The sequence below is a fragment of the Hypanus sabinus genome, unplaced genomic scaffold (genome assembly GCF_030144855.1).
Source record: "Hypanus sabinus isolate sHypSab1 unplaced genomic scaffold, sHypSab1.hap1 H_2, whole genome shotgun sequence".
Taxonomy (NCBI): Eukaryota; Metazoa; Chordata; class Chondrichthyes; order Myliobatiformes; family Dasyatidae; genus Hypanus; species Hypanus sabinus.
Genome location: NW_026779043.1, coordinates 6,898 through 78,986, shown reverse-complemented (window position 1 = coordinate 78,986; position 72,089 = coordinate 6,898).

The window sequence follows — 72,089 nt, the reverse complement described above, 5'->3', positions numbered from 1 at the left end:
ACTGTGAGGTACCAGTGGACAGACACAAGTTCTGTGTGATAGCAATGGACAGACACAAGTTACTGTGATACCAGTGGACAGACACAAGTTACTGTGATACCAGTGGACAGACACAAGTCACTGTTTGATACTGATGGACAGGCATAAGGAACTGTGATACCAATGGAGAGGCACAAGTTACTGTGTGACACCAGTGGACAGTCACAAGTTACTGTGATACCAGTGGACAGACTCAAGTTACTGTGTGGTACCGATGGAGAGACAGAAGTTACTGTGTGATACCAGTTGACAGATACAATTTACTGTGTGATACCAGTGGACAGTCACAAGTTACTGAGTGATACCGATGGACAGACACAAGTTACTGTGTGGTACCGGTGGACAGAGACAGGTTACTGTGTGATACCGGTGGACAGAGACAAGTTACTGTGTGGTACCGATAGACAGACACAAGTTACTGTGTGATACCGGTGGACAGAGACAAGTTAATGTGATACCAGTGGACAGTCACAAGTTACTGAGTGATACCAAATGACAGGCACAAGTTACTGTGTGATACCAGTGGACAGGCAAAAGTTACTCTGATACCAGTGGACAGGGACAAGTTACTGTGATACCAATGGACAGGGATATGTTCTGTGCAATACCAGTGGACAGACACAAGTTACTGAGATACCAGTGGACAGACACAAGATACTGTGTGATACTGATGGACAGGCAAAAGTTACTGTGATTCCAACGGACAGGGATAAGTTCTGTGGAATACCAGTGGACAGACACAGGTTACTGTGATACCAGTGGACTGTTTGACACCAGTGGACAGACACAAGTTACTGTGATACCAATCGATAGGCATGAATGACTGTGAGGTACCAGTGGACAGACACAAGTTCTGTGTGATAGCAGTGGACAGACACAAGTTACTGTGATACCAGTGGACAGACACAAGTTACTGTGATACAAGTGGACAGACACAAGTCACTGTTTGATACTGATGGACAGGCATAAGGAACTGTGATACCAATGGAGAGGCACAAGTTACTGTGTGACACCAGTGGACAGACACAAGTTATAATGATACCAGTGGACAGTCACAAGTTACTGTGATACCAGTGGACGGACTCAAGTTACTGTGTGGTACCGATGGAGAGACAGAAGTTACTGTGTGATACCAGTTGACAGATACAATTTACTGTGTGATACCAGTGGACAGTCACAAGTTACTGAGTGATACCGATGGACAGACACAAGTTACTGTGTGATACCAGTGGACAGACATAAGTTACTGAGTGATACCGATGGACAGTCACAAGTTACTGTGATACCAGTGGACAGACACAAGTTACTGTTTGATACTGATGGACAGGCAGAAGTTACTGTGATACCAATGGACAGTCACAAGTTACTATGATACCAATGGACAGGGATAATTTCTGTGCAATACAAGCTGACAGACACAAGTTACTGTGGTACCAGTGGACAGACACAAGTTACTGTGTGATACTGATGGACAGACACATGTTACTGTGATACCAGTGGACAGACACAAGTTACTGTTTGATACTGATGGACAGGCATAAGTAACTGTGATACCAACGGAGAGGCACAAGTAACTGTGTGACACCAGTGGACAGATACAAGGTACTGAGATACCAATGGATACACATAAATTACTGTGAGGTACCAGTGGACAGAGACAAGTTCTGTGTGATGCCAGTGGACAGACACAGGTTCCTCTGATAGCAGTGGACAGACACAAGTTACTGTGATAGCAGTGGACAGACACAGGTAACTGTGTGATACTAACGGACAGACACAAGTTACTGTGATACCTGTGGACAGTCACATGTTACTGTGCGGTACCAATGGACAGGCACATGTTACTGGTTGATACCAGTGGAGAGAGACAAGTTACTGTGTGGTACCGATAGACAGACATTAGTTACTGTGTGGTACCGATGGACAGAAACAAGTTACTGTGTGGTACCGGTGGACAGAGACAGGTTACTGTGTGATACCGGTGGACAGAGACAAGTTACTGTGTGGTACCGATAGACAGACACAAGTTACTGTGTGATACCGGTGGACAGAGACAAGTTACTGTATGGTACCGATGGACAGACACAAGTTAATGTGATACCAGTGGACAGTCACAAGTTACTGAGTGATACCAAATGACAGGCACAAGTTACTGTGTGATACCAGTGGACAGGCAAAAGTTACTCTGATACCAGTGGACAGGGACAAGTTACTGTGATACCAATGGACAGGGATATGTTCTGTGCAATACCAGTGGACAGACACAAGTTACTGAGATACCAGTGGACAGACACAAGTTACTGTGTGATACTGATGGACAGGCAAAAGTTACTGTGATTCCAACAGACCGGGATAAGTTCTGTGGAATACCAGTGGACAGACACAAGTTACTGTGAAACCAGTGGACAGACAAAAGTTTCTGTGTGATAATGATGGACAGGCAAAACTTACTGTCATACCAATGGACAGGCACAAGTTACTGTATGATACCAGTGGACAGACACAAGTGACTGAATGACACCAGTGGACAGACACAATTTACTGTGATACCAATGGATAGGCATAAATTGCTGTGAGGTACCAGTGGACAGACACAAGATCTGTGTGATACCAGTGGACAGACACAAGTTACTGTGATACCAGTGGACAGACACAAGTTACTGTGATACCAAAGGATAGACACAAGATACTGTGTGATACTGATGGACAGGCAAAAGTTACTGTGATTCCAACGGACAGGGATAAGTTCTGTGGAATACCAGTGGACAGACACAAGTTACTGTGATACCAGTGGACAGACACAAGTTACTGTGTGATACTGATGGACAGGCAAAACTTACTGTCATACCAAAGGACAGGCACAAGGTACTGTGTGACACCAGTGGACAGACACAAGTTATAATGATACCAGTGGACAGTCACAAGTTACTGTGATACCAGTGGACAGACTCAAGTTACTGTGTGGTACCGATGGAGAGACAGAAGTTACTGTGTGATACCAGTTGACAGATACAACTTACTGTGTGACACCAGTGGACAGACACAAGTTACTGTGATACCAAAGGATAGACATAAATTATTGTGAGTTACCAGTGGACAGAGACAAGTTCTGTGTGATACCAGTGGACAGAGACAAGTTCTGTGTGATACCGATAGACAGACACAAGTTACTGTGTGATACCAGTGGACAGAGACAAGTTACTGTGTGGTACCGATGGACAGACACAAGTTAATTTGATACCAGTGGACAGTCACAAGTTACTGAGTGATACCAAATGACAGGCACAAGTTACTGTGTGATACCAGTGGACAGGCAAAAGTTACTCTGATACCAGTGGACAGGGACAAGTTACTGTGATACCAATGGACAGGGATAAGTTCTCTGCAATACCAGTGGACAGACACAAGTTACTGTGATACCAGTGGACAGACACAAGATACTGTGTGATACTGATGGACAGGCAAAACTTACTGTCATACCAAAGGACAGGCACAAGGTACTATGTGACAGCAGTGGACAGTCACAAGTTATTGTACGGTACCAGTGGACAGACACAAGTGACTGTTTGACACCAGTGGACAGACACAAGTTACTGTGATACCAATGGATAGGCATGAATTACTGTGAGGTACCAGTGGACAGATACAAGTTCTGTGTGATAGCAGTGGACTGACACAAGTTACTGTGATGCCAGTGGACAGTCACAAGTTACTGTGATGCCAGTGGACAGACACAAGTTACTGTGATACCAATGGATAGTCATAAATTACTGTGAGGTACCAGTGGACAGAGACATGTTCTTTGTGATACCAGTGGACAGACACAAGTTACTGTGTGATACTAACGGACAGACACAAGTTACTATGATACCTGCGGACAGTCACATTTTACTGTACGGTACCAATGGACAGGCACATGTTACTGGGTGATACCTCTGGAGAGAGACAAGTTACTGTCTGGTACCGATAGACAGACACAAGTTAATGTGATACCAGTGGACAGTCACAAGTTACTGAGTGATACCAAAGGACAGGCACAAGTTATTGTGTGATACCAGTGGACAGGCAAAAGTTACTGTGATACCAGTGGACTGTCACAAGTTACTCTGATACTAATCGACAGGGATAAGTTCTGTGCAATACTACTGGACAAACACAACTTACTGTGGTAACAGTGGACAGACACAAGTTACTGTGTTATGCCGATGGACCGACACAAGTTACTTTGCTTCCAGTGGACAGTCACAAGTTACTGTGATACCAGTGGACAGACTCAAGTTACTGTGTGGTACCAATGGAGAGACAGAAGTTACTGTGTGATACCAGGTGACAGATACAACTTACTGTGTGATACCAGTGGACAGACATACGTTACTGAGTGATACCGATGAACAGTCACAAGCTACTGTGATACCAGTGGACAGGGTCAAGTTACTGTGTTATACCAATGGACAGACACAAGTTACTGTGATACCAGTGGACTGTCACAAGTTACTCTGATACCAACGGACAGAGATAAGTTCTGTGCAATACCAGTGGATAGACAGAAGTTACTGTTATACCAGTGGACAGGCACAAGTTACTGTGATACCAATGGATAGTCATAAATTACTGTGAGGTACCAGTGGACAGAGACATGTTCTGTGTGATACCAGTGGACAGACACAAGTTACTGTGTGATACTAATGGACAGACACAAGTTACTATGATACCTGCGGACAGTCACATGTTACTGTACGGTACCAATGGACAGGCACATGTTACTGGGTGATACCTCTGGAGAGAAACAAGTTACTGTGTGGTACCGATAGACAGACACAAGTTAATGTGATACCAGTGGACAGTCACAAGTTACTGAGTGATACCAAAGGACAGGCACAAGTTATTGTGTGATACCAGTGGACAGGCAAAAGTTACTGTGATACCAGTGGACTGTCACAAGTTACTCTGATACCAATCGACAGGGATAAGTTCTGTGCAATACTACTGGACAAACACAACTTACTGTGGTAACAGTGGACAGACACAAGTTACTGTGTTATGCCGATGGACCGACACAAGTTACTTTGCTTCCAGTGGACAGTCACAAGTTACTGTGTTATACAGATGAACAGACACAAGTTACTGTGATACCAGTGGACAGTCACAAGTTACTGTGATACCAATGGACAGGGATAAGTTCTCTGCAATACCAGCGGACAGACACACGTTATGGTGTGATACTGATTGTCAGGCAAAAGATACTGTGATACCAACAGAGAGGCACAAGTAACTGTGTGACACCAGTGGACAGACAAAAGGTACTGAGATACCAATGGATACACATAAATTACTGTGAGGTGCCAGTGGACAGAGACAAGTTCTCTGTGATGCCAGTGGACAGACACAGGTTCCTCTGATAGCAGTGGACAGACACAAGTTACTGTGATAGCAGTGGACAGACACAAGTTACTGTGATACCAATGGATAAGCATGAATTACTGTGAGGTACCAGTGGACAGACACAAGTTCTGTGTGATAGCAGTGGACCGACACAAGTTAATGTGATACCAGTGGACAGACACAAGTTACTGTGATACCAGTGGACAGACACAAGTCACTGTTTGATACTGAGGGACAGGCATAAGTAACTGTGATACCAACGGATTGGCACAAGTTACTGTGTGGTACCGATAGACAGACACAAGTTACTGTGTGATACCGGTGGACAGAGACAAGTTACTGTATGGTACCGATGGACAGACACAAGTTAATGTGATACCAGTGGACAGTCACAAGTTACTGAGTGATACCAAATGACAGGCACAAGTTACTGTGTGATACCAGTGGACAGGCAAAAGTTACTCTGATACCAGTGGACAGGGACAAGTTACTGTGATACCAATGGACAGGGATATGTTCTGTGCAATACCAGTGGACAGTCACAAGTTACTGAGATACCAGTGGACAGACACAAGTTACTGTGTGATACTGATGGACAGGCAAAAGTTACTGTGATTCCAACAGACCGGGATAAGTTCTGTGGAATACCAGTGGACAGACACAAGTTACTGTGAAACCAGTGGACAGACAAAAGTTTCTGTGTGATAATGATGGACAGGCAAAACTTACTGTCATACCAATGGACAGGCACAAGTTACTGTATGGTACCAGTGGACAGACACAAGTGACTGAATGACACCAGTGGACAGACACAATTTACTGTGATACCAATGGATAGGCATAAATTGCTGTGAGGTACCAGTGGACAGACACAAGATCTGTGTGATACCAGTGGACAGACACAAGTTACTGTGATACCAGTGGACAGACACAAGTTACTGTGATACCAAAGGATAGACATAAATTATTGTGAGTTACCAGTGGACAGAGACAAGTTCTGTGTGATACCAGTGGACAGAGACAAGTTCTGTGTGATACCGATAGACAGACACAAGTTACTGTGTGATACCAGTGGACAGAGACAAGTTACTGTGTGGTACCGATGGACAGACACAAGTTAATTTGATACCAGTGGACAGTCACAATTTACTGAGTGATACCAAATGACAGGCACAAGTTACTGTGTGATACCAGTGGACAGGCAAAAGTTACTCTGATACTAGTGGACAGGGACAAGTTACTGTGATACCAATGGACAGGGATAAGTTCTGTGGAATACCAGTGGACAGACACAAGTTACTGTGATACCAGTGGACAGACACAAGTTACTGTGTGATACTGATGGACAGGCAAAACATACTGTCATACCAAAGGACAGGCAGAAGGTACTATGTGACACCAGTGGACAGTCACAAGTTACTGTACGGTACCAGTGGACAGACACAAGTGACTGTTTGACACCAGTGGACAGACACAAGTTACTGTGATACCAATGGATAAGCATGAATTACTGTGAGGTACCAGTGGACAGACACAAGTTCTGTGTGATAGCAGTGGACCGACACAAGTTACTGTGATACCAGTGGACAGACACAAGTTACTGTGATACCAGTGGACAGACACAAGTCACTGTTTGATACTGATGGACAGGCATAAGTAACTGTGATACCAACGGAGTGGCACAAGTTACTGTGTGACACCAGTGGACAGACACAAGTTATAATGATACCTGTGGACAGTCACAAGTTACTGTGATACCAGTGGACAGACTCAAGTTACTGTGTGGTACCGATGGAGAGACAGAAGTTACTGTGTGATACCAGTTGACAGATACAACTTACTGTGTGACACCAGTGGACAGACACAAGTTACTGTGATACCAAAGGATAGACATAAATTATTGTGAGTTACCAGTGGACAGAGACAAGTTCTGTGTGATACCAGTGGACAGAGACAAGTTCTGTGTGATACCGATAGACAGACACAAGTTACTGTGTGATACCAGTGGACAGAGACAAGTTACTGTGTGGTATCGATGGACAGACACAAGTTAATTTGATACCAGTGGACAGTCACAAGTTACTGAGTGATACCAAATGACAGGCACAAGTTACTGTGTGATACCAGTGGACAGGCAAAAGTTACTCTGATACCAGTGGACAGGGACAAGTTACTGTGATACCAATGGACAGGGATAAGTTCTCTGCAATACCAGTGGACAGACACAAGTTACTGTGATACCAGTGGACAGACACAAGATACTGTGTGATACTGATGGACAGGCAAAAGTTACTGTGATTCCAACGGACAGGGATAAGTTCTGTGGAATACCAGTGGACAGACACAAGTTACTGTGATACCAGTGGACAGACACAAGTTACTGTGTGATACTGATGGACAGGCAAAACTTACTGTCATACCAAAGGACAGGCACAAGGTACTATGTGACACCAGTGGACAGTCACAAGTTATTGTACGGTACCAGTGGACAGACACAAGTGACTGTTTGACACCAGTGGACAGACACAAGTTACTGTGATACCAATGGATAGGCATGAATTACTGTGAGGTACCAGTGGACAGAGACATGTTCTTTGTGATACCAGTGGACAGACACAAGTTACTGTGTGATACTAACGGACAGACACAAGTTACTATGATACCTGCGGACAGTCACATGTTACTGTACGGTACCAATGGACAGGCACATGTTACTGGGTGATACCTCTGGAGAGAGACAAGTTACTGTGTGGAACCGATAGACAGACACAAGTTAATGTGATACCAGTGGACAGTCACAAGTTACTGAGTGATACCAAAGGACAGGCACAAGTTATTGTGTGATACCAGTGGACTGTCACAAGTTACTCTGATACTAATCGACAGGGATAAGTTCTGTGCAATACTACTGGACAAACACAACTTACTGTGGTAACAGTGGACAGACACAAGTTACTGTGTTATGCCGATGGACCGACACAAGTTACTTTGCTTCCAGTGGACAGTCACAAGTTACTGTGATACCAGTGGACAGACTCAAGTTACTGTGTGGTACCAATGGAGAGACAGAAGTTACTGTGTGATACCAGTTGACAGATACAACTTACTGTGTGATACCAGTGGACAGACATACGTTACTGAGTGATACCGATGAACAGTCACAAGCTACTGTGATACCAGTGGACAGGGTCAAGTTACTGTGTTATACCGATGGACAGACACAAGTTACTGTGATACCAGTGGACTGTCACAAGTTACTCTGATACCAATGGACAGAGATAAGTTCTGTGCAATACCAGTGGATAGACAGAAGTTACTGTTATACCAGTGGACAGGCACAAGTTACTGTGATACCAATGGATAGTCATAAATTACTGTGAGGTACCAGTGGACAGAGACATGTTCTGTGTGATACCAGTGGACAGACACAAGTTACTGTGTGATACTAATGGACAGACACAAGTTACTATGATACCTGCGGACAGTCACATGTTACTGTACGGTACCAATGGACAGGCACATGTTACTGGGTGATACCTCTGGAGAGAAACAAGTTACTGTGTGGTACCGATAGACAGACACAAGTTAATGTGATACCAGTGGACAGTCACAAGTTTCTGAGTGATACCAAAGGACAGGCACAAGTTATTGTGTGATACCAGTGGACTGGCAAAAGTTACTGTGATACCAGTGGACTGTCACAAGTTACTCTGATACCAATCGACAGGGATAAGTTCTGTGCAATACTACTGGACAAACACAACTTACTGTGGTAACAGTGGACAGACACAAGTTACTGTGTTATGCCGATGGACCGACACAAGTTACTTTGCTTCCAGTGGACAGTCACAAGTTACTGTGTTATACCGATGGACAGACACAAGTTACTGTGATACCAGTGGACAGTCACAAGTTACTGTGATACCAATGTACAGGGATAAGTTCTCTGCAATACCAGCGGACAGACACACGTTATGGTGTGATACTGATTGTCAGGCAAAAGATACTGTGATACCAACAGAGAGGCACAAGTAACTGTGTGACACCAGTGGACAGACAAAAGGTACTGAGATACCAATGGATACACATAAATTACTGTGAGGTACCAGTGGACAGAGACAAGTTCTCTGTGATGCCAGTGGACAGACACAGGTTCCTCTGATAGCAGTGGACAGACACAAGTTACTGTGATAGCAGTGGACAGACACAAGTTACTGTGATACCAATGGATAAGCATGAATTACTGTGAGGTACCAGTGGACAGACACAAGTTCTGTGTGATAGCAGTGGACCGACACAAGTTAATGTGATACCAGTGGACAGACACAAGTTACTGTGATACCAGTGGACAGACACAAGTCACTGTTTGATACTGAGGGACAGGCATAAGTAACTGTGATACCAACGGAGTGGCACAAGTTACTGTGTGACACCAGTGGACAGACACAAGTTATAATGATACCAGTGGACAGTCACAAGTTACTGTGATACCAGTGGACAGACAAAAGTTTCTGTGTGATAATGATGGACAGGCAGAACTTACTGTCATACCAATGGACAGGCACAAGTTACTGTATGGTACCAGTGGACAGACACAAGTGACTGAATGACACCAGTGGACAGACACAATTTACTGTGATACCAATGGATAGGCATAAATTGCTGTGAGGTACCAGTGGACAGACACAAGATCTGTGTGATACCAGTGGACAGACACAAGTTACTGTGATACCAGTGGACAGACACAAGTTACTGTGATACCAAAGGATAGACATAAATTATTGTGAGTTACCAGTGGACAGAGACAAGTTCTGTGTGATACCAGTGGACAGAGACAAGTTCTGTGTGATACCGATAGACAGACACAAGTTACTGTGTGATACCAGTGGACAGAGACAAGTTACTGTGTGGTACCGATGGACAGACACAAGTTAATTTGATACCAGTGGACAGTCACAATTTACTGAGTGATACCAAATGACAGGCACAAGTTACTGTGTGATACTAGTGGACAGGCAAAAGTTACTCTGATACCAGTGGACAGACACAAGTTACTGTGATACCAGTGGACAGACACAAGTTACTGTGATACCAAAGGATAGACATAAATTATTGTGAGTTACCAGTGGACAGAGACAAGTTCTGTGTGATACCAGTGGACAGAGACAAGTTCTGTGTGATACCGATAGACAGACACAAGTTACTGTGTGATACCAGTGGACAGAGACAAGTTACTGTGTGGTACCGATGGACAGACACAAGTTAATTTGATACCAGTGGACAGTCACAATTTACTGAGTGATACCAAATGACAGGCACAAGTTACTGTGTGATACTAGTGGACAGGCAAAAGTTACTCTGATACCAGTGGACAGGGACAAGTTACTGTGATACCAATGGACAGGGATAAGTTCTCTGCAATACCAGTGGACAGACACAAGTTACTGTGATACCAGTGGACAGACACAAGATACTGTGTGATACTGATGGACAGGCAAAAGTTACTGTGATTCCAACGGACAGGGATAAGTTCTGTGGAATACCAGTGGACAGTCACAGGTTACTGTGATACCAGTGGACAGACACAAGTTATTGTGTGATACTGACGGACAGGCAAAACTTACTGTCATACCAAAGGACAGGCACAAGGTACTATGTGACACCAGTGGACAGTCACAAGTTACTGTACGGTACCTGTGGACAGACACAAGTGACTGTTTGACACCAGTGGACCGACACAAGTTACTGTGATACCATTCGATAGGCATGAATGACTGTGAGGTACCAGTGGACAGACACAAGTTCTGTGTGATAGCAATGGACAGACACAAGTTACTGTGATACCAGTGGACAGACACAAGTTACTGTGATACCAGTGGACAGACACAAGTCACTGTTTGATACTGATGGACAGGCATAAGGAACTGTGATACCAATGGAGAGGCACAAGTTACTGTGTGACACCAGTGGACAGTCACAAGTTACTGTGATACCAGTGGACAGACTCAAGTTACTGTGTGGTACCGATGGAGAGACAGAAGTTACTGTGTGATACCAGTTGACAGATACAATTTACTGTGTGATACCAGTGGACAGTCACAAGTTACTGAGTGATACCGATGGACAGACACAAGTTACTGTGTGGTACCGGTGGACAGAGACAGGTTACTGTGTGATACCGGTGGACAGAGACAAGTTACTGTGTGGTACCGATAGACAGACACAAGTTACTGTGTGATACCGGTGGACAGAGACAAGTTAATGTGATACCAGTGGACAGTCACAAGTTACTGAGTGATACCAAATGACAGGCACAAGTTACTGTGTGATACCAGTGGACAGGCAAAAGTTACTCTGATACCAGTGGACAGGGACAAGTTACTGTGATACCAATGGACAGGGATATGTTCTGTGCAATACCAGTGGACAGACACAAGTTACTGAGATACCAGTGGACAGACACAAGATACTGTGTGATACTGATGGACAGGCAAAAGTTACTGTGATTCCAACGGACAGGGATAAGTTCTGTGGAATACCAGTGGACAGACACAGGTTACTGTGATACCAGTGGACTGTTTGACACCAGTGGACAGACACAAGTTACTGTGATACCAATCGATAGGCATGAATGACTGTGAGGTACCAGTGGACAGACACAAGTTCTGTGTGATAGCAGTGGACAGACACAAGTTACTGTGATACCAGTGGACAGACACAAGTTACTGTGATACAAGTGGACAGACACAAGTCACTGTTTGATACTGATGGACAGGCATAAGGAACTGTGATACCAATGGAGAGGCACAAGTTACTGTGTGACACCAGTGGACAGACACAAGTTATAATGATACCAGTGGACAGTCACAAGTTACTGTGATACCAGTGGACGGACTCAAGTTACTGTGTGGTACCGATGGAGAGACAGAAGTTACTGTGTGATACCAGTTGACAGATACAATTTACTGTGTGATACCAGTGGACAGTCACAAGTTACTGAGTGATACCGATGGACAGACACAAGTTACTGTGTGATACCAGTGGACAGACATAAGTTACTGAGTGATACCGATGGACAGTCACAAGTTACTGTGATACCAGTGGACAGACACAAGTTACTGTTTGATACTGATGGACAGGCAGAAGTTACTGTGATACCAATGGACAGTCACAAGTTACTATGATACCAATGGACAGGGATAATTTCTGTGCAATACAAGCTGACAGACACAAGTTACTGTGGTACCAGTGGACAGACACAAGTTACTGTGTGATACTGATGGACAGACACATGTTACTGTGATACCAGTGGACAGACACAAGTTACTGTTTGATACTGATGGACAGGCATAAGTAACTGTGATACCAACGGAGAGGCACAAGTAACTGTGTGACACCAGTGGACAGATACAAGGTACTGAGATACCAATGGATACACATAAATTACTGTGAGGTACCAGTGGACAGAGACAAGTTCTGTGTGATGCCAGTGGACAGACACAGGTTCCTCTGATAGCAGTGGACAGACACAAGTTACTGTGATAGCAGTGGACAGACACAGGTAACTGTGTGATACTAACGGACAGACACAAGTTACTGTGATACCTGTGGACAGTCACATGTTACTGTGCGGTACCAATGGACAGGCACATGTTACTGGTTGATACCAGTGGAGAGAGACAAGTTACTGTGTGGTACCGATAGACAGACATTAGTTACTGTGTGGTACCGATGGACAGAAACAAGTTACTGTGTGGTACCGGTGGACAGAGACAGGTTACTGTGTGATACCGGTGGACAGAGACAAGTTACTGTGTGGTACCGATAGACAGACACAAGTTACTGTGTGATACCGGTGGACAGAGACAAGTTACTGTATGGTACCGATGGACAGACACAAGTTAATGTGATACCAGTGGACAGTCACAAGTTACTGAGTGATACCAAATGACAGGCACAAGTTACTGTGTGATACCAGTGGACAGGCAAAAGTTACTCTGATACCAGTGGACAGGGACAAGTTACTGTGATACCAATGGACAGGGATATGTTCTGTGCAATACCAGTGGACAGACACAAGTTACTGAGATACCAGTGGACAGACACAAGTTACTGTGTGATACTGATGGACAGGCAAAAGTTACTGTGATTCCAACAGACCGGGATAAGTTCTGTGGAATACCAGTGGACAGACACAAGTTACTGTGAAACCAGTGGACAGACAAAAGTTTCTGTGTGATAATGATGGACAGGCAAAACTTACTGTCATACCAATGGACAGGCACAAGTTACTGTATGATACCAGTGGACAGACACAAGTGACTGAATGACACCAGTGGACAGACACAATTTACTGTGATACCAATGGATAGGCATAAATTGCTGTGAGGTACCAGTGGACAGACACAAGATCTGTGTGATACCAGTGGACAGACACAAGTTACTGTGATACCAGTGGACAGACACAAGTTACTGTGATACCAAAGGATAGACACAAGATACTGTGTGATACTGATGGACAGGCAAAAGTTACTGTGATTCCAACGGACAGGGATAAGTTCTGTGGAATACCAGTGGACAGACACAAGTTACTGTGATACCAGTGGACAGACACAAGTTACTGTGTGATACTGATGGACAGGCAAAACTTACTGTCATACCAAAGGACAGGCACAAGGTACTGTGTGACACCAGTGGACAGACACAAGTTATAATGATACCAGTGGACAGTCACAAGTTACTGTGATACCAGTGGACAGACTCAAGTTACTGTGTGGTACCGATGGAGAGACAGAAGTTACTGTGTGATACCAGTTGACAGATACAACTTACTGTGTGACACCAGTGGACAGACACAAGTTACTGTGATACCAAAGGATAGACATAAATTATTGTGAGTTACCAGTGGACAGAGACAAGTTCTGTGTGATACCAGTGGACAGAGACAAGTTCTGTGTGATACCGATAGACAGACACAAGTTACTGTGTGATACCAGTGGACAGAGACAAGTTACTGTGTGGTACCGATGGACAGACACAAGTTAATTTGATACCAGTGGACAGTCACAAGTTACTGAGTGATACCAAATGACAGGCACAAGTTACTGTGTGATACCAGTGGACAGGCAAAAGTTACTCTGATACCAGTGGACAGGGACAAGTTACTGTGATACCAATGGACAGGGATAAGTTCTCTGCAATACCAGTGGACAGACACAAGTTACTGTGATACCAGTGGACAGACACAAGATACTGTGTGATACTGATGGACAGGCAAAACTTACTGTCATACCAAAGGACAGGCACAAGGTACTATGTGACAGCAGTGGACAGTCACAAGTTATTGTACGGTACCAGTGGACAGACACAAGTGACTGTTTGACACCAGTGGACAGACACAAGTTACTGTGATACCAATGGATAGGCATGAATTACTGTGAGGTACCAGTGGACAGATACAAGTTCTGTGTGATAGCAGTGGACTGACACAAGTTACTGTGATGCCAGTGGACAGTCACAAGTTACTGTGATGCCAGTGGACAGACACAAGTTACTGTGATACCAATGGATAGTCATAAATTACTGTGAGGTACCAGTGGACAGAGACATGTTCTTTGTGATACCAGTGGACAGACACAAGTTACTGTGTGATACTAACGGACAGACACAAGTTACTATGATACCTGCGGACAGTCACATTTTACTGTACGGTACCAATGGACAGGCACATGTTACTGGGTGATACCTCTGGAGAGAGACAAGTTACTGTCTGGTACCGATAGACAGACACAAGTTAATGTGATACCAGTGGACAGTCACAAGTTACTGAGTGATACCAAAGGACAGGCACAAGTTATTGTGTGATACCAGTGGACAGGCAAAAGTTACTGTGATACCAGTGGACTGTCACAAGTTACTCTGATACTAATCGACAGGGATAAGTTCTGTGCAATACTACTGGACAAACACAACTTACTGTGGTAACAGTGGACAGACACAAGTTACTGTGTTATGCCGATGGACCGACACAAGTTACTTTGCTTCCAGTGGACAGTCACAAGTTACTGTGATACCAGTGGACAGACTCAAGTTACTGTGTGGTACCAATGGAGAGACAGAAGTTACTGTGTGATACCAGGTGACAGATACAACTTACTGTGTGATACCAGTGGACAGACATACGTTACTGAGTGATACCGATGAACAGTCACAAGCTACTGTGATACCAGTGGACAGGGTCAAGTTACTGTGTTATACCAATGGACAGACACAAGTTACTGTGATACCAGTGGACTGTCACAAGTTACTCTGATACCAACGGACAGAGATAAGTTCTGTGCAATACCAGTGGATAGACAGAAGTTACTGTTATACCAGTGGACAGGCACAAGTTACTGTGATACCAATGGATAGTCATAAATTACTGTGAGGTACCAGTGGACAGAGACATGTTCTGTGTGATACCAGTGGACAGACACAAGTTACTGTGTGATACTAATGGACAGACACAAGTTACTATGATACCTGCGGACAGTCACATGTTACTGTACGGTACCAATGGACAGGCACATGTTACTGGGTGATACCTCTGGAGAGAAACAAGTTACTGTGTGGTACCGATAGACAGACACAAGTTAATGTGATACCAGTGGACAGTCACAAGTTACTGAGTGATACCAAAGGACAGGCACAAGTTATTGTGTGATACCAGTGGACAGGCAAAAGTTACTGTGATACCAGTGGACTGTCACAAGTTACTCTGATACCAATCGACAGGGATAAGTTCTGTGCAATACTACTGGACAAACACAACTTACTGTGGTAACAGTGGACAGACACAAGTTACTGTGTTATGCCGATGGACCGACACAAGTTACTTTGCTTCCAGTGGACAGTCACAAGTTACTGTGTTATACAGATGAACAGACACAAGTTACTGTGATACCAGTGGACAGTCACAAGTTACTGTGATACCAATGGACAGGGATAAGTTCTCTGCAATACCAGCGGACAGACACACGTTATGGTGTGATACTGATTGTCAGGCAAAAGATACTGTGATACCAACAGAGAGGCACAAGTAACTGTGTGACACCAGTGGACAGACAAAAGGTACTGAGATACCAATGGATACACATAAATTACTGTGAGGTGCCAGTGGACAGAGACAAGTTCTCTGTGATGCCAGTGGACAGACACAGGTTCCTCTGATAGCAGTGGACAGACACAAGTTACTGTGATAGCAGTGGACAGACACAAGTTACTGTGATACCAATGGATAAGCATGAATTACTGTGAGGTACCAGTGGACAGACACAAGTTCTGTGTGATAGCAGTGGACCGACACAAGTTAATGTGATACCAGTGGACAGACACAAGTTACTGTGATACCAGTGGACAGACACAAGTCACTGTTTGATACTGAGGGACAGGCATAAGTAACTGTGATACCAACGGATTGGCACAAGTTACTGTGTGGTACCGATAGACAGACACAAGTTACTGTGTGATACCGGTGGACAGAGACAAGTTACTGTATGGTACCGATGGACAGACACAAGTTAATGTGATACCAGTGGACAGTCACAAGTTACTGAGTGATACCAAATGACAGGCACAAGTTACTGTGTGATACCAGTGGACAGGCAAAAGTTACTCTGATACCAGTGGACAGGGACAAGTTACTGTGATACCAATGGACAGGGATATGTTCTGTGCAATACCAGTGGACAGTCACAAGTTACTGAGATACCAGTGGACAGACACAAGTTACTGTGTGATACTGATGGACAGGCAAAAGTTACTGTGATTCCAACAGACCGGGATAAGTTCTGTGGAATACCAGTGGACAGACACAAGTTACTGTGAAACCAGTGGACAGACAAAAGTTTCTGTGTGATAATGATGGACAGGCAAAACTTACTGTCATACCAATGGACAGGCACAAGTTACTGTATGGTACCAGTGGACAGACACAAGTGACTGAATGACACCAGTGGACAGACACAATTTACTGTGATACCAATGGATAGGCATAAATTGCTGTGAGGTACCAGTGGACAGACACAAGATCTGTGTGATACCAGTGGACAGACACAAGTTACTGTGATACCAGTGGACAGACACAAGTTACTGTGATACCAAAGGATAGACATAAATTATTGTGAGTTACCAGTGGACAGAGACAAGTTCTGTGTGATACCAGTGGACAGAGACAAGTTCTGTGTGATACCGATAGACAGACACAAGTTACTGTGTGATACCAGTGGACAGAGACAAGTTACTGTGTGGTACCGATGGACAGACACAAGTTAATTTGATACCAGTGGACAGTCACAATTTACTGAGTGATACCAAATGACAGGCACAAGTTACTGTGTGATACCAGTGGACAGGCAAAAGTTACTCTGATACTAGTGGACAGGGACAAGTTACTGTGATACCAATGGACAGGGATAAGTTCTGTGGAATACCAGTGGACAGACACAAGTTACTGTGATACCAGTGGACAGACACAAGTTACTGTGTGATACTGATGGACAGGCAAAACATACTGTCATACCAAAGGACAGGCAGAAGGTACTATGTGACACCAGTGGACAGTCACAAGTTACTGTACGGTACCAGTGGACAGACACAAGTGACTGTTTGACACCAGTGGACAGACACAAGTTACTGTGATACCAATGGATAAGCATGAATTACTGTGAGGTACCAGTGGACAGACACAAGTTCTGTGTGATAGCAGTGGACCGACACAAGTTACTGTGATACCAGTGGACAGACACAAGTTACTGTGATACCAGTGGACAGACACAAGTCACTGTTTGATACTGATGGACAGGCATAAGTAACTGTGATACCAACGGAGTGGCACAAGTTACTGTGTGACACCAGTGGACAGACACAAGTTATAATGATACCTGTGGACAGTCACAAGTTACTGTGATACCAGTGGACAGACTCAAGTTACTGTGTGGTACCGATGGAGAGACAGAAGTTACTGTGTGATACCAGTTGACAGATACAACTTACTGTGTGACACCAGTGGACAGACACAAGTTACTGTGATACCAAAGGATAGACATAAATTATTGTGAGTTACCAGTGGACAGAGACAAGTTCTGTGTGATACCAGTGGACAGAGACAAGTTCTGTGTGATACCGATAGACAGACACAAGTTACTGTGTGATACCAGTGGACAGAGACAAGTTACTGTGTGGTATCGATGGACAGACACAAGTTAATTTGATACCAGTGGACAGTCACAAGTTACTGAGTGATACCAAATGACAGGCACAAGTTACTGTGTGATACCAGTGGACAGGCAAAAGTTACTCTGATACCAGTGGACAGGGACAAGTTACTGTGATACCAATGGACAGGGATAAGTTCTCTGCAATACCAGTGGACAGACACAAGTTACTGTGATACCAGTGGACAGACACAAGATACTGTGTGATACTGATGGACAGGCAAAAGTTACTGTGATTCCAACGGACAGGGATAAGTTCTGTGGAATACCAGTGGACAGACACAAGTTACTGTGATACCAGTGGACAGACACAAGTTACTGTGTGATACTGATGGACAGGCAAAACTTACTGTCATACCAAAGGACAGGCACAAGGTACTATGTGACACCAGTGGACAGTCACAAGTTATTGTACGGTACCAGTGGACAGACACAAGTGACTGTTTGACACCAGTGGACAGACACAAGTTACTGTGATACCAATGGATAGGCATGAATTACTGTGAGGTACCAGTGGACAGAGACATGTTCTTTGTGATACCAGTGGACAGACACAAGTTACTGTGTGATACTAACGGACAGACACAAGTTACTATGATACCTGCGGACAGTCACATGTTACTGTACGGTACCAATGGACAGGCACATGTTACTGGGTGATACCTCTGGAGAGAGACAAGTTACTGTGTGGAACCGATAGACAGACACAAGTTAATGTGATACCAGTGGACAGTCACAAGTTACTGAGTGATACCAAAGGACAGGCACAAGTTATTGTGTGATACCAGTGGACTGTCACAAGTTACTCTGATACTAATCGACAGGGATAAGTTCTGTGCAATACTACTGGACAAACACAACTTACTGTGGTAACAGTGGACAGACACAAGTTACTGTGTTATGCCGATGGACCGACACAAGTTACTTTGCTTCCAGTGGACAGTCACAAGTTACTGTGATACCAGTGGACAGACTCAAGTTACTGTGTGGTACCAATGGAGAGACAGAAGTTACTGTGTGATACCAGTTGACAGATACAACTTACTGTGTGATACCAGTGGACAGACATACGTTACTGAGTGATACCGATGAACAGTCACAAGCTACTGTGATACCAGTGGACAGGGTCAAGTTACTGTGTTATACCGATGGACAGACACAAGTTACTGTGATACCAGTGGACTGTCACAAGTTACTCTGATACCAATGGACAGAGATAAGTTCTGTGCAATACCAGTGGATAGACAGAAGTTACTGTTATACCAGTGGACAGGCACAAGTTACTGTGATACCAATGGATAGTCATAAATTACTGTGAGGTACCAGTGGACAGAGACATGTTCTGTGTGATACCAGTGGACAGACACAAGTTACTGTGTGATACTAATGGACAGACACAAGTTACTATGATACCTGCGGACAGTCACATGTTACTGTACGGTACCAATGGACAGGCACATGTTACTGGGTGATACCTCTGGAGAGAAACAAGTTACTGTGTGGTACCGATAGACAGACACAAGTTAATGTGATACCAGTGGACAGTCACAAGTTTCTGAGTGATACCAAAGGACAGGCACAAGTTATTGTGTGATACCAGTGGACTGGCAAAAGTTACTGTGATACCAGTGGACTGTCACAAGTTACTCTGATACCAATCGACAGGGATAAGTTCTGTGCAATACTACTGGACAAACACAACTTACTGTGGTAACAGTGGACAGACACAAGTTACTGTGTTATGCCGATGGACCGACACAAGTTACTTTGCTTCCAGTGGACAGTCACAAGTTACTGTGTTATACCGATGGACAGACACAAGTTACTGTGATACCAGTGGACAGTCACAAGTTACTGTGATACCAATGTACAGGGATAAGTTCTCTGCAATACCAGCGGACAGACACACGTTATGGTGTGATACTGATTGTCAGGCAAAAGATACTGTGATACCAACAGAGAGGCACAAGTAACTGTGTGACACCAGTGGACAGACAAAAGGTACTGAGATACCAATGGATACACATAAATTACTGTGAGGTACCAGTGGACAGAGACAAGTTCTCTGTGATGCCAGTGGACAGACACAGGTTCCTCTGATAGCAGTGGACAGACACAAGTTACTGTGATAGCAGTGGACAGACACAAGTTACTGTGATACCAATGGATAAGCATGAATTACTGTGAGGTACCAGTGGACAGACACAAGTTCTGTGTGATAGCAGTGGACCGACACAAGTTAATGTGATACCAGTGGACAGACACAAGTTACTGTGATACCAGTGGACAGACACAAGTCACTGTTTGATACTGAGGGACAGGCATAAGTAACTGTGATACCAACGGAGTGGCACAAGTTACTGTGTGACACCAGTGGACAGACACAAGTTATAATGATACCAGTGGACAGTCACAAGTTACTGTGATACCAGTGGACAGACTCAAGTTACTGTGTGGTACCGATGGAGAGACAGAAGTTACTGTGTGATACCAGTTGACAGATACAACTTACTGTGTGACACCAGTGGACAGATACAAGTTACTGTGATACCAGTGGACAGACACAAGTTACTGTGATACCAGTGGACAGACACAAGTCACTGTTTGATACTGATGGACAGGCATAAGTAACTGTGATACCAACGGAGTGGCACAAGTTACTGTTTGACACCAGTGGACAGACACAAGTTACTGTGATACCAGTGGACAGACACAAGTTACTGTGTGATACTGATGGACAGGCAAAACTTACTGTCATACCAAAGGACAGGCACAAGGTACTATGTGACACCAGTGGACAGTCACAAGTTACTGTACGGTACCAGTGGACAGACACAAGTGACTGTTTGACACCAGTGGACAGACACAAGTTACTGTGATACCAATGGATAAGCATGAATTACTGTGAGGTACCAGTGGACAGACACAAGTTCTGTGTGATAGCAGTGGACCGACACAAGTTACTGTGATACCAGTGGACAGACACAAGTTACTGTGATACCAGTGGACAGACACAAGTCACTGTTTGATACTGATGGACAGGCATAAGTAACTGTGATACCAACGGAGTGGCACAAGTTACTGTGTGACACCAGTGGACAGACACAAGTTATAATGATACCAGTGGACAGTCACAAGTTACTGTGATACCAGTGGACAGACTCAAGTTACTGTGTGGTACCGATGGAGAGACAGAAGTTACTGTGTGATACCAGTTGACAGATACAACTTAATGTGTGACACCAGTGGACAGACACAAGTTACTGTGATACCAAAGGATAGACATAAATTATTGTGAGTTACCAGTGGACAGAGACAAGTTCTGTGTGATACCAGTGGACAGAGACAAGTTCTGTGTGATACCGATAGACAGACACAAGTTACTGTGTGATACCAGTGGACAGAGACAAGTTACTGTGTGGTACCGATGGACAGACACAAGTTAATTTGATACCAGTGGACAGTCACAAGTTACTGAGTGATACCAAATGACAGGCACAAGTTACTGTGTGATACCAGTGGACAGGCAAAAGTTACTCTGATACCAGTGGACAGGGACAAGTTACTGTGATACCAATGGACAGGGATAAGTTCTCTGCAATACCAGTGGACAGACACAAGTTACTGTGATACCAGTGGACAGACACAAGATACTGTGTGATACTGATGGACAGGCAAAAGTTACTGTGATTCCAACGGACAGGGATAAGTTCTGTGGAATACCAGTGGACAGACACAAGTTACTGTGATAGCAGTGGACAGACACAAGTTACTGTGATACCAATGGATAAGCATGAATTACTGTGAGGTACCAGTGGACAGACACAAGTTCTGTGTGATAGCAGTGGACCGACACAAGTTACTGTGATACCAGTGGACAGACACAAGTTACTGTGATACCAGTGGACAGACACAAGTCACTGTTTGATACTGATGGACAGGCATAAGTAACTGTGATACCAACGGAGTGGCACAAGTTACTGTGTGGTACTGATGGAGAGACAGAAGTTACTGTGTGATACCAGTTGACAGATACAACTTACAGTGTGACACCAGTGGACAGACACAAGTTACTGTGATACCAGTGGACAGACACAAGTTACTGTTTGATACTGATGGACAGGCATAAGTAACTGTGATACCAACGGAGTGGCACAAGTTACTGTGTGACACCAGTGGACAGACACAAGTTACTGTGTGATACTGATGGACAGGCAAAACTTACTGTCATACCAAAGGACAGGCACAAGGTACTATGTGACACCAGTGGACAGTCACAAGTTACTGTACGGTACCAGTGGACAGACACAAGTGACTGTTTGACACCAGTGGACAGACACAAGTTACTGTGATACCAATGGATAGGCATGAATTACTGTGAGGTACCAGTGGACAGACACAAGTTACTGTGATACCAGTGGACAGACACAAGTCACTGTTTGATACTGATGGACAGGCATAAGTAACTGTGATACCAATGGATAGTCATAAATTACTGTGAGGTACCAGTGGACAGAGACATGTTCTGTGTGATACCAGTGGACAGACACAAGTTACTGTGTGATACTAATGGACAGACACAAGTTACTATACCTGCGGACAGTCACATGTTACTGTACGGTACCAATGGACAGGCACATGTTACTGGGTGATACCTCTGGAGAGAGACAAGTTACTGTGTGGTACCGATAGACAGACACAAGTTAATGTGATACCAGTGGACAGTCACAAGTTACTGAGTGATACCAAAGGACAGGCACAAGTTATTGTGTGATACCAGTGGACAGGCAAAAGTTACTGTGATACCAGTGGACTGTCACAAGTTACTCTGATACCAATCGACAGGGATAAGTTCTGTGCAATACTACTGGACAAACACAACTTACTGTGGTAACAGTGGACAGACACAAGTTACTGTGTTATGCCGATGGACCGACACAAGTTACTTTGCTTCCAGTGGACAGTCACAAGTTACTGTGTTATGCCGATGGACCAACACAAGTTACTTTGCTTCCAGTGGACAGTCACAAGTTACTGTCTTATACCGATGGACAGACACAAGTTACTGTGATACCAGTGGACAGTCACAAGTTACTGTGATACCAATGGACAGGGATAAGTTCTCTGCAATACCAGCGGACAGACACACGTTATGGTGTGATACTGATTGTCAGGCAAAAGATACTGTGATACCAATGGATAGGCATAAATTACTGTGTGATACCAGAGGACAGACACAAGTTACTGTGTGACACAAGTGGGCAGACACAAGTGACTGTATGGTACCAGTGGACAGACACAAGTGACTGTTTGACACCAGTGCACAGACACATGTTACTGTGATACCAGTGGACAGACACAAGTTACTGTTTGATACTGATGGACAGGCATAAGTAACTGTGATACCAACGGAGAGGCACAAGTAACTGTGTGACACCAGTGGACAGACAAAAGGTACTGAGATACCAATGGATACACATAAATTACTGTGAGGTACCAGTGGACAGAGACAAGTTCTCTGTGATGCCAGTGGACAGACACAGGTTCCTCTGATAGCAGTGGACAGACACAAGTTACTGTGATAGCAGTGGACAGACACAAGAAACTGTGTGATACTAATGGACAGACACAAGTTACTGTGATACCTGTGGACAGTCACATGTTACTGTACGGTACCAATGGACAGGCACATGTTACTGGGTGATACCTGTGGAGAGAGACAAGTTACTGTGTGGTTCCGATAGACATACACAAGTTAATGTGATACCAGTGGACAGTCACAAGTTACTGAGTGATACCAAAGGACAGGCACAAGTTACTGTTTGATACTGATGGACAGGCTAAAGTAACTGTGATACCAACGGAGAGGCACAAGTTAGTGTGTGACACCAGTGGACAGACACAAGTTACTGTGATACCAATGGATAGTCATAAATTACTGTGAGGTACCAGTGGACAGAGACATGTTCTGTGTGATACCAGTGGACAGACACAAGCTACTGTGTGATACTAATGGACAGACACAAGTTACTGTGATACCTGTGGAGAGAGACAAGTTACTGTGTGGTACCGATAGACAGACACAAGTTACTTAGTGATACCAAAGGACAGGCACAAGTTATTGTGTGATACCAGTGGACAGGCAAAAGTTACTGTGATACCAGTGGACTGTCACAAGTTACTCTGATACCAATGGACAGGGATAAGTTCTGTGCAATACTACTGGACAAACACAACTTACTGTGGTACCAGTGGACAGACACAAGTTACTGTGTTATGCCGATGGACCGACACAAGTTACTTTCCTTCCAGTGGACAGTCACAAGTTACTGTCTTATACCAATGGACAGACACAAGTTACTGTGATACCAGTGGACAGTCACAAGTTACTGCGATACCAATGGACAGGGATAAGTTCTCTGCAATACCAGCGGACAGACACACGTTACGGTGTGATACTGATTGACAGGCAAAAGATACTGTGATACCAATGGATAGGCATAATTTACTGTGTGATACCAGTGGACAGACACAAGTTACTGTGTGACACAAGTGGGCAGACACAAGTGACTGTATGGTACCAGTGGACAGACACAAGTGACTGTTTGACACCAGTGGACAGACACATGTTACTGTGATACCAGTGGACAGACACAAGTTACTGTTTGATACTGATGGACAGGCATAAGTAACTGTGATACCAATGGAGAGGCACAAGTAACTGTGTGATACCAGTGGACAGACACAGGTTCCTCTGATACTAGTGGACAGACACAAGTTACTGTGATAGCAGTGGACAGACACAAGTAACTGTGTGATACTAATGGACAGACACAAGTTACTGTGATACCTGTGGACAGTCACATGTTACTGTGCGGTACCAATGGACAGGCATATGTTACTGGATGATACCAGTGGAGAGAGACAAGTACTGTGTGGTACCGATAGACAGTCACAAGTTACTGTGTGTTACCGATGGACAGACACAAGTGACTGTTTGACTCCAGTGGACAGACACATGTTACTGTGATACCAGTGGACAGACACAAGTTACTGTTTGATACTGATGGACAGGCATAAGTAACTGTGATACCAACGGAGAGGCACAAGTAACTGTGTGACACCAGTGGACAGACACAAGGTACTGAGATACCAATGGATACACATAAATTACTGTGAGGTACCGGTGGACAGAGACAAGTTCTATGTGATGCCAGTGGACAGACACAGGTTACTCTGATAGCAGTGGACAGACACAAGTTACTGTGATAGCAGTGGACAGACACAGGTAACTGTGTGATACTAACGGACAGACACAATTTACTGTGATACCTGTGGACAGTCACAAGTTACTGTGCGTTACCAATGGACAGGCACATGTTACTGGGTGATACCAGTGGATAGAGACAAGTTACTGTGTGGTACCGATAGAGAGACACTAGTTACTGTGTGATACCAGTGCAGAGAGACAAGTTACTGTGTCGTACCGATGGACAGAGACAACTTACTGTGTGGTACCGGTGGACAGAGACAGGTTACTGTGTGATACCGGTGGACAGAGACAAGTTACTGTGTGGTACCGATAGACAGACACAAGTTACTGTGTGATACCGGTGGACAGAGACAAGTTACTGTGTGGTACCGATGGACAGACACATGTTAATGTGATACCAGTGGACAGTCACAAGTTACTGAGTGATACCAAATGACAGGCACAAGTTACTGTGTGATACCAGTGGACAGGCAGAAGTTACTCTGATACCAGTGGACAGGGACAAGTTACTGTGATACCAATGGACAGGGATATGTTCTGTGCAATACCAGTGGACAGACACAAGATCTGTGTGATACCAGTGGACAGACACAAGTTACTGTGATACCAGTGGACAGACACAAGTTACTGTTTGATACTGATGGACAGGCTAAAGTAACTGTGATACCAACGGAGAGGCACAAGTTAGTGTGTGACACCAGTGGACAGACACAAGTTACTGTGATACCAAAGGATAGACATAAATTACTGTGTGATACCAGTGGACAGACACAAGTTACTGTGCGATACTGATTGATAGACACGAGTTACAATGATACCAGTGGACAGGCACAAGTTACTGTGATACCTGTGGACAGACACAAGTTACTGTTTGGTACTGATGGACAGGCACAAATTACTATATGGAAACAGTGGACAGACACAGGTGACTGATTGACACCAGTGGACAGACACAAGTTACTGTGATACCAATGGATAGGCATAAGTTACTGTGAGGTTTCAGTGGACAGACATAAGTTCTGTGTGATACCAGTGGACAGACACAAGTTACTGTGATACCAGTGGACAGACACAATTTACTGTATGATACTGATGGACAGGCAAAAGTAACTGTGATACCAACGGAGAGGCACAAGTTACTGTGTGACACCAGTGGACAGACACAAGTTACTGTGATACCAAAGGATAGACATAAATTACTGTGTGATACCAGTGGACAGTCACAAGTTACTGTGCGATACTGATTGATAGACACGAGTTACAATGATACCAGTGGACAGTCACAAGTTACTGTATGGTACCAGTGGACAGATCAAAGTTACTGTGTGACACCAGTGGACAGACACATGTTCTGTGTAATACCAGTGGACAGACTCAAGTAACTGTGTGGTACCGATGGAGAGACAGAAGTTACTGTGTGATAACAGTTGACAGCTACAACTTACTGTGTGATACCAGTGGACAGTCACAAGTTACTGAGTGATACCGATGGACAGACACCAGTTACTTTGTGATACCGGTGGGCAGAGACAAGTTATTGTGTGATACCGATAGAAAAACATAAGTTACTGTGTGGTACCGATAGACAGACAGAAGTTACTTTGTGGTACCGATGGACAGACACAAGCTACTGTGTGATACCAGAGGACAGGGACAGATTACTGTGTTATACCGCTGGACAGACACAGGTCACTATACCAGTGGACAGGCACAAGTTATTGTGATACCAATGGTTAGGCATAAATTACTGGGAGGTAACTGTGGACAGACACATGTTCTGTGTGATACCAGTGGACAGTCACAAGTTAATGAGTGATACCGATGGACAGACACAAGTTACTGTGTGATACCGGTGCACAGAGACAAGTTACTGTGTGGTAACGATACACAGACGCAAGTTACTGTGTGGTACTGATGGACAGGCACAACCTACTGTGTGTTACCAGTGGACAGTCACAAGTTACTGAGTGATACTGATTGACAGGCACACGTTACTCTGTGATACCAGTGGACAGACACAAGTTTCTGAGCGATACAGCTGGACAGTCACAAGTTACTGTGATACCAGTGGACAGGGAAAAGTTACTGTGATACCAACGGACAGGGATAGGTTCTGTGCAATACCAGTGGACAGACACAAGTTACTGTGATACCAATGCAGAGGCATAAATTACTGTGAGGTACCAGTGGACAGAGACAAGTTCAGTGTGATACTAGTGGACAGACACAAGTTACTGTGATAGCAGTGGACAGAGACAAGTTACTGTGTGATACTGATTGAAAGACACAAGTTACAGTGATACCTGTGGACAGACACATGTTACTGTGCGGTACCAATGGACAGGCACAAGTTACTGTGAGACACCAGTTGACAGACAAAGTTACTGTGATACGAATGGATAGGCATAAATTACTGTGAGGTACCACTGGACAGACACAAGTGCTGTGTGATACCAGTGGACAGTCACAAGTTACTGTGATACCAATAGACAGACACAAGTTACTTTGTGGTGCTGAAGAACAGACACAAGTTTCTGTGTGGTACCGATGGCAGACACAAGTTACAGAGTGGTACCGATGGACAGATACAAGTTACTGTGTGGTACCGATGGACAGACACAAGTTACTGTGATAGCAGTTGACAGACACAAGATAATGTGATACCAATGGATATGCATAAATTACTGGTAGGTACCAGTGGACAGACACATGTTCTGTGTAATACCAGTGGACAGATTCAAGTTACTGTGTGGTACCGATGGAGACACAGAAGTTACTGAGTGATACCAGTTGACAGATACAACTTACTGTATGGTACCAGTGGACAGACACAAGTGACTGTTTGACACCAGTGCACAGACACTAGTTACTGTGATACCAATGGATAGGCATAAATTACTGTGAGGTACCAGTGGACAGACACAAGTTACTCTGATACCAGTGGAGAGTCACAAGTTACAGTGATACCAATGGACAAAGATAAGTTCTGTGCAATACTACTGCACAGACACAACTTACTGTGATACCAGTGGACAGATTCAAGTTACTGTGTGGTACTGATGGACAGGCACAAGTTACTGTGATACCAATGGATAGTCATAAATTACTGTGAGGTACCCGTGGACAGAGACATGTTCTGTGTGATACCAGTGGACAGACACAAGCTACTGTGTGATACTAATGGACAGACACAAGTTACTGTGATACCTGTGGAGAGAGACAAGTTACTGTGTGGTACCGATAGACAGACACAAGTTACTGAGTGATACCAAAGGACAGGCACAAGTTATTGTGTGATACCAGTGGACAGGCAAAAGTTACTGTGATACCAGTGGACTGTCACAAGTTACTCTGATACCAATGGACAGGGATAAGTTCTGTGCAATACTACTGGACAAACACAACTTACTGTGGTACCAGTGGACAGACACAAGTTACTGCGTGATACCGGTGGTCAGAGACAAAATACTGTGTCGTTCCGATAGACAGACACAAGTTACTGTCTTATACCGATGGACAGACACAAGTTACTGTGATACCAGTGGACAGTCACAAGTTACTGTGATACCAATGGACAGGGATAAGTTCTCTGCAATACCAGCGGACAGACACACGTTACGGTGTGATACTGATTGACAGGCAAAAGATACTGTGATACCAATGGATAGGCATAAATTACTGTGTGATACCAGTGGACAGACACAAGTTACTGTGTGACACAAGTGGGCAGACACAAGTGACTGTATGGTACCAGTGGACAGACACAAGTGACTGTTTGACACCAGTGGACAGACACATGTTACTGTGATACCAGTGGACAGACACAAGTTACTGTTTGATACTGATGGACAGGCATAAGTAACTGTGATACCAACGGAGAGGCACAAGTAACTGTGTGACACCAGTGGACAGACACAAGGTACTGAGATACCAATGGATACACATAAATTACTGTGAGGTACCAGTGGACAGAGACAAGTTCTGTGTGATGCCAGTGGACAGACACAGGTTCCTCTGATAGCAGTGGACAGACACAAGTTACTGTGATAGCAGTGGACAGACACAAGTAACTGTGTGATACTAATGGACAGACACAAGTTACTGTGATACCTGTGGACAGTCACATGTTACTGTGCGGTACCAATGGACAGGCACATGTTACTGGGTGATACCAGTGGAGAGAGACAAGTACTGTGTGGTACCGATAGACAGTCACAAGTTATTGTGTGTTACCGATGGACAGACACAAGTGACTGTTTGACTCCAGTGGACAGACACATGTTACTGTGATACCAGTGGACAGACACAAGTTACTGTTTGATACTGATGGACAGGCATAAGTAACTGGGATACCAACGGAGAGGCACAAGTAACTGTGTGACACCAGTGGACAGACACAAGGTACTGAGATACCAATGGATACACATAAATTACTGTGAGGTACCGGTGGACAGAGACAAGTTCTATGTGATGCCAGTGGACAGACACAGGTTACTCTGATAGCAGTGGACAGACACAAGTTACTGTGATAGCAGTGGACAGACACAGGTAACTGTGTGATACTAACGGACAGACACAAGTTACTGTGATACCTGTGGACAGTCACAAGTTACTGTGCGTTACCAATGGACAGGCACATGTTACTGGGTGATACCAGTGGATAGAGACAAGTTACTGTGTGGTACCGATAGAGAGACACTAGTTACTGTGTGATACCAGTGGAGAGAGACAAGTTACTGTGTGGTACCGATAGACAGTCACAAGTTACTGTGTGGTACCGATGGACAGAGACAAGTTACTGTGTGGTACCGGTGGACAGAGACAGGTTACTGTGTGATACCGGTAGACAGAGACAAGTTACTGTGTGGTACCGATAGACAGACACAAGTTACTGTGTGATACCGGTGGACAGAGACAAGTTACTGTGTGGTACCGATGGACAGACACAAGTTAATGTGATACCAGTGGACAGTCACAAGTTACTGAGTGATACCAAATGACAGGCACAAGTTACTGTGTGATACCAGTGGACAGGCAGAAGTTACTCTGATACCAGTGGACAGGGACAAGTTACTGTGATACCAATGGACAGGGATATGTTCTGTGCAATACCAGTGGACAGACACAAGATCTGTGTGATACCAGTGGACAGACACAAGTTACTGTGATACCAGTGGACAGACACAAGTTACTGTTTGATACTGATGGACAGGCTAAAGTAACTGTGATACCAACGGAGAGGCACAAGTTAGTGTGTGACACCAGTGGACAGACATAAGTTACTGTGATACCAAAGGATAGACATAAATTATTGTGAGTTACCAGTGGACAGAGACAAGTTCTGTGTGATACCAGTGGACAGAGACAAGTTCTGTGTGATACTGATTGATAGACACAAGTTACAATGATACCAGTGGACAGGCACAAGTTACTGTGATACCTGTGGACAGACACAAGTTACTGTTTGGTACTGATGGATAGGCACAAATTACTATATGGTACCAGTGGACAGACACAGGTGACTGATTGACACCAGTGGACAGACACAAGTTACTGTGATACCAATGGATAGGCATAAGTTACTGTGAGGTACCACTGGACAGACACAAGTTCTGTGTGATACCAGTGGACAGACACAAGTTACTGTGATACCAGTGGACAGACACAATTTACTGTTTGATACTGATGGACAGGCAAAAATAACTGTGATACCAACGGAGAGGCACAAGTTACTGTGTGACACCAGTGGACAGACACAAGTTACTGTGATACCAAAGGATAGACATAAATTACTGTGTGATACCAGTGGACAGACACAAGTTACTGTGCGATACTTATTGATAGACACGAGTTACAATGATACCAGTGGACAGTCACAAGTTACTGTGTGATACCGGTGCACAGAGACAAGTTACTGTGTGGTAACGATACACAGACGCAAGTTACTGTGTGGTACTGATGGACAGGCACAACCTACTGTGTGTTACCAGTGGACAGTCACAAGTTACTGAGTGATACCGATTGACAGGCACACGTTACTCTGTGATACCAGTGGACGGACACAAGTTTCTGAGCGATACAGCTGGACAGTCACAAGTTACTGTGATACCAGTGGACAGGGAAAAGTTACTGTGATACCAACGGACAGGGATAGGTTCTGTGCAATACCAGTGGACAGACACAAGTTACTGTGATACCAATGCAGAGGCATAAATTACTGTGAGGTACCAGTGGACAGAGACAAGTTCAGTGTGATACTAGTGGACAGACACAAGTTACTGTGATAGCAGTGGACAGAGACAAGTTACTGTGTGATACTGATTGAAAGACACAAGTTACAGTGATACCTGTGGACAGACACATGTTACTGTGCAGTACCAATGGACAGGCACAAGTTACTGTGAGACACCAGTGGACAGACACAAGTTACTGTGATACCAATGGATAGGCATAAATTACTGTGAGGTACCACTGGACAGACACAAGTGCTGTGTGATACCAGTGGACAGTCACAAGTTACTATGATACCGATAGACAGACACAAGTTACTATGTGGTGCTGAAGAACAGACACAAGTTTCTGTGTGGTACCGATGGCAGACACAAGTTACAGAGTGGTACCGATGGACAGATACAAGTTACTGTGATAGCAGTTGACAGACACAAGATAATGTGATACCAATGGATATGCATAAATTACTGGTAGGTACCAGTGGACAGACACATGTTCTGTGTAATACCAGTGGACAGATTCAAGTTACTGTGTGGTACCGATGGAGAGACAGAAGTTACTGTGTGATACCAGTTGACAGATACAACTTACTGTATGGTACCAGTGGACAGACACAAGTGACTGTTTGACACCAGGGCACAGACACTAGTTACTGTGATACCAATGGATAGGCATAAATTACTGTGAGGTACCAGTGGACAGACACAAGTTACTCTGCTACCAGTGGAGAGTCACAAGTTACAGTGATACCAATGGACAAAGATAAGTTCTGTGCAATACTACTGCACAGACACAACTTACTGTGGTACCAGTGGACAGACACAAGTTACTGTGTTATGCCGATGGACCGACACATGTTACTTTGCTACCAGTGGACAGTCACAAGTTACTGTGTTATACCGATGGACAGACACAAATTACTGTGATCCCAGTGGACAGTCACAAGTTTCTGTGATACCAATGGACAGGGATAAGATCTCTGTAATACCAGTGGACAGACACATGTAACTGTGGTACCAGCGGACAGACACACGTTACTGTGTGATACTGATTGACAGGCAAAAGTTACTGTGATACCAATGGACAGGGATAAGATCTCTGTAATACCAGTGGACAGACACATGTAACTGTGGTACCAGCGGACAGACACAGGTTACTGTGTGATAGTGATTGACAGGCAAAAGTTACTGTGATACCAATGGATAGGCATAAATTACTGTGTGATACCAGTGGACAGACACAAGTTACAGTGTGACACCAGTGGCCAGACAATAGTGACTTTGTGACACCAGTGGACAGACACATGTTACTGTGATACCAGTGGACAGATACAAGTTACTGTTTGATACTCATGGACAGGCATAAGTAACTGTGATACCAACGGAGAGGCACAAGTAACTGTGTGACACCAGTGGACAGACACAAGGTACTGAGATACCAATGGATAGACATAAATTACTATGAGGTACCAGTGGACAGAGACAAGTTCTGTGTGATGCCAGTGGACAGACACAAGTTACTCTGATAGCAGTGGACAGACACAAGTTACTGTGATAGCAGTGGACAGACACAAGTAACTGTGTGATTCTAATGGACAGACACGAGTTACTGTGATACCCGTGGACAGTCACATGTTACTGTGCGGTACCAATGGACAGGCACATGTTACTGGGTGATACCAGTGGAGAGAGACAAGTTACTGTGTGGTACCGATAGACAGACACAAGTTACTGAGTGGTACCGATGGACAGACACAAGTTACTGTGATACCAATTGGTAGACATAAATTACTGTGAGGTACCAGTGGACAGAGACAAGTTCTGTGTGAAACCAGTGGACAGACACAAATTACTGTGTGATACTGATGGATAGACACAAGTGACTGAGTGACACCAGTGGACAGACACATGTTACAGTATGATACAGGTGGACAGAGACAAGTTACTGTGTGATACCGGTGGACAGAGACAAGTTACTGTGGTACCAGTGGACAGACATAAGTTACTGTGTGATACTGATGGACAGGCAAAACTTACTGTCATACCAATGGACAGGCACAAGGTACTGTGTGACACCAGTGTTCAGACACAAGTTACTGTGATACCAATGGATAGGCATAAATTACTGTGAGGTACCAGTGGACAGACACAAGTTACAGTGATACCAGTGGACAGACAAAAGTTACTGTTTGATACTAATGGACAGGCATAACTAACTGTGATACCAACGGAGAGGTGCAAGTGACTGTGTGATAACGGTGGACAGAGACAACTTACTGTGTGATACCAGTAGACAGAGACAAGATACTGTGTGGTACCGATAGACAGACACAAGTTACTGTGTGATATTGATGGACAGGCAAAACTTACTGTCATACCAATGGACAGGCACAAGGTGCTGTGTGACACCAGTGTTCAGACACAAGTTACAGTGATACCAGTGGACAGACACAAGTTACTGTTTGATACTAATGGACAGGCATAACTACCTGTGATACCAACAGAGAGGTGCAAGTTACTGTGTGACACCAGTGGACAGACACAAGTTACTGTGTGATACTGATGGACAGGCATAAGTAACTGTGATACCAACAGAGAGGCACAAGTTACTGTGTGACACCAGTGGACAGACACAAGTTACTGTGATAGCAGTGGACAGACACAAGTTATTGTTTGATACTGATGGACAGGCATAAGTAACTGTGATACCAATGGAGAGGGATAAGTTCTGTGCAATACCAGTGGACAGACACAAGTTACTGTGATACCAGTGGACAGTCTCAAGTTACTGTGATACCAATGGACAGGGATAATTTCAGTGCAAATCAAGCCAACAGACAGAAGTTACTGTGGTACCAGCAGACTGACACATGTTACTGTGTGATACTGATGGACAGGCATAAGTAACTGTGATACCAACAGAGAGGCACAAGTAACTGTGTGACACCAGTGGACAGACACATGTTACTGTGATATCAATGGAAAGACATAAATTACTGTGAGGTATCAGTGGACAGAGACAACTTCAGTGTGATACTAATGGATAGACTCAAGTCACAGTGATACCAGTGGACAGTCATAAGTCACTGTATGGTACCAGTGGACAGACACAAGTGATTGTGTGACACCAGTGGACAGACACAAGTTTCTGTATGGTTCTAGTGGGCAGACACAAGTGACTGTGTGATAACGGTGGACAGAGACAACTTACTGTGTGATACCAGTAGACAGAGACAAGATACTGTGTGGTACCGATAGACAGACACAAGTTACTGTGTGATACCGGTGGACAGAGCCAAGTTACTGTGTGGTTCCGATGGACAAACAAAAGTTACTGTGTGATACCGGTGGACAGAGACAAGTTACTGTGTGGTACTGATGGACAGACTCAAGTTACAGTGTGACACCAGTGGACTGTCACAAGTTACTGAGTGATACCAGTGGACAGGGAGAAGTTACTGTCTTATACCGATAGACAGACACTGTTACTGTGATACCAGTGGACAGTCACAAGTTACTGTGATTCCAATGAACAGGGATCATTTCTGTGCAATACCAGTGGACAGAAACAAGTTACTGTGATACCAGTGGACAGGCACAAGTTACCGTCATACCAATGGATAGGCATAAAATACTGTGAGGTACCAGTGGACAGAGGCAAGTTCTGTGTGATACCAGTGGACAGACACAAGTTACTGTGATACCAATGGAAAGACATAAATTACTGTGAGGTATCAGTGGACAGAGACAACTTCAGTGTGATACTGATGGATAGACTCAAGTCACAGTGATACAAGTGGACAGTCACAAGTCACTGCATGGTACCAGTGGACAGACACAAGTGACTGTGTGACACCAGTGGACAGACACAAGTTTCTGTATGGTTCTAGTGGACAGACAGTAGTGACTGTGTGATAACGGTGGACAGAGACAACTTACTGTGTGATACCAGTGGAAAGAGACAAGATACTGTGTGGTACCGATAGACAGACACAAGTTACTGTGTGATACCGGTGGACAGAGCCAAGTTACTGTGTGGTTCCGATGGACAAACAAAAGTTACTGTGTGATACCGGTGGACAGAGACAAGTTACTGTGTGGGACTGATGGACAGGCACAAGTTACTGTGATACCTGTGGACAAACACATGTTACTGTGCGGTACCAATTGAAAGGCACATGTTACTGTGCGGTACCAATTGAAAGGCACATGTTACTGTGCGATACCAGTGGACAGAGACAAGTTGCTGTGTGGTACCGATAGACAGACACAAGTTACTGTGATACCAGTGGACAGTCATAAGTTACTGAGTGATACCAAAGGACAGGCACAAGTTACTGTGTGATACCGATGGACAGGCAAAAGTTAGTGTGATACCAGTGGACAGGGACAAGTTACTGTGATACCAATGGACAGGGATAAGTTCTGTGTAATACCATTAGACAAACACAAGTTACTGTGGTACCAGTGGACAGACACAATTTACTCTGTGATACTGATGGACAGGCAAAAGTTACTGTGATACCAACGGACAGGGATAAGTTCTGTTCAATACCAGTGGACAGACACAAGTTACTGTGATACCAGTGGACAGGCACAAGTTACTGTGTGACACCAGTGGACAGACACAAGTTACTGTGATACCAATGGATAGGCACAAGTTACTGTGTGACACCAGTGGACAGACACAAGTTACTGTATGGTACCAGTAGACAGACACAAGTGACTATGTGACACCAGGGGACAGACACAAGTTACTGTGATACCAATGGATAGGCATAAATTACTGTGAGGTACCATAGAACAGACACAAGTTCTGTGTGATACCAGTGGGCAGACACAAGTTACTGTGATAGCAGTGGAAAGACACAAGTTATTGTTTGATACTGATGGACAGGCATAAGTAACTGTGATACCAACGGAGAGGGATAAGTTCTGTGCAATACCAGCGGACAGACACAATTTACTGTATGGTACCAGTGGACAGACACAAGTGACTGTTTGACACCAGTGGACAGTCACAAGTTACTGTGATACCAATGGACAGGGATAAGTTCTGTTCAAAACAATCTGACAGACACAAGTTACTGTGGTACCAGCGGACAGACACATGTTACTGTGTGATACTGATGGACATGCATAAGTAACTGTGATACCAACAGAGAGGCACAAGTTACTGTGTGACACCAGTGGACAGACACAAGTTACTGTGATACCAATGGAAAGACAAATCACTGTGAGGTATCAGTGGACAGAGACAACTTCTGTGTGATACTGATGGATAGACTCAAGTCACAGTGATACCAGTGCACAGGCACAAGTTACTGTATGGTACCAGTGGACAGACACAAGTTACTGTGGTACCAGTGGACAGACACAAGTTACTGTGTGATATTGATGGACAGGCAAAACTTACTGTCATACCAATGGACAGGCACAAGGTACTGTGTGACACCAGTGTTCAGACACAAGTTACTGTGATACCAATGGATAGGCATAAATTACTGTGAGGTACCAGTGGACAGACACAAGTTACTGTTTGATACTAATGGACAGGCATAACTACCTGTGATACCAACGGAGAGGTGCAAGTTACTGTGTGACACCAGTGGACAGTCACAAATTACTGTGATACCAATGGATAGACATAAATTACTGTGAGGTACCAGTGGACAGAGACAAGTTCTGTGTGATACCAGTGGACAGACACAAGTTACTGTGTGATACTGATGGACAGGCATAAGTAACTGTGATACCAACAGAGAGGCACAAGTTACTGTGTGACACCAGTGGACAGACACAAGTTACTGTGATATCAATGGAAAGACATAAATTACTGTGAGGTACCAGAGAACAGACACAAGTTCTGTGTGATACCAGTGGGCAGACACAAGTTACTGTGATAGCAGTGGACAGACACAAGTTATTGTTTGATACTGATGGACAGGCATAAGTAACTGTGATACCAATGGAGAGGGATAAGTTCTGTGCAATACCAGTGGACAGACACAAGTTACTGTGATACCAGTGGACAGTCACAAGTTACTGTGATACCAATGGACAGGGATAATTTCAGTGCAAATCAAGCCAACAGACACAAGTTACTGTGGTACCAGCGGACTGACACATGTTACTGTGTGATACTGATGGACAGGCATAAGTAACTGTGATACCAACAGAGAGGCACAAGTTACTGTGTGACACCAGTGGACAGACACATGTTACTGTGATATCAATGGAAAGACATAAATTACTGTGAGGTATCAGTGGACAGAGACAACTTCAGTGTGATACTGATGGATTGACTCAAGTCACAGTGATACCAGTGGACAGTCACAAGTCACTGTATGGTACCAGTGGACAGACACAAGTGACTGTGTGACACCAGTGGACAGACACAAGTTTCTGTAAGGTTCTAGTGGGCAGACACAAGTGACTGTGTGATAACGGTGGACAGACACAAGTTACTGTGTGATACCGGTGGACAGAGCCAAGTTACTGTGTGGTTCCGATGGACAAACAAAAGTTACTGTGTGATACCGGTGGACAGAGACAAGTTACTGTGTGGTACTGATGGACAGACTCAAGTTACAGTGTGACACCAGTGGACTGTCACAAGTTACTGAGTGATACCAGTGGACAGGGAGAAGTTACTGTGTTATACCGATAGACAGACACTGTTACTGTGATACCAGTGGACAGTCACAAGTTACTGTGATTCAAATGGACAGGGATCATTTCTGTGCAATACCAGTGGACAGAAACAAGTTACTGTGATACCAGTGGATGGGCACAAGTTACCGTCATACCAATGGATAGGCATAAAATACTGTGAGGTACCAGTGGACAGAGGCAAGTTCTGTGTGATACCAGTGGACAGACACAAGTTACTGTGATACCAATGAAAAGACATAAATTACTGTGAGGTATCAGTGGACAGAGACAACTTCAGTGTGATAATGATGGATAGACTCAAGTCACAGTGATACCAGTGGACAGTCACAAGACACTGCATGGTACCAGTGGACAGACACAAGTGACTGTGTGACACCAGTGGACAGACACAAGTTTCTGTATGGTTCTAGTGGACAGACAGAAGTGACTGTGTGATAACGGTGGACAGAGACAACTTACTGTGTGATACCAGTGGACAGCGACAAGATACTGTGTGGTACCGATAGACAGACATAAGTTACTGAGATACCAATGGATAGGCTTAAATTACTGTGAGGTACCAGAGGACAGAGACAAGTTCTGTGTGATAACAGTGGACAGACACAAGTTACTGTCATAGCAGTGGACAGACACAATTTACTGTCTGATATTGATGGACAGGCACAAGTTACTGTGATACCTGTGGACAGACACATGTTACTGTGCGGTACCAATTGAAAGGCACATGTTACTGTGTGATACCAGTGGAGAGAGACAAGTTACTGAGTGGTTCCGATGGACAAACAAAAGTTACTGTGTGATACCGGTGGACAGAGACAAGTTACTGTGTGGTACTGATGGACAGACTCAAGTTACAGTGTGACACCAGTGGACTGTCACAAGTTACTGAGTGATACCAGTGGACAGGGAGAAGTTACTGTGTTATACCGATAGACAGACACTGTTACTGTGATACCAGTGGACAGTCACAAGTTACTGTGATTCCAACGGACAGGGTTCATTTCTGTGCAATACCAGTGGACAGAAACAAGTTACTGTGATACCAGTGGACGGGCACAAGTTACCATCATACCAATGGATAGGCATAAAATACTGTGAGGTACCAGTGGACAGGCAAGTTCTGTGTGATACCAGTGGACAGACACAAGTTACTGTGATACCAATGGAAAGACATAAATTACTGTGAGGTATCAGTGGACAGAGACAACTTCAGTGTGATACTGATGGATAGACTCAAGTCACAGTGATACCAGTGGACAGTCACAAGACACTGCATGGTACCAGTGGACAGACACAAGTGACTGTGTGACACCAGTGGACAGACACAAGTTTCTGTATGGTTCTAGTGGACAGACAGAAGTGACTGTGTGATAACGGTGGACAGAGACAACTTACTGTGTGATACCAGTAGACAGAGACAAGATACTGTGTGGTACCGATAGACAGACATAAGTTACTGTGTGATACCGGTGGACAGAGCCAAGTTACTGTGTGGTTCCAATGGACAAACAAAAGTTACTGTGTGATACCGGTGGACAGAGACAAGTTACTGTGTGGGACTGATGGACAGGCACAAGTTACTGTGATACCTGTGGACAAACACATGTTACTGTGCGGTACCAATTGAAAGGCACATGTTACTGAGCGATACCAGTGGACAGAGACAAGTTACTGTGTGGTACCGATAGACAGACACAAGTTACTTTGTGGTACCGATGGACAGAGCCAAGTTACTGTGTGGTTCCGATGGACAAACAAAAGTTACTGTGTGATACCAGTGGACAGACACAAGTGACTGTGTGACACCAGTGGACAGACACAAGTTACTGTGATACGAATGGATAGGCATAAATTACTGTGAGGTGCCAGAGAACAGACACAAGTTGTGTGTGATACCAGTGGGCAGACACAAGTTACTGTGATAGCAGTGGACAGACACAAGTTATTGTTTGATACTGATGGACAGGCATAAGTAACTGTGATACCAATGGAGAGGGATAAGTTCTGTGCAATACCAGTGGACAGACACAAGTTACTGTGATACCAGTGGACTGGCACATGTTACTGTGATACCAATGGATAGGCATAAATTACTGTGAGGTACCAGTGGACAGAGATAAGTTCTGTGTGATAACAGTGGACAGACACATGTTACTGTCATAGCAGTGGACAGACACAATTTACTGTCTGATACTGATGGACAGGCACAAGTTACTGTGATACCTGTGGACAAACACATGTTACTGTGCGGTACCAATTGAAAGGCACATGTTACTGTGCGGTACCAATTGAAAGGCACATGTTACTGTGCGATACCAGTGGACAGAGACAAGTTACTGTGTGGTACCGATAGACAGACACAAGTTACTTTGTGGTACCGATGGACAGAGCCAAGTTACTTTGTGGTTCCGATGGACAAACAAAAGTTACTGTGTGATACCAGTGGACAGACACAAGTGACTGTGTGACACCAGTGGACAGACACAAGTTACTGTGATACCAATGGATAGGCATAAATTACTGTGAGGTACCAGAGAACAGACACGAGTTGTGTGTGATACCAGTGGGCAGACACAAGTTACTGTGATAGCAGTGGACAGACACAAGTTATTGTTTGATACTGATGGACAGGCATAAGTAACTGTGATACCAATGGAGAGGGATAAGTTCTGTGCAATACCAGTGGACAGACACAAGTTACTGTGATACCAGTGGACAGGCACATGTTACTGTGATACCAATGGATAGGCATAAATTACTGTGAGGTACCAGTGGACAGAGACAAGTTCTGTGTGATAACAGTGGACAGACACATGTTACTGTCATAGCAGTGCACAGACACAATTTACTGTCTGATACTGATGGACAGGCACAAGTTACTGTGATACCTGTGGACAGACACATGTTACTGTGCGGTACCAATTGAAAGGCACATGTTACTGTGTGATACCAGTGGAGAGAGACAAGTTACTGGGTGGTACCGATAGACAGACACAAGTTACTGTGTGATACCAGTGGACAAACACAAGTTACTGAGTGATACAGCTGGACAGTCACAAGTTACTGTGATACCAGTGGACAGGGACAAGTTACTGTGTTATACCGATGAACAGACATGTTACTTTGATACCAGTGGACAGTTACAAGTTACTGTGATACCAACGGACAGGGATAGGTTCTGTGCAGTACCAGTGGACAGACACAATTTACTGTGGTACCAGTGGACAGTCACAAGTTACTGTGTGATACCGATGGACAGACACAAGTTACTGTGATACCAGTGGACAGTCACAAGTTACTCTGTTATACCGATGGACAGACACAAGTTACTGTGATACCAGTGGACAGTCACAAGTTACTCTGTTATACCGATGGACAGACACAAGTTACTGTATTACCAGTGGACAGTCACAAGTTACTGTGATACCAATGGACAGGGATAATTTCAGTGCAAATCAAGCCAACAGACACAAGTTACTGTGGTACCAGCGGACTGACACATGTTACTGTGTGATACTGATGGACAGGCATAAGTAATTGTGATACCAACAGAGAGGCACAAGTTACTGTGTGACACCAGTGGACAGACACAAGTTACTGTGATACCAATGGATAGACATAAATTACTGTGAGATATCAGTGGACAGAGACAACTTCTGTGTGATATTGATGGATAGACACAAGTCACAGTGTTACCAGTGGACTGTCACAAGTCACTGTATGGTACAAGTGGACAGACACAAGTGACTGTGTGACACCAGTGGACAGACACAAGTTACTGTATGGTTCTAGTGGACAGAGACAAGTTACTGTGTGATAACGGTGGACAGACACAAGTTACTGTGTGATACCGGTGGACAGAGCCAAGTTACTGCGTGGTTCCGATGGACAAACAAAAGTTACTGTGTGGTACTGATGGACATACACAAGTTACTGTATGATACCGATGGACAGACACATGTTACTGTGCGGTACCAATTGAATGGCACATGTTACTGTGTGATACCAGTGGGGAGAGACAAGTTACTGGGTGGTACCGATAGACAGACACAAGTTACTTTGTGGTACCGATGGACAGACACAAGTTACTGTGTGATACCAGTGGACAGACACAAGTTACTGAGTGATACAGCTGGACAGTCACAAGTTACTGTGATACCAGTGGATAGGGACAAGTTACTGTGTTATACCGATGAACAGACACGTTACTTTGATACCAGTGGACAGTTACAAGTTACTGTGATACCAACGGACAGGGATAGGTTCTGTGCAGTACCAGTGGATAGACACAATTTACTGTGGTACCAGTGGACAGGCACAAGTTACTGTGTGATACCAATGGACAGACACAAGTTACTGTGATACCAGTGGACAGTCACAAGTTACTCTGTTATACCGATGGACAGACACAAGTTACTGTAATACCAGTGGACAGTCACAAGTTACTGTGATACCAATGGACAGGGATAATTTCAGTGCAAATCAAGCGAAAAGACACAAGTTACTGTGGTACCAGCGAACTGACACATGTTACTGTGTGATACTGATGGACAGGCATAAGTAATTGTGATACCAACAGAGAGGCACAAGTAACTGTGTGACACCAGTGGACAGACACAAGTTACTGTGATACCAATGGATAGACATAAATTACTGTGAGGTATCAGTGGACAGAGACAACTTCTGTGTGATATTAATGGATAGACACAAGTCACAGTGATACCAGTGGACTGTCACAAGTCACTGTATGGTACAAGTGGACAGACACAAGTGACTGTGTGACACCAGTGGACAGACACAAGTTACTGTATGGTTCTAGTGGACAGAGACAAGTTACTGTGTGATAACGGTGGACAGACACAAGTTACTGTGTGATACCGGTGGACAGAGCCAAGTTACTGCGTGGTTCCAATGGACAAACAAAAGTTACTGTGTGGTACTGATGGACATACACAAGTTACTGTATGATACCGATGGACAGACACATGTTACTGTGTGGTACCAATTGAAAGGCACATGTTACTGTGTGATACCAGTGGAGAGAGACAAGTTACTGGGTGGTACCGATAGACAGACACAAGTTACTTTGTGGTACCGATGGACAGACACAAGTTACTGTGTGATACCAGTGGACAGACACAAGTTACTGAGTGATACAGCTGGACAGTCACAAGTTACTGTGATACCAGTGGACAGGGACAAGTTACTGTGTTATACCGATGAACAGACACGTTACTTTGATACCAGTGGACAGTTACAAGTTACTGTGATACCAACGGACAGGGATAGGTTCTGTGCAGTACCAGTGGACAGACACAATTTACTATGGTACCAGTGGACAGGCACAAGTTACTGTGTGATACCAATGGACAGACACAAGTTACTGTGATACCAGTGGACAGTCACAAGTTACTCTGTTATACCGATGGACAGACACAAGTTACTGTAATACCAGTGGACAGTCACAAGTTACTGTGATACCAATGGACAGGGATAATTTCAGTGCAAATCAAGCCAACAGACACAAGTTACTGTGGTACCAGCGGACTGACACATGTTACTGTGTGATACTGATGGACAGGCATAAGTAATTGTGATACCAACAGAGAGGCACAAGTAACTGTGTGACACCAGTGGACAGACACAAGTTACTGTGATACCAATGGATAGACATAAATTACTGTGAGGTATCAGTGGACATAGACAACTTCTGTGTGATATTAATGGATAGACACAAGTCACAGTGATACCAGTGGACTGTCACAAGTCACTGTATGGTACCAGTGGACAGACACAAGTGACTGTGTGACACAAGTGGACAGACACAAGTTACTGTATGGTTCTAGTGGACAGAGACAAGTTACTGTGTGATACCGGTGGACAGAGACAAGTTACTGTGTTGTACTGTTGGACAGACTCAAGTTACAGTGTGACACCAGTGGACTGTCACAAGTTACTGAGTGATACCAGAGGACAGGGAGAAGTTACTGTGTTATACCGATAGACAGACACAGTTACTGTGATACCAGTGGACAGTCACAAGTTACTGTGATTCCAACGGACAGGGATAACTTCTGTGCAATACCAGTGGACAGAAACAAGTTACTGTGATACCAATGGATAGGCATAAATTACTGTGACGTACCAGTGGACAGACACAAGTTACTGTGATACCAGTGGACATTCACAAGTTACTGTGTGACACCAGTGGACAGACACAAGTTACTGTGTGATACTGATGGACAGACACAAGTTACGGTGATACCAGTGGACAGTCATAAGTTACTGAGTGATACCAAAGGACAGGCACAAGTTACTGTGTGATACCGATGGACAGGCAAAAGTTAGTGTGAGACCAGTGGACTGGGACAAGTTACTGTGTGATACTGATGGACAAGCAAAAGTTACTGTGATACCAACGGACAGGGATAAGTTCTGTGCAATACCAGTGGACAGACACAAGTTACTGTGATACCAGTGGACAGACACAAGTTACTGGGGATACTTATGGACAGGCAGAAGTTACTGTGATACCAATGGATAGTCATAAATTACTGTGAGGTACCAGTGGACAGAGACAAGTTCTGTGTGGTACCGATAGACAGACACAAGTTACTTTGTGGTACCGATGGACAGACACAAGTTACTGAATGATACAGCTGGACAGTCACAAGTTACTGTGATACCAGTGGACAGGGACAACTTACTGTGTGATACCGATGGACAGACACAAGTTACTGTAATACCAGTAAACAGTCACAAGTTACTGTGATACCAATGGACAGGGATAATTTCTGTGCAATACAAGCCAACAGACACAAGTTACTGTGATACCAATGGATAGGCATAAATTACTGTGACGTACCAGTGGACAGACACAAGTTACTGTGATACCAGTGGACAGACACAAGTTACTGTTTGATACTGATGGACAGGCAGAAGTTACTGTGATACCAATGGACAGGGATAATTTCTGTGCAATACAAGCTGACAGACACAAGTTACTGTGGTACCAGTGGACAGACACAAGGTACTGTGTGATACTGATGGACAGACACAAGTTACTGTGATACCAGTGGACAGTCATAAGTTACTGAGTGATACCAAAGGACAGGCACAAGTTACTGTGTGATACCGATGGAAAGGCAAAAGTTAGTGTGATACCAGTGGACAGGGACAAGTTACTGTGATACCAATGGACAGTGATATGTTCTGTGCAATACCATTAGACAGACACAAGTTACTGTGATACCAGTGGACTGTCACAAGTTACTCTGATACCAACGGACAGAGATAAGTTCTGTGCAATACCAGTGGACAGACAGAAGTTACTGTTATAACAGTGGACAGGCACAAGTTACTGTGATACCAATGGATAGTCATAAATTACTGTGAGGTACCAGTGGACAGAGACAAGTTCTGTGCAATACCAGTGGACAGACACAAGTTACTGTGATACCAGTGGACAGACACAAGTTACTGGGGATACTGATGGACAGGCAGAAGTTACTGTGATACCAATGGATAGTCATTAATTACTGTGAGGTACCAGTGGACAGAGACAAGTTCTGTGTGATAACAGTGGACAGACACAAGTTACTGTCATAGCAGTGGACAGACACAAGTTACTGTCTGATACTGATGGACAGGCAGAAGTTACTGTGATACCAATGGACAGTCACAGGTTACTGTGATACCCGTGGACAGTCACATGTTACTGTGCGGTACCAATGGACAGGGATAGGTTCTGTGCAGTACCAGTGGACAGACACAATTTACTATGGTACCAGTGGACAGGCACAAGTTACTGTGTGATACCAATGGACAGACACAAGTTACTGTGATACCAGTGGACAGTCACAAGTTACTCTGTTATACCGATGGACAGACACAAGTTACTGTAATACCAGTGGACAGTCACAAGTTACTGTGATACCAATGGACAGGGATAATTTCAGTGCAAATCAAGCCAACAGACACAAGTTACTGTGGTACCAGCGGACTGACACATGTTACTGTGTGATACTGATGGACAGGCATAAGTAATTGTGATACCAACAGAGAGGCACAAGTAACTGTGTGACACCAGTGGACAGACACAAGTTACTGTGATACCAATGGATAGACATAAATTACTGTGAGGTATCAGTGGACATAGACAACTTCTGTGTGATATTAATGGATAGACACAAGTCACAGTGATACCAGTGGACTGTCACAAGTCACTGTATGGTACCAGTGGACAGACACAAGTGACTGTGTGACACAAGTGGACAGACACAAGTTACTGTATGGTTCTAGTGGACAGAGACAAGTTACTGTGTGATACCGGTGGACAGAGACAAGTTACTGTGTTGTACTGTTGGACAGACTCAAGTTACAGTGTGACACCAGTGGACTGTCACAAGTTACTGAGTGATACCAGAGGACAGGGAGAAGTTACTGTGTTATACCGATAGACAGACACAGTTACTGTGATACCAGTGGACAGTCACAAGTTACTGTGATTCCAACGGACAGGGATAACTTCTGTGCAATACCAGTGGACAGAAACAAGTTACTGTGATACCAATGGATAGGCATAAATTACTGTGACGTACCAGTGGACAGACACAAGTTACTGTGATACCAGTGGACATTCACAAGTTACTGTGTGACACCAGTGGACAGACACAAGTTACTGTGTGATACTGATGGACAGACACAAGTTACGGTGATACCAGTGGACAGTCATAAGTTACTGAGTGATACCAAAGGACAGGCACAAGTTACTGTGTGATACCGATGGACAGGCAAAAGTTAGTGTGATACCAGTGGACTGGGACAAGTTACTGTGTGATACTGATGGACAAGCAAAAGTTACTGTGATACCAACGGACAGGGATAAGTTCTGTGCAATACCAGTGGACAGACACAAGTTACTGTGATACCAGTGGACAGACACAAGTTACTGGGGATACTTATGGACAGGCAGAAGTTACTGTGATACCAATGGATAGTCATAAATTACTGTGAGGTACCAGTGGACAGAGACAAGTTCTGTGTGGTACCGATAGACAGACACAAGTTACTTTGTGGTACCGATGGACAGACACAAGTTACTGAATGATACAGCTGGACAGTCACAAGTTACTGTGATACCAGTGGACAGGGACAACTTACTGTGTGATACCGATGGACAGACACAAGTTACTGTAATACCAGTAAACAGTCACAAGTTACTGTGATACCAATGGACAGGGATAATTTCTGTGCAATACAAGCCAACAGACACAAGTTACTGTGATACCAATGGATAGGCATAAATTACTGTGACGTACCAGTGGACAGACACAAGTTACTGTGATACCAGTGGACAGACACAAGTTACTGTTTGATACTGATGGACAGGCAGAAGTTACTGTGATACCAATGGACAGGGATAATTTCTGTGCAATACAAGCTGACAGACACAAGTTACTGTGGTACCAGTGGACAGACACAAGGTACTGTGTGATACTGATGGACAGACACAAGTTACTGTGATACCAGTGGACAGTCATAAGTTACTGAGTGATACCAAAGGACAGGCACAAGTTACTGTGTGATACCGATGGAAAGGCAAAAGTTAGTGTGATACCAGTGGACAGGGACAAGTTACTGTGATACCAATGGACAGTGATATGTTCTGTGCAATACCATTAGACAGACACAAGTTACTGTGATACCAGTGGACTGTCACAAGTTACTCTGATACCAACGGACAGAGATAAGTTCTGTGCAATACCAGTGGACAGACAGAAGTTACTGTTATACCAGTGGACAGGCACAAGTTACTGTGATACCAATGGATAGTCATAAATTACTGTGAGGTACCAGTGGACAGAGACAAGTTCTGTGCAATACCAGTGGACAGACACAAGTTACTGTGATACCAGTGGACAGACACAAGTTACTGGGGATACTGATGGACAGGCAGAAGTTACTGTGATACCAATGGATAGTCATTAATTACTGTGAGGTACCAGTGGACAGAGACAAGTTCTGTGTGATAACAGTGGACAGACACAAGTTACTGTCATAGCAGTGGACAGACACAAGTTACTGTCTGATACTGATGGACAGGCAGAAGTTACTGTGATACCAATGGACAGTCACAGGTTACTGTGATACCAATGGACAGGGATAATTTCTGTGCAATACAAGCCGACAGACACAAGTTACTGTGGTACCAGCGGACTGATACATGTTACTGTGTGATACTGATGGACAGGCATAAGTAATTGTGATACAAATGGACAGGCACAAGTTACTGTGTGACACCAGTGGACAGACACAAGTTACTGTATGGTACCAGTGGACAGACACAAGTGACTGTGTGACACCAGGGGACAGACACCAGTTACTGTGATACCAGTGGATAGGCATAAATTTCTGTGAGGTACCAGAGAACAGACACAAGTTGTGTGTGGTACCAGTGGGCAGACACAAGTTAATGTGATAGCAGTGGACAGACACAAGTTATTGTTTGATACGGATGGGCAGGCATAAGTAACTGTGATACCAATGGAGAGGGATAAGTTCCGTGCAATACTAGTGGACAGACACAAGTTACTGTGATACCAAAGGACAGGGACATGTTCTGTGCAGTACCAGTGGACAGACACAAGTTACTGTGGTACCAGTGGACAGGCAGAAGTTACTGTGTGATACCGATGGACAGGCAAAAGTTAGTGTGATACCAGTGGCCAGGGACAAAAAACTGTGATAACAACGGACAGGGATAAGTTCTGTGCAATACCGTTAGACAGACACAAGTTATTGTGGTACCAGTGGACAGACACAAGTTACTGTGGTACCAGTGGACAGACACAAGTTACTATGTGGTACCGATGGACAGACACAAGCCACTGTGTGATACCAGAGGACAGGGACAGATTACTGTGTTATACCGCTGGACAGACACAAGTCACTATGATACCAGTGGACAGGCACATGTTATTGTGGTACCAATGGATAGGCATAAATTACTGGGAGGTAACTGTGGTCAGACACATGTTCTGTGTGATACCAGTGGAAAGTCACAAGTTAATGAGAGATACCAATGGACAGACACAAGTTACTGTGTAATACCGGTGCACAGAGACAAGTTACTCTGTGGTACCGATACACAGACGCAAGTTACTGTGTGGTATTGATGGACAGACACAACCAACTGTGTGTTACCAGTGGACAGTCACAAGTTACTGAGTGATACCGATGGACAGACACAAGTTACTGAGTGATACTGCTGGACAGTCACAAGTTACTGTGATACAAGTGGACAGGGACAAGTTACTGTGTTATACCGATGGACAGACACGATACTTTGATACCAGTGGACAGTTACAAGTTACTGTGATACCAACAGACAGGGATAGGTTCTGTGCAGTACCAGTGGACAGACACAAGTTACTGTTTGATACTGATGGACAGGCAGAAGTTACTGTGATACCAATGGACAGACACAAGTTACTGTGTGACACCAGTGGACAGACAAGTTACTGTGTGATACTGATGGACAGACACAAGTTACTGTGATACCAGTGGGCAGTCATAAGTTACTGAGTGATACCAAAGGACAGGCACAAGTTACTGTGTGATACCGATGGACAGGCAAAAGTTAGTGTGATACCAGTGGACAGGGACAAGTTACTGTAATACCAATGGACAGGGATAAGTTCTGTGCAATACCATTAGACAGACACAAGTTACTGTGTGATACTGATGGACAGGCAAAAGTTACTGTGATACCAAAGGACAGGGATAAGTTCTGTGCAATACCAGTGGACAGACACAAGTTACTGTGATACCAGTGGACAGACACAAGTTACTGGGGATACTGATGGACAGGCAGAAGTTACTGTGATACCAATGGATAGTCACTAATTACTGTGAGGTACCAGTGGACAGAGACAAGTTCTGTGTGATAACAGTGGACAGACACAAGTTACTATCATAGTAGTGGACAGACACAAGTTACTGTCTGATACTGATGGACAGGCACAAGTTACTGTGATACCTGTGGACAGAGACATGTTACCGTGCGGTACCAATTGAAAGGCACATGTTACTGTGTGATACCAGTGGACAGAGACAAGTTACTGTGTGGTACCGATAGACAGACACAAGTTACTTTGTGGTATCGATGGACAGACACAAGTTACTGTGATACCAATGGATAGGCATAAATTACTGTGAGTTACCAGAGAACAGACACAAGTTGTGTGTGATACCAGTGGGCAGACACAAGTTACTGTGATAACAGTGGACAGACACAAGTTATTGTTTGATACTGATGGACAGGCATAAGTAACTGTGATCCCAATGGAGAGGGATAAGTTCTGTGCAATACCAGTGGACAGACACAAGTTACTGTGATACCAGTGGACAGGCACATGTTACTGTGATACCAATGGATAGGCATAAATTACTGTGAGGTACCAGTGGACAGAGACAAGTTCTGTGTGATACCAGTGGACAGACACAAGTTACTGTGATACCAGTGGACTGTCACAAGTTACTGTGATACCAACGGACAGAGATAAGTTCTGTGCAATACCAGTGGACAGACAGAAGTTACTGTTCTACGAGTGGACAGGCACAAGTTACTGTGATACCAATGGATAGTCATAAATTACTGTGAGGTACCAGTGGACAGAGACAAGTTCTGTGTGATAACAGTGTACAGACACAATTTACTGTCATAGCAGTGGACAGACACAATTTACTGTCTGATACTGATGGACAGGCACAAGTTACTGTGATACCTGTGCACAGACACATGTTACTGTGCGGTACGAATTGAAAGGCACATGTTACTGTGTGATACCAGTGGAGAGAGACAAGTTACTGTGTGGTACCGATAGACAGACACAAGTTACTTTGTGGTATCGATGGACAGACACAAGTTACTGTATGGTTCTAGTGGACAGACAAAAGTGACTGTGTGATAACGGTGGACAGCGACAAGTTACTGTGTGATACCAGTGGACAGAGACAAGTTACTGTGTGGTTCCGATGCACAATCAAAAGTTACTGTGTGCTACTGATGGACATACACAAGTTACTGTGTGATACCGGTGGACAGAGTCAAGTTACTGTGTATTACCAATCGACAGACACAAGTTACTGTGTGGTACTGATGGACAGACTCAAGTTACAGTGTGATACCAGTGGACTGTCACAAGTTACTGAGTGATACCAGTGGACAGGGAGAAGTTACTGTGTTATACTGATGGACAGACACAGTTACTGTGATACCAGTGGACAGTCACAAGTTACTGTGATTCCAACGGACAGGGATCAGTTCTGTGCAATACCAGTGGACAGAAACAAGTTACTGTGATACCAGTGGACAGACACAAGTGACTGTGTGACACCAGGGGACAGACACCAGTTACTGTGATACCAATGGATAGGCATAAATTACTGTGAGGTACCAGAGAACAGACACAAGTTGTGTGTGATACCAGTGGGCAGACACAAGTTAATGTGATAGCAGTGGACAGACACAAGTTATTGTTTGATACTGATGGACAGGCATAAGTAACTGTGATACCAACGGAGAGGGATAAGTTCTATGCAATACCAGTGGACAGACACACGTTACTGTGATACCAACGGACAGGGACAGGTTCTGTGCAGTACCAGTGGACAGACACAAGTTACTGTGGTACCAGTGGACTGTCACAAGTTACTGTGATACCAACGGACAGAGATAAGTTCTGTGCAATACCAGTGGACAGACAGAAGTTACTGTTATACGAGTGGACAGGCACAAGTTACTGTGATACCAATGGATAGTCATAAATTACTGTGAGGTACCAGTGGACAGAGACAAGTTCTGTGTGATAACTGTGTACAGACACAATTTACTGTCATAGCAGTGGACAGACACAATTTACTGTCTGATACTGATGGACAGGCACAAGTTACTGTGATACCTGTGCACAGACACATGTTACTGTGCGGTACCAATTGAAAGGCACATGTTACTGTGTGATACCAGTGGAGAGAGACAAGTTACTGTGTGGTACCGATAGACAGACACAAGTTACTTTGTGGTATCGATGGACAGACACAAGTTACTGTGTGATACCAGTGGACAGACGCAAGTTACTGAGTGATACAGCTGGACAGTCACAAGTTACTGTGATACCAGTGGACAGGGACAAGTTACTGTGTTATACCGATGAACAGACACGTTACTTTGATACCAGTGGACAGTTACAAGCTACTGTGATACCAACGGACAGGGATAGGTTCTGTGCAGTACCAGTGGACAGACACAAGTTACTGTGGTACCAGTGGACAGGCACAAGTTACTGTGTGATACCGATGGACAGACACAAGTTACTGTGATACCAGTGGACAGTTACAAGTTACTCTGTTATACCAATGGACAGACACAAGTTACTGTAATACCAGTGGACAGTCACAAATCACTGTGATACCAATGGACAGAGATAATTTCTGTGTAATACAAGCCGACAGACACAAGTTACTGTGGTACCAGCGGACTGACACATGTTACTGTGTGATACTGATGGACAGGCATAAGTAATTGTGTTACCAACAGAGAGGCACAAGTTACTGTGTGACACCAGTGGACAGACACAAGTTACTGTGATACCAATGGATAGATATAAATTACTGTGAGGTATCAGTGGACAGAGACAACTTCTGTGTGATATTGATGGATAGACACAAGTCACAGTGATTCCAGTGGACAGTCACAAGTCACTGTATGGTACCAGTGGACAGACACAAGTGACTGTGTGACACCAGTGGACTGTCACAAGTTACTGAGTGATACCAGTGGACAGGGAGAAGTTACTGTGTTATACCAATAGACAGACACAGTTACTGTGATACCAGCGGACAGTCACAAGTTACTGTGATTCCAACAGACAGGGATAATTTCTGTGCAATACCAGTGGACAGAAACAAGTTACTGTGATACCAATGGATAGGCATAAATTACTGTGAAGTACCAGTGGACAGACACAAGTTACTGTAATACCAGTGGACAGACACAAGTTACTCTTTGATACTGATGGACAGGCAGAAGATACTGTGATACCAATGGACAGTCACAAGTTACTGTGATACCAATGGACAGGGATAAGTTCTGTGCAATACAAGCTGACAGACACAAGTTACTGTGGTACCAGTGGACATACACAAGTTACTGTGTGATACTGATGGATAGACACAAGTTACTGTGATACCAGTGGACACTCATAAGTTACTGAGTGATACCAAAGGACAGGCACAAGTTACTGTGTGATACCGATGGACAGGCAAAAGTTAGTGTGATACCAGTGGACAGGGACAAGTTACTGTGATACCAATGGACAGGGATATGTTCTGTGCAATACCATTAGACAGACACAAGTTACTGTGTGATACTGATGGACAGACACAAGTTACTGTGATACCAGTGGACTGTCACAAGTTACTGTGATACCAACGGACAGAGATAAGTTCTGTGCAATACCAGTGGACAGGCACAAGTTACTGTGATACCAATGGATAGCCATAAATTACTGTGAGGTACCAGTGGACAGAAACAAGTTCTGTGTGATATCAGTGGACAGACAGAAGTTACTGTCATAGCAGTGGACAGACACAAGTTACTGTCTGATACTGATGGACAGCCACAAGTTACTGTGATACCTGTGGACAGACACATGTTACTGTGCGGTACCAATTGAAAGGCACATGTTACTGTGTTATACCAGTGGACAGAGACAAGTCACTGTGTGGTACCGATAGACAGACACAAGTTACTTTGTGGTACCGATGGACAGACACAAGTTACTGTGTGGTACCGATGGACAGACACAAGCTACTGTGTGGTACCGATGGACAGACACAAGTTACTATGTGATACCAGTGGACAGAGACAAGTTACTGTGTTATACCGATGGACAGACATGTTACTTTGATACCAGTGGACAGTTACAAGTTACTGTGATACCAACGGACAGGGATAGGTTCTGTGCAATACAAGCCGACAGACACAAGTTACTGTGGTACCAGCGGACAGACACAAGTTACTGTGTGATACTGATGGACAGGCATAAGTAACTGTGATACCAACAGAGAGGCACATGTTACTGTGTGACACCAGTGGACAGACACAAGTTACTGTGTGCTACTGATGGACAGACACAAGTTACTGTGATACCAGTGGGCAGTCATAAGTTACTGAGTGATACCAAAGGACAGGCACAAGTTACTGTGTGATACCGATGGACAGACACAAGCTCCTGTGATACCAATGGATAGACATAAATTACTGTGAGGTACCGGTGGACAGAGACAAGTTCTATGTGATACCAGTGGACAGACACAAGTTACTGTGATAGCAGAGAAAAGACACAAGTTACTGTGTGATACTGATGGATAGACACAAGTTACAGTGATGCCAGTGGACAGTCTCAAGTTATTGTGCGATAATGATGGACAGATACAAGTTCATGTGATACCTGTGGACAGACAGAAGTTACTGTGTGATACCAATGGATAGGCACAAGTTACTGTCTGGTACCAATGGACAGGCACAAATTACTGCGTGATACCAGAGGACAGACTCAAGTTACTGTGTGTTACTAGTGGACAGACACAAGTTACTGTATGGTACCAGTGGACAGACACAAGTTACTGCGTGACACCAGTGGACAGACACAAGTTCTCTGTGATACTGATGGATAGACACAAGTTACTGTGATACCTGTGGACAGACACAAGTTACTGTGTGATATTGATGGATAGACACGAGTTACAGTGATACCAGTGGTCAGTCAGAACTTACTGTATGGTCCCAGTGGACAGACACAAGTTACTGTGTGACACCAGTGGACAGACACAAGTTCTGTGTGATACCAGTGGACAGATTCAAGTTACTGTGTGGTACTGATGGACAGACACAAGTTACTGTGATACCAATGGATAGACATAAATTACTGTGAGGTACCTGTGGACAGAGACAAGGTCCTGTGTGATACCAGTGGACAGACTCAGGTTACTGTGATAGCAGTGGACAGACACAAGTTACTGTGTGATACTGATGGATAGACACAAGTTACAGTGATACCATTGGACAGTCACAAGTTATTGTGCGATAATGATGGACAGACACAAGTTAATGTGATACCTGTGCACAGACAGAAGTTACTGTGTGATACCAATGGATAGGCACAAGTTACTGAGTGGTACCGATGGACAGGCACAAATTACTGCGTGATACCGGTGGACAGACACAAGTTACTGTGTGATACCAGTGGACAGACACAAGTTACTGTGTGACACCAGTGGACAGACACAAGTTCAGTGTGATACCAGTGGACAGATTCAAGTTACAGTGTGGTACTGATGGACAGGCACAAGTTACTGTGTGATACCAGCGGACAGAGACAAGATACTGTGTGGTACAAATAGACAGACACAAGTTACTGTGTGGTACCGATGGACATACACAAGATACTGAGTGGTACTAGTGGATAGACACAAGTTCTGTGTGATACCGATGGACAGACACAAGTTACTATGTGATACCAGTGGACAGGCACAAGTTATTGTGTCATACCGATCTGCAAGCACAATTTAAAGTGATACCAACGGACAGGCCCAAGTTACTGTGTGACAACAGTGGACAGACACAGGTTACTGTATGGTACCAGTGGACAGACACAAGTGACTTTGTGACACCAGTGGATAGACTCAAGTTACTGTGATACCAATGGAGTGGCATAAATTACTGTGAGGTACCAGGGGACAGACTCAAGTTACTGTGTGATTCCAGTGGACGGGCACATGTTACTGTGCAGTTCCGATTGACAGGCACAAATTACTGTGTGATACCAGTGGACGGACACAAATTACTGTGTGATACCAGTGGACAGACACTAGTTACTGTGATACCAATAGATAGACATAAATTACTGTGAGGTACCAGTGGAGAGAGACAAGTTCTGTGTGATACCAGTGGACAGACACAAGTTACTGTGTGATACTGATGGATAGACAAAAGTTACAGTGACACCAGTGGACAGTCACAAGTTATTGTGCGATAATGATGGACAGACACAAGTTAATGCGATACCTGTGGACAGACCGAAGTTACTGTGTGAAACCAATGTATAGGCACTAGTTACTGAGTGGTACCGATGGACAGGCACAAATTACTGCGTGATACCGGTGGACAGATTCAGGTTACTGTGCTACCAATGGATAGACATAAATTACTGTGAGGTACCAGTAGACAGAGACAACTTCTGTGTGATACTGACAGACACAAGTTACTGAGTGGTACCAGTGGATAGACACAAGTTCTGTGTGATACCGATTGACAGACACAAGTTACTGTGTCATACCGATATACAGGCGCAAGTTACTGTGATACCAACGGACAGGCCCAAGTTACTGTGTGACAACAGTGGACAGACACAAGTTACTGTATGGTACCAGTGGACAGACACAAGTGACTGCGTGACACCAGTGGACAGACACAAGTTACTGTGATACCAATGATTAGGATAAATTACTGTGAGGTACCAGTGGACAGACTCAAGTTACTGTGTGATACCAGTGGACAGGCACATGTTACTGTGCAGTTCCGATGGACAGGCACAAGTTACTGTGCAGTACCGATGGATAGGCACAAATTACTGTGTGATACCAGTGGACAGACACAAGCTCCTGTGATACCAATGGATAGACATAAATTACTGTGAGGTACCAGTGGACAGAGACAAGTTCTATGTGATACCAGTGGACAGACACAAGTTACTGCGATAGCAGAGAAAAGACACAAGTTACTGTGTGATACTGATGGATAGACACAAGTTACAGTGATGCCAGTGGACAGTCTCAAGTTATTGTGCGATAATGATGGACAGATACAAGTTCATGTGATACCTGTGGACAGACAGAAGTTACTGTGTGATACCAATGGATAGGCACAAGTTACTGTCTGGTACCGATGGACAGGCACAAATTACTGTGTGATACCGGTGGACAGACACAAGTTACTGTGTGATACCAGTGGACAGACACAAGTTACTGTGTGACACCAGTGGACAGACACAAGTTCTGTGTGATACCAGTGGACAGATTCAAGTTACAGTGTGGTACTGATGGACAGGCACAAGTTACTGTGTGAAACCAGCGGACAGAGAAAAGATACTGTGTGGTACCAATAGACAGACACAAGTTACTGTGTGGTACCGATGGACAGACACAAGATACTGAGTGATACTAGTGGATAGACACAAGTTCTGTGTGATACCAATGGACAGACACAAGTTACTATGTGATACCAGGGGACAGGCACAAGTTATTGTGTCATACCGATCTGCAAGCACAATTTAAAGTGATACCAACGGACAGGCCCAAGTTACTGTGTGACAACAGTGGACAGACACAGGTTACTGTATGGTACCAGTGGACTGACACAAGTGACTTTGTGACACCAGTGGATAGACTCAAGTTACTGTGATACCAATGGAGAGGCATAAATTACTGTGAGGTACCAGGGGACAGACTCAAGTTACTGTGTGATACCAGTGGACGGGCACATGTTACTGTGCAGTTCCGATGGTCAGGCACAAATTACTGTGCAGTACCGATGGATAGGCACAAATTCCTGTGTGATACCAGTGGACGGACACAAATTACTATGTGATACCAGTGGACAGACACAAAGTACTGTGTGACACCAGTGGACAGACACTAGTTACTGTGATACCAACGGATAGACATAAATTACTGTGAGGTACCAGTGGACAGAGACAAGTTCTATGTGATACCAGTGGACAGACACAAGTTACAGTGACACCAATGGATAGGCACAAGTTACTGAGTGGTACCGATGGACAGGCACAAATTACTGCGTGATACCAGAGGACAGACACAAGTTACTGTGTGATACTGATGGATAGACACAAGTTACAGTGATACCATTGGACAGTCACAAGTTATTGTGCGATAATGATGGACAGACACAAGTTAATGTGATACCTGTGCACAGACAGAAGTTACTGTGTGATACCAATGGATAGGCACAAGTTACTGCGTGATACCGGTGGACAGACACAAGTTACTGTGTGATACCAGTGGACAGACACAAGTTACTGTGTGACACCAGTGGACAGACACAAGTTCTGAGTGATACCAGTGGACAGATTCAAGTTGCAGTGTGGTACTGATGGACAGGCACAAGTTACTGTGTGATACCAGCGGACAGAGAAAAGATACTGTGTGGTACCAATAGACAGACACAAGTTACTGTGTGGTACCGATGGACAGACACAAGATACTGAGTGGTACTAGTGGATAGACACAAGTTCTGTGTGATACCAATTGACAGACACAAGTTACTATGTGATACCAGGGGACAGGCACAAGTTATTGTGTCATACCGATCTACAAGCACAATTTAAAGTGATACCAACGGACAGGCCCAAGTTACTGTGTGACAACAGTGAACAGACACAGGTTACTATATGTTACCAGTGGACAGACACAAGTGACTTTGTGACACCAGTGGATAGACTCAAGTTACTGTGATACCAATGGAGAGGCATAAATTACTGTGAGGTACCAGGGGACAGACTCAAGTTACTGTGTGATTCCAGTGGACGGGCACATGTTACTGTGCAGTTCCGATGGACAGGCACAAATTACTGTGTGATACCAGTGGACGGACACAAATTACTGTGTGATACCAGTGGACAGACACTAGTTACTGTGATACCAATGGATAGACATAAATTACTGTGAGGTACCAGTGGACAGAGACAAGTTCTGTGTGATACCAGTGGACAGACACAAGTTACTGTGCGATAATGATGGACAGACACAAGTTAATGCGATACCTGTGGACAGACCGAAGTTACTGTGTGAAACCAATGTATAGGCACTAGTTACTGAGTGGTACCGATGGACAGGCACAAATTACTGCGTGATACCGGTGGACAGATTCAAGTTACTGTGCTACCAATGGATAGACATAAATTACTGTGAGGTACCAGTAGACAGAGACAACTTCTGTGTGATACTGACAGACACAAGTTACTGAGTGGTACCAGTGGATAGACACAAGTTCTGTGTGATACCGATTGACAGACACAAGTTACTGTGTCATACCGATATACAGGCGCAAGTTACTGTGATACCAACGGACAGTCCCAAGTTACTGTGTGACAACAGTGGACAGACACAAGTTACTGTATGGTACCAGTGGACAGACACAAGTGACTGTGTGACACCAGTGGACAGACACAAGTTAATGTGATACCAATGATTAGGATAAATTACTGTGAGGTACCAGTGGACAGACACAAGTTACTGCGATACCAATGGATAGACATAAATTACTGTGAGGTACCTGTGGACAGAGACAAATTCTGTGTGATACCAGTGGACAGACTCAGGTTACTGTGATAGCAGTGGACAGACACAAGTGACTGTGTGATACTAATGGATAGACACAAGTTACAGTGAGGTACTAGTGGACAGACACAAGTTCTGTGTGATAACAGTGGACAGATTCAAGTTACTGTGATACCAATGGATAGACATAAATTACTGTGAGGTACCAGTAGACAGAGACAACTTCTGTGTGATACCGACAGACACAAGTTACTGAGTGGTACCAGTGGATAGACCCAAGTTCTGTGTGATACCGATTGACAGACACAAGTTACTGTGTCATACCGATATACAGGCGCAAGTTACTGTGATACCAACGGACAGGCCCAAGTTACTGTGTGAAAACAGTGGACAGACACAAGTTACTGTATGGTACCAGTGGACAGGCACAAGTTACTGTGATACCAATGATTAGGATAAATTACTGTGAGGTACCAGTGGACAGACTCAAGTTACTGTGTGATACCAGTGGATAGGCACATGTTACTGTGCAGTTCCGATGGACAGGCACAAGTTACTGTGCAGTACCGATGGATAGGCACAAATTACTGTGTGATACCAGTGGACAGACACAAGCTCCTGTGATACCAATGGATAGACATAAATTACTGTGAGGTACCAGTGGACAGAGACAAGTTCTATGTGATACCAGTGGACAGACACAAGTTACTGTGATAGCAGAGAAAAGACACAAGTTACTGTGTGATACTGATGGATAGGCACAAGTTACTGTCTGGTACTGATGGACAGGCACAAATTACTGCTTGATACCAGAGGACAGACTCAAGTTACTGTGTGTTACTAGTGGACAGACACAAGTTACTGTATGGTACCAGTGGACAGACACAAGTTACTGCGTGACACCAGTGGACAGACACAAGTTCTCTGTGATACTGATGGATAGACACAAGTTACTGTGATACCTGTGGACAGACACAAGTTACTGTGTGATATTGATGGATAGACACAAGTTACAGTGATACCAGTGGTCAGTCACAACTTACTGTATGGTCCCAGTGGACAGACACAAGTTACTGTGTGACACCAGTGGACAGACACAAGTTCTGTGTGATACCAGTGGACAGATTCAAGTTACTGTGTGGTACTGATGGACAGACACAAGTTACTGTGTGATACCAGCGGACAGAGAAAAGATACTGTGTGGTACCAATAGACAGACACAAGTTACTGTGTCATACCGATATACAGGCGCAAGTTACTGTGATACCAACGGACAGGCCCAAGTTACTGTGTGACAACAGTGGACAGACACAAGTTACTGTATGGTACCAGTGGACAGACACAAGTGACTGTGTGACACCAGTGGACAGACACAAGTTACTGTGATACCAATGATTAGGATAAATTACTGTGAGGTACCAGTGGACAGACTCAAGTTACTGTGTGATACCAGTGGATAGGCACATGTTACTGTGCAGTTCCGTTGGACAGGCACAAGTTACTGTGCAGGACCGAAGGATAGGCACAAATTACTGTGTGATACCAGTGGACAGACACAAGCTCCTGTGATACCAATGGATAGACATAAATTACTGTGAGGTACCTGTGGACAGAGACAAGTTCCTGTGTGATACCAGTGGACAGACTCAGGTTACTGTGATAGCAGTGGACAGACACAAGTTACTGTGTGATACTGATGGATAGACACAAGTTACAGTGATACCATTGGACAGTCACAAGTTATTGTGCGATACTGATGGATAGACACAAGTTACAGTGATACCATTGGACAGTCACAAGTTATTGTGCGATAATGATGGACAGACACAAGTTAATGTGATACCTGTGCACAGACAGAAGTTACTGTGTGATACCAATGGATAGGCACAAGTTACTGCGTGATACCGGTGGACAGACACAAGTTACTGTGTGATACCAGTGGACAGACACAAGTTACTGTGTGACACCAGTGGACAGACACAAGTTCTGAGTGATACCAGTGGACAGATTCAAGTTGCAGTGTGGTACTGATGGACAGGCACAAGTTACTGTGTGATACCAGCGGACAGAGAAAAGATACTGTGTGGTACCAATAGACAGACACAAGTTACTGTGTGGTACCGATGGACAGACACAAGATACTGAGTGGTACTAGTGGATAGACACAAGTTCTGTGTGATACCAATTGACAGACACAAGTTACTATGTGATACCAGGGGACAGGCACAAGTTATTGTGTCATACCGATCTACAAGCACAATTTAAAGTGATACCAACGGACAGGCCCAAGTTACTGTGTGACAACAGTGAACAGACACAGGTTACTATATGTTACCAGTGGACAGACACAAGTGACTTTGTGACACCAGTGGATAGACTCAAGTTACTGTGATACCAATGGAGAGGCATAAATTACTGTGAGGTACCAGGGGACAGACTCAAGTTACTGTGTGATTCCAGTGGACGGGCACATGTTACTGTGCAGTTCCGATGGACAGGCACAAATTACTGTGTGATACCAGTGGACGGACACAAATTACTGTGTGATTCCAGTGGACAGACACTAGTTACTGTGATACCAATGGATAGACATAAATTACTGTGAGGTACCAGTGGACAGAGACAAGTTCTGTGTGATACCAGTGGACAGACACAAGTTACTGTGCGATAATGATGGACAGACACAAGTTAATGCGATACCTGTGGACAGACCGAAGTTACTGTGTGAAACCAATGTATAGGCACTAGTTACTGAGTGGTACCGATGGACAGGCACAAATTACTGCGTGATACCGGTGGACAGATTCAAGTTACTGTGCTACCAATGGATAGACATAAATTACTGTGAGGTACCAGTAGACAGAGACAACTTCTGTGTGATACTGACAGACACAAGTTACTGAGTGGTACCAGTGGATAGACACAAGTTCTGTGTGATACCGATTGACAGACACAAGTTACTGTGTCATACCGATATACAGGCGCAAGTTACTGTGATACCAACGGACAGTCCCAAGTTACTGTGTGACAACAGTGGACAGACACAAGTTACTGTATGGTACCAGTGGACAGACACAAGTGACTGTGTGACACCAGTGGACAGACACAAGTTAATGTGATACCAATGATTAGGATAAATTACTGTGAGGTACCAGTGGACAGACACAAGTTACTGCGATACCAATGGATAGACATAAATTACTGTGAGGTACCTGTGGACAGAGACAAATTCTGTGTGATACCAGTGGACAGACTCAGGTTACTGTGATAGCAGTGGACAGACACAAGTGACTGTGTGATACTAATGGATAGACACAAGTTACAGTGAGGTACTAGTGGACAGACACAAGTTCTGTGTGATAACAGTGGACAGATTCAAGTTACTGTGATACCAATGGATAGACATAAATTACTGTGAGGTACCAGTAGACAGAGACAACTTCTGTGTGATACCGACAGACACAAGTTACTGAGTGGTACCAGTGGATAGACCCAAGTTCTGTGTGATACCGATTGACAGACACAAGTTACTGTGTCATACCGATATACAGGCGCAAGTTACTGTGATACCAACGGACAGGCCCAAGTTACTGTGTGAAAACAGTGGACAGACACAAGTTACTGTATGGTACCAGTGGACAGGCACAAGTTACTGTGATACCAATGATTAGGATAAATTACTGTGAGGTACCAGTGGACAGACTCAAGTTACTGTGTGATACCAGTGGATAGGCACATGTTACTGTGCAGTTCCGATGGACAGGCACAAGTTACTGTGCAGTACCGATGGATAGGCACAAATTACTGTGTGATACCAGTGGACAGACACAAGCTCCTGTGATACCAATGGATAGACATAAATTACTGTGAGGTACCAGTGGACAGAGACAAGTTCTATGTGATACCAGTGGACAGACACAAGTTACTGTGATAGCAGAGAAAAGACACAAGTTACTGTGTGATACTGATGGATAGGCACAAGTTACTGTCTGGTACTGATGGACAGGCACAAATTACTGCTTGATACCAGAGGACAGACTCAAGTTACTGTGTGTTACTAGTGGACAGACACAAGTTACTGTATGGTACCAGTGGACAGACACAAGTTACTGCGTGACACCAGTGGACAGACACAAGTTCTCTGTGATACTGATGGATAGACACAAGTTACTGTGATACCTGTGGACAGACACAAGTTACTGTGTGATATTGATGGATAGACACAAGTTACAGTGATACCAGTGGTCAGTCACAACTTACTGTATGGTCCCAGTGGACAGACACAAGTTACTGTGTGACACCAGTGGACAGACACAAGTTCTGTGTGATACCAGTGGACAGATTCAAGTTACTGTGTGGTACTGATGGACAGACACAAGTTACTGTGTGATACCAGCGGACAGAGAAAAGATACTGTGTGGTACCAATAGACAGACACAAGTTACTGTGTCATACCGATATACAGGCGCAAGTTACTGTGATACCAACGGACAGGCCCAAGTTACTGTGTGACAACAGTGGACAGACACAAGTTACTGTATGGTACCAGTGGACAGACACAAGTGACTGTGTGACACCAGTGGACAGACACAAGTTACTGTGATACCAATGATTAGGATAAATTACTGTGAGGTACCAGTGGACAGACTCAAGTTACTGTGTGATACCAGTGGATAGGCACATGTTACTGTGCAGTTCCGTTGGACAGGCACAAGTTACTGTGCAGGACCGAAGGATAGGCACAAATTACTGTGTGATACCAGTGGACAGACACAAGCTCCTGTGATACCAATGGATAGACATAAATTACTGTGAGGTACCTGTGGACAGAGACAAGTTCCTGTGTGATACCAGTGGACAGACTCAGGTTACTGTGATAGCAGTGGACAGACACAAGTTACTGTGTGATACTGATGGATAGACACAAGTTACAGTGATACCATTGGACAGTCACAAGTTATTGTGCGATAATGATGGACAGACACAAGTTAATGTGATACCTGTGCACAGACAGAAGTTACTGTGTGATACCAATGGATAGGCACAAGTTACTGAGTGGTACCGATGGACAGGCACAAATTACTGCGTGATACCGGTGGACAGACACAAGTTCTGTGTGATACCAGTGGACAGATTCAAGTTACAGTGTGGTACTGATGGACAGGCACAAGTTACTGTGTGATACCAGCGGACAGAGAAAAGATACTGTGTGGTACCAATAGACAGACACAAGTTACTGTGTCATACCGATATACAGGCGCAAGTTACTGTGATACCAACGGACAGGCCCAAGTTACTGTGTGACAACAGTGGACAGACACAGGTTACTGTATGGTACCAGTGGACAGACACAAGTGACTTTGCGACACCAGTGGATAGACTCAAGTTACTGTGATACCAATGGAGAGGCATAAATTACTGTGAGGTACCAGGGGACAGACGCAAGTTACTGTGTGATACCAGTGGATGGGCACATGTTACTGTGCAGTTCCGATGGACAGGCACAAATTACTGTGCAGTACCGATGGATAGGCACAAATTCCTGTGTGATACCAGTGGACGGACACAAATTACTGTGTGATACCAGTGGACAGACACAAGTTACTGTGATACCAGTGGACAGACACAGGTTACTGTGTGACACCAGTGGACAAACACAAGTTACTGTGTGATACCAGTGGACAGGCACAAGTTACTGTGATACCAATGGATAGACATAAATTACTGTGAGGTACCAGTAGACAGAGACAAGTTCTGTTTGATACCAATGGACAGACACAAGTTACTGAGTGGTACCAGTGGATAAACACAAGTTCTGTGTGATACCGATTGACAGACACAAGTTACTGTGTCATACCGATATACAGGCACAATTTACTGTGATACCAACGTACAGGCCCAAGTTACTGTGTGACAACAGTGGACAGACACAGGTTACTGTGTGATACTAGTGGACGGACACAAGTTACTGTATGGTACCAGTGGACAGACTCAAGTTACTTTGTGACACCAGTAGACAGACAGAAGTTACTGTGATACCAATGAATAGGATAAATTACTGTGAGGTACCAGTGGACAGACTCAAGTTACTGTGTGATACCAGTGGACAGGCACGTGACTGTGCAGTTCCGATGGACAGGCACAAGTTAGTGTGCAGTACCGATGTATAGGCACAAATTACAGTGTGATACCAGTGGACGGACACAAATTACTGTGTGATACCAGTGGACAGACACACGTTGCTGTGATACCAATGGATAGACATAAATTACTGTGAGGTACCAGTGGACAGAGACAAGTTCTATGTGATACCAATGGACAGACTCAAGTTACTGCGATAGCAGTGGACAGACACAGGTTACTGTGTGATACTGATGGACAGACACAATTTACTGTGATACCAACGGACAGGCTCAAGTTACTGTGTGACAACAGTGGACAGACACAAGTTACTGTATGGTACCAGTGGACAGACACAAGTTCTGTGTGATACCAGTGGACAGATTCAAGTTACTGTGTGGTACTGATGGACAGACACAAGTTACTGTGATACCAATGGATAGACATAAATTACTGTGAGGTACCTGTGGACAGAGACAAGTTCTGTGTGTTATCAGTGGACAGACTCAAGTTACTGTGATACCAGTGGACAGACACAAGTTACTGTGTGACACCAGTGGATAGACACAAGTTACTGTGTGATACCAGTGGACAGGCACAAATTACTGTGATACCAATGGATAGACATAAATTACTGTGAGGTACCAGTAGACAGACACAAGTTACTGTGTGACACCAGTGGACAGACACAAGTTACTGTGATACCAATGAATAGGATAAATTACTGTGAGGTACCAGTGGACAGACTCAAGTTACTGCGTGACACCAGTGGACAGACACAAGATCTGTGTGATACTGATGGATAGACACAAGTTACTGTGATACCTGTGGACAGACACAAGTTACTGTGATACCAGTGGACAGACACAATTTACTGTGTCATACCGATTTACAGGCACAATTTACTGTGATACCAACGGACAGGCCAAAGTTACTGTGTGACAACAGTGGACAGACACAGGTTACTGTATGGTACCAGTGGACAGACACAAGTGACTTTGCGACACCAGTGGATAGACTCAAGTTACTGTGATACCAATGGGGAGGCATAAATTACTGTGAGGTACCAGGGGACAGACTCAAGTTACTGTGTGATACCAGTGGATGGGCACATGTTACTGTGCAGTTCCGATGGACAGGCACAAATTACTGTACAGTACCGATGGATAGGCACAAATTCCTGTGTGATACCAGTGGACGGAGACAAATTACTGTGTGATACCAATGGACAGACACAAAGTACTGTGTGACACCAGTGGACAGACACTAGTTACTGTGATACCAATGGATAGACATAAATTACTGTGAGGTACCAGTGGACAGAGACAAGTTCTGTGTGATACCAGTGGACAGACACAATTTACTGTGATGGCAGCGGACAGACACAAGTTACTGTGTGATACTGATGGATAGACACAAGTTACAGTGATACCATTGGACAGTCACAAGTTATTGTGCGATAATGATGGACAGACACAAGTTAATGTGATACCTGTGGACAGACAGAAGTTACTGTGTGATACCAATGGATAGGCACAAGTTACTGAGTGGTACCGATGGACAGGTACAAATTACTGCATGATACCAGTGGACAGACACAAGTTACTGTGTGATACTAGTGGACAGACACAAGTTACTGTATGGTACCAGTGGACACACACAAGTTACTGCGTGACACCAGTGGACAGACACAAATTCTGTGTGATACCAGTGGACAGATTCAAGTTACTGTGATACCAGTGGACAGACACAAGTTACTGTGGGACACCAGTGGACAGACACAAGTTACTGTGTGATACCAGTGGACAGGCACAAGTTACTGTGATACCAATGGATAGACATAAATTACTGTGAGGTACCAGTAGACAGAGACAAGTTCTGTTTGATACCAATGGACAGACACGAGTTACTGAGTGGTACCAGTGGATAGACACAAGTTCTGTGTGATACCGATTGACAGACACAAGTTCTGTGTGATACCAGTGGACAGATTCAAGTTACAGTGTGGTACTGATGGACAGGCACAAGTTACTGTGTGGTACCAGTGGACAGAGTCAAATTACTGTGTGGTACCAATAGGCAGACACAAGTTACTGTGTGGTACCGATGGACAGACACAAGATACTGAGTGGTACTTGTGGATAGACACAAGTTCTGTGTGATACCGATGGGCAGACACTAGTTACTATGTGATACCAGTGGACAGGCACAAGTTACTGTGATACCAGTGGACAGACACACGTTACTGTTGCATACCGATCTACAGGCACAATTTAATGTGATACCAACGGACAGGCCCAGGTTACTGTGTGACAACAGTGGACAGACACAGGTTACTGTATGGTACCAGTGGACAGACACAAGATCTGTGTGATACTGATGGATAGACACAAGTTACTGTGATACCTGTGGACAGACACAAGTTACTGTGATACCAGTGGACAGACACAAGTTACTGTGTCATACCGATCTACAGGCACAATTTACTGTGATACCAATGGACAGGCCCAAGTTACTGTGTGACAACAGTGGACAGACACAGGTTACTGTATGGTACCTGTGGACAGACACAAGTGACTTTGCGACACCAGTGGATAGACTCAAGTTACTGTGATACCAATGGAGAGGCATAAATTACTGTGAGGTACCAGGGGACAGACTCAAGTTACTGTGTGATACCAGTGGATGGGCACATGTTACTGTGCAGTTCCGATGGACAGGCACAAATTACTGTGCAGTACCGATGGATAGGCACAAATTCCTGTGTGATACCAGTGGACGGACACAAATTACTGTGTGATACCAGTGTACAGACACAAGTTACTGCGTGACACCAGTGGACAGAGACAAGTTCTGTGTGATACCAGTGGACAGACTCAAGTTACTGTGATACCAGTGGACAGACACAGGTTACTGTGTGACACCAGTGGACAAACACAAGTTACTGTCTGATACCAGTGGACAGGCACAAGTTACTGTGATACCAATGGATAGACATAAATTACTGTGAGGTACCAGTAGACAGAGACAAGTTCTGTTTGATACCAATGGACAGACACAAGTTACTGAGTGGTACCAGTGGATAAACACAAGTTCTGTGTGATACCGATTGACAGACACAAGTTACTGTGTCATACCGATATACAGGCACAATTTACTGTGTTACCAACGTACAGGCCCAAGTTACTGTGTGACAACAGTGGACAGACACAAGTTACTGTATGGTACCAGTGGACAGACACAAGTGTCTGTGTGACACCAGTGGACAGACAGAAGTTACTGTGATACCAATGAATAGGATAAATTACTGTGAGGTACCAGTGGACAGACTCACGTTACTGCGTGACACCAGTGGAGAGACACAAGATCTGTGTGATACTGATGGATAGACACAAGTTACTGTATGACACCAGTGGACAGACACAAGTTCTGTGTGATACCAGTGGACAGATTCAAGTTACTGTGTGGTTCTGATGGACAGACACAAGTTACTGTGATACCAATGGATAGACATAAATTACTGTGAGGTACCTGTGGACAGAGACAAGTTCTGTGTGATACCAGTGGACAGACTCAGGATACTGTGATAGCAGTGGACAGACACAAGTTACTGTGTGATACTGATGGATAGACACAAGTTACAGTGATACCATTGGACAGTCACAAGTTATTGTGCAATAATGATGGACAGACACAAGTTAATGTGATACCTGTGGACAGACAGAAGTTACTGTGTGATACCAATGGATAGGCACAAGTTACTATGTGGTACCGATGGACAGGCACAAATTACTGCGTGATACCAGTGGACAGACACAAGTTACTGTGTGATACCAGTGGACAGACACAAGTTCTGTGTGATACCAGTGGACAGGCACAAGTTACTGTGATACCAGTGGACCGATTCAAGTTACTGTGTGGTACCAATAGACAGACACAATTTACTGTATGGTACCAGTGGACAGACACAAGTGACTGTGTGACACCAGTGGACAGACAAAAGTTACTGTGATACCAATGGATAAGATAAATTACTATGAGGTACCAGTGGACAGACTCAAGTTACTGTGTGATACCAATGGACAGGCACATGTTACTGTGCAGTTCCGATGGACAGGCACAAGTTACTGTGCAGTACCGATGGACAGGCACAAATTTCTGTGTGATACCAGTGGACAGACACACGTTACTGTAGTACCGATTGACAGACACAAATTACTGTGTGGTATCAAAAGACAGACACAACTTACTGTGTGGTACCGATGGACAGACACCTTTCTTAATGAACTCCCAATTGCTCCTTCTCCATTTTATACAGTCATGGACCTGATACTCCAAGAAGTCAGTAGTAATATTATATTTTTCCACGGAAGAATGAAACTCTTCTGCCCACCTCCACCTTTCTCAGAGGTCAAAACAGAGAGTTCAGTCAAGATGGATGCCAGGGTTCGAAGTGACCTTCCCATTCAGGCTGTCAATAATCGAGACGTTGGCTTTCTCGGGAAGGGAAGAAATGATGTTGGAGTCACAGAGGCAAGTCCTGTAGCATGCAATACAGAGCTAAGCACTGGTTACTGATAAGACATCACACACACACTCTCACTCACACACACACACACACACACACACACACACTCACACACACATATACTCACACACACACACACACACACACACACTCGCACACCCACACACACTCACACACACACACACACACACACACACACAATCACACACACACACACACACACACACACACACACACACTTGTGCTTATTTCCCCAATTTCAGAAATGGATGTCTATATCTGACGCATACAGTCCTGCCATATGCAATTAACTAATTGATATAATTGAGACCGATATAATCAACATATGACAGAGTATGAGATCACCTGCTCCACCCTGTCTAGCATTTACAAATAATTACAGTCAGTGACTGACCCAATATGCAATTGCCTTTACTGTTCCATATCTCCCTCCGGATCTCTTGTTGCAATTGAGGGACATTTCAGGTGAACCCACCTTAAATCTTATTCCCTATTAACATGCCATTGTCTTAATCGGGTCTGTTCACTTACAGGCAGAATTAGGTCCATGAACTGAGAGAAATACAACATAAACTCACAGCCTGACAAGTTCAACTATTAACACGTCATTTAAGGTGCTTTTGACATCACTTGTTCTCTGGAACGGCAAGGGGCAAGTGAGCACTTGATTCTCCTCAAGTCACACTGTACCCAGACCTACAGATACTTTGCCAATTCTTTACCTAATTCCTGGACAAACATCATCTCAGCGAGTGTAGCAAGCCAGGAATGGCCAATCACCACCTTCTCAAGGATAGGGAATTTGGGGAAGGAGCATCTTTGATAGCAAAATGCTTTAGCCTGCCATCTGTGAGATTGGGGTACATTTCCTGTCACTGTTTCTCAGGAGTTCATGACCAAATGTGTCTCCTCTGGATGCTCCAATTTCTTCCCACATTCCAACGACACCCTGGTTTTGGTTGACGGGTCGTGGGCACGCTGTGTTGGTGCCGGGAACTTACAGGTTGCACACAGTTCATCCCTGATGCAAGCAACATGTCTCACTTTATGTTTAATGTTTCAATGAACATGGAACAAATAAAGCTAATCTTTAATTCTTTAAAGTCAAATAAATGCGAGGAACTAATAGATTTTTTTTGCTATTA